This window comes from Hypanus sabinus, chromosome 27 (assembly GCF_030144855.1).
Source record: "Hypanus sabinus isolate sHypSab1 chromosome 27, sHypSab1.hap1, whole genome shotgun sequence".
Taxonomy (NCBI): Eukaryota; Metazoa; Chordata; class Chondrichthyes; order Myliobatiformes; family Dasyatidae; genus Hypanus; species Hypanus sabinus.
In genome coordinates this window covers 16,074,092-16,145,736 of record NC_082732.1, presented here as the reverse complement: position 1 = coordinate 16,145,736, position 71,645 = coordinate 16,074,092, and the positions used below count along the sequence as shown (strand labels likewise).

Sequence of the window (71,645 nt, the reverse complement as noted above, 5' to 3'; positions counted from 1 at the left end):
AAGCTAAATCTAAATAACATGTACCTTTCTAAACCAGCAGGTAGACCTCAGCATTCCTCCTGTTCTCACTACTGCCACCACACTTAGCAGTCAAGTCTCTAACATCTGCACTCTCATTCTTACTCCTCTCCTTTCTCCCCCCCCCCCCACTTCCCTTTGAGATGCACATTAACCTACTTTGACAAACACCAGCCTTAATGTCTCTTTACTTGGCATTCCGTCAAATGTTTGTTGCTGGCTCTGCGGCTTTGGAAGTTCTGCTATGTTAATGGGAGTATATGCTGTAAATCCAAGTTGTTCTTTCATTTTATTCGGCAACTGATAACTGCCTTATTGTATTTCCCGCCCGCATCCCCCTAGTTTTGGCTCTGTTCAGTACAGAGTGAAAACCGTGGCCAGAAGATGACCATGCTATCTAGGCTACTCTTACTGTATTTTCAAGGCTGCTGCTGTTGAGTGAGAAGGAAAAGCAAGACGCCATTTTCCTTTCCTACTGGCTGTGAAACATCTGACGACATTGATGGATATGGGAAGAAACCGCGGGGGGATGGGATGAGAAATTCCCACACTGGCAGTCCCAGGGGTCAGGACTAAACCTCTATGAGACAGCAACACCACTACGCCACATTTGTTGTTACCCTCCCCTTGCTCTTCATTTTGCTAAGTCAACCTCATAAAATTCAAGAGGCATTTAATCATGACTAGTTTCTAATGACTTTTTGATCCCTAGCTTCTCCCATTTCCTTGTGCCTTGCCTTTGAAAGGCACTTGAAGCACTTGAACCAGAGGATATATTGTACGTGCATAGAGGACATTTAGCTTCTGCAGGATAATCCTGTTATTTCCACAGTCACTGATTGAATTTTTATACTTCCTGTTTGGTTTTCCTCTGTCTTCTAGTATTTAGGGAGTTTGAGTTTAAAACCCTGTTTTCTCACCTGCCATGGCCAGCTGTATGGCCTCGCATCAACTCCATTAACCACCTTTGAGGCATATGGGGTGTAGTAACTCTTTCCGCAGCCGGATGCTGGAAATACAAGAGTGACTGGTTAACTGTGCAGCACCTCATGACATGTATTTGCATACTTAAACTAGCCATTCCAAAGGTGTGCTTTGCAATTATAGTGCATAGTTGTAATGGAAGTGAATCTGCGCTTGCTTTCTTCGAAAGGACACCGCAGGGCGATGCTGAATTCCTCCATAAATTTTCAATGGAATCGAACATCAGGAGGGACATGAAGCAGATACAGGCTTAAATAAACTCTTTCCACAATTCCGGCAAACACTGCGGTAAGATCGATATTAGACTTAATGTGGACTGGGGAGTATCTCACAGCATCCTGGTATCTTGGGGGGAGTAGGAAGTTCAAACGCTTACGCTCCTGGTGAGATTTTCATCTACCCCAACACCCTTCCCCTGGGTAAAACTTCCCAAGTTGTCGCCAATGCCCAAAAATCGTCTCCAGCACTACTCAGAATCTCGCTGGTTTGAGAACTGACTTATTTATGGATCAACAACTTTTAAAGATCTTTTCTTTCTCAGGCTGTGCCCCGTTACTCTATTAACTCGTTGCATTCTGCATACATCGCTCACACTGAAACTGACTTTTTTTTTAGAGTCGTGCGACGTATTTGAACTCAGAACTGATTTACGACGATATATCTGTACTCATATTAACTTCCGATGGAGATTTGCCCAGCTGGCTGCATGGAAAACTACTGCTGGCATCAGACACATCAGCGGCAACCAGGGGGACAGTGTACGAGAAGGCCACCAGGTACGACCTTCATCACTCATTGTTGACACAGAAACACACGCTCTCCGAGATCATCTTGTCTGAAGCTTCACCATTGCTGACTATGCCCAAAGAAGCCACCTTCCAAAATTCTGCATCTTCCCTAATCTCAAACTTCGTATTTCAGAAGAGAAGACTTCCTTCGCTGCAGGCTTCCTCAGAGTGCAGGTATTCATAGACTGCAGTCACGTTGTATTACTCTGTTCAGAGGTTACCTTGGCAACCTCCTGTCATGACTACCTGGAGGGCCTCAGTTGCTTTCATGGACTGTTCTGGGCACTGTCCTTCCCCAGCAGGCCCAGGCTCCTCTGATAACTTGGGAACACTCTCTCATAGCAGGATCATCCATTCATGAAGTAGCTGTATTACCCATTGGCTGGAAGAATATTGCTTCTATTGTGGAATGCCCTGTTAGGGGTTAGCTGTGCAGATTATACCTATTAGACCAATTTCCAGTGATGGTTAGAACTTGCAACACATCACCTGTGAATACGGCACTGAAACGGACAACGTCAGTTCCAGTATGACATTAGGGAACACAGTAACGCTGTAAGGGAAATCTTAATGCAAGATGGGAGTGCTTATACAGATTTGGGTGACCCATATAGGTGTTACAATACCATGAAAGTGACTTACCACCGGCTGCAAGCAGGACAACGAGCAGCAGCTGACACATCTTGCCGTGTTACCGAGAGTCCCAATGCAGGACTTAGCCTTTTATATACCCTGCTTGCAACTATCTTTTGGATCCTTTTGACACTTTAACAATCCTGATAGCTGCTTATTTCCCACACTATGTGGAAAGTCAAACAATTTGAGGTCTCCATGTCAAGGCCGCGTTGTTTATGCAGTCTGCCATCTGCCACGGGAACATTCTTACGCAGGTCACTCATTTCTGATTTCTTCCATAGTGTGGAGTGACTACACTAATACCGAAACATTTTTGTGATTGATGAACAGAGTAACTGGAGAGACCCTGAACCTGGCTGATATGAAAAATCCTTCATCGTGACTAGCAGGCATTCTCTCCCAGAACCTCTTAGCAGTATCACCCCAAACTGGAAGTACAACAAATTTTTACACTTACTAGAACAAAGGTAAGAATTCAATACAATTATAATAGGTGGAATGGCATTGTCCTGCATCCCAAGCAACTTGATCCCTAAGCAGTGAACTTGTTGACCTAACCTAGAGGCTTTTGTGGGTGAGGTGCAATAAGGCTTATTGGAGTGGATTTCAATTTCAGGTTATGATGAAAAATGAGTGACTGTGAGTCAATATATGTAGCTCTCCCATTAAAGACATTTTAAGTTGATATGAAATCGATGTGCTGCAGTGGGAAACAAATTTAGCTGAGTCACAAAGAAGAGAAAATCTTAGCTGAGTCCTGTTTCTGATCGAGCCCTATAATAAAGTGTATTGCACTGTGTTGAGAACCTCTCCAAATTAAATAATGCACGTGGCACATGACAAATGATCACTTGAGGAGGGGATCACGGTCAAGGCACAGGGGCATGTAAGCCAGTTCTAACTTTCACATGGATGTCCTTCTAAACATCAGTTAAGTTGTCACAGAACTGGCATTAAAACCGATGAGCATTGATCGACTCACACCGCACTTTTATTAATAGAGCAATTATCCTTGTAAAACTGCATTGCTTATGTCAGGTATTTATTTAGAGATCCTATGCATGGTGAGGCAATGAAGCGGTCATGTTTAACCAGTCCGTTGTGACTGTGAAATGAATCACTGGAGAGACACTAAAGCTTGATTTTATAAATGGACAAGCAGGCATTCTCTTGCAGATCCACACAGTAGAGTGACCCTGAACACAAGGTGCTGTTTATCAAGTTATTGTACTATAAAGAACAAAGGTAAAAAAGCAGGGGATTCAACATAATTTCTTTATTTACTGCTTTATTTTGAATCAGATGATAGTTCCATTGAGTTACATACAGTATTTACAATGGGAACACACTCTAATTGATGAGACACCTCTTAACGTTCAAGCACCTTTGTTGGGACAAAATAATTCACAACAATGGTCTAAATTCTTCTGAAGATAGTGACAACAGACACCCAAAGTTAATAGTCAAATACCACTTTTATTAGTAGAGCAATTATACCTGTGACCGTGTTTGATGTGCAAGTTGACAAGATCAGTCTAGTTTGCAAACCTCCCTGAACTTGGTCACAATGGTGTAAAATAACTTAGCCTCTGTTGCCTAGTTTGTTGTAGGCCAATTAACACACCTTCAAAACTTAACCTTGACCTTGATTGGCTGATACATTCGAGAACATCTTATGGTCCTCTCAGTTCACTTCACTTGAGCAGCCAGTCCTCTGCAGTTGGCCACTAGCCTGTGCTCTGTAGATGTTTGCTTGGAGGACTTAGAAAACTCTGCTTTGTGTTTCAAACTTGTCATTTACATTAAGAAATGAAGACTCGTTCTTGCTTGAATTAGTACCTGTTTTATTCACATTATTCCACAAATACAGAATTCCAAATATATACCCACTTCTTGACCCCCAAGACAGAAATCTGCTCCAGGACAAGCAAGGTTCAAGGATGTTCTAATTAAGCAAGCCAGCAAAAATGTCTTCCACTAAGAACCCCGTCCACAGTTAGTAGGCCAAGATGGATTATGTGGACCTACATCTATCATCCGTGGCTACCTACAAGAAACTAGCATAGATGCAATAAATTATTGTTCCAGGCTTTCAACCATGTCCTCTTCTTGGATACATTATGCTCTTGATAATTTGTGATAATTATCAAGAGGATAAATAGATGGGGCTTTGCATTCATGGCATTTTATGTGCTGCTGCCGTCCCGACTGGCCCACTGCAGTACACTTTGCATCCTTACCTTCACCCACTCAGACTCTGTGTAACATCGATGCTGCCAGACATGCTTGTCAGTAGTGGCAGCCTATTTTGTCTCAGGTTCCCAGGCAGTAGTTTATGTTACATGGCATGAAAGAACACTGTCACAATAATTACAAGTCTCTCAGACCATTTGCTCTGTCCACATGTTTAGGGTGCACAATATCAGAGTGGCTGTAGGGACCTCAACAATTGACATCCCCTCTTGTGCTTCTTTTTGCTGGATAGTCCCACCATTGAAAGGGACCAATTCATTTGTCATTCATCCAGACTGCAATGACCTCTGGAAATCTGTACTTTCCTTTACTCGCTGTCCCTCATGATACAGTTTGCTTGGACCTCAAAGTTGTAGAACTTGGTGTCTTTGCCATCATTTGGATCTCGGCCTGTCTATTTTCAACCCTGATTAACCGTCCCTACAGCTAACTCCCAGAACCAGCCTTTGTTACAAAGAATCGGTTACTGCTTTCATCGTGGCTTGCTGACCTCACTGGCCATGTCTTCTGCAATTCCTGTTCCCATTCCTTCTCATTTGCAGATGTGCTTCCAGCAGGAGAGGTCAGATGTGAAGCAAGAGGTGGTTACTCGTCACTTAAATTCCTGGCAATGAGATTGTAGGCAGACAGACCTGGTTCCTATCCTTTGGCGGGGGGGGGGGGTGGCATAATTTATTCTGTTAGAAAGCCTCACCCATCGTGCAGTGCTCTTTTTCCCCATCAGGCACTATGGAGCCCATCTCTGGTTCTGGGCGCCTTAGGGGTATAAAAGATGGCACGTGCAGAGGGTCTGCTCCTTTTTTCTCTCTGCCACTATTGGAGTATAAAAGTTGCATTGTTTGATGTGTAACCAAAACTATGTAGTCAGCTTTGAGTTTGCTATTTGCTCTGCATGTATCCAATTTAGTAGGAGAATGAAATCTTAAGAATGTAGAAGACAATGGTGTGTTAATGAGAGGTAGCTAAGAGATGTAGATTAGAACATAATTAAGTCAATGGTAGAAACAATAGTGGTGGATGTACTTGGGATACGCAACTGTAGACCGATTGCATATGCTAATGCAACTAAACCAGGAGATTGCTATAAAACATGCTATGTCCAAGGATCAGTGGGCAATCAGCGACTAGCTCACTGACGGTCTCAGCTTTGATTTGCAAATTAAAGTTTAACCCTTCTTGAAGAATCTTCTGCGTCTCCTGGTCGTTTGTGGGGCACCAGAAACCACGGCACCACCCATGGGGCCCACCTTCAGGCTGAATTCACGATTAGTCCTAAGAAAGTGCATTGCAGACTTACACGCTTCCCCCCCCCCCCCCGCCCCCCGGCAGTCTGTTTAGTTAAGTATCTGTTCATAACCTTCTTACTTCTTGGGTTTTATAAATTGGAGAGATTTAGCAGAGTATCTGTTCATCTAAAGGTAACTGAATGTACGATGTAGTGATTTTGGATAGCTCAGATAAATATTTGCTTAGCTAGATACCCGACTTAGTGTTTCACTGTTTGTTGAGCAAGCACCTCACACACCCATTTTTAAGTCAGTGTCTCCTGTTTTGTTCATTGGATCTGCAGACCCATGTTACAAAGCCTTGGCCTGCCCGCGCGCTTGAGGCGGTGATGATTCATACCAGTGTTTCCACTGGGTCTGCACAAGGACACAGATATCGTTTGTCATCTGCACCACGTGGGAGAAAACCTGCCTTATCAGGCAGTTCCCTTCCCTTGATTGTGGGAGGATAAACTTTGCTCTGAAGGAACTCGTGGCTCACTCTGATAAGCAACAAGATGCTGCTATGCTCAGTCGTTCAATATTTTATACTGGCTGCAAGGGGCCTTCACAGTTAAATCTGTTAACTGGGCACACTGTCTCAGGCTGCATCTTGTAGAAGATTAAATATATGAAATAATTGACTGCAAACACAATTAATCTCCGATAGACTGCACATTGAACAATGTCATTGTTCATCATTCAGCATTGAAGGAGATTACAAGCACTACATCTCATATTCTGTATTTAGTTGTCAGTGACTGATTAGGCACATCAATGTCCATACATGGGGCTCCATCTACCCAAAGCGGCTCCTCCCAGTGACCAAATGTTTTAATTCCCATTCCCGTTCCAACATGTCGGTCCATGGCCTCCTCTTGTACCAAAATGAGGCCACCCTCAGAGGAGCAACACCTATTCTCCTGCCTGGGCAGCCTCCAACCTGATGGCATGAATATTGATTTCTTCTTCCGGCAACAAAATGTTTCCCTCCCCCTCCCCTCTTCTTCTACTCCTCACTCTTGCCTCTGCTCACCTGCCTATGACCTCCCCCTGGGTCCCCTCCTCCTTGCATCTCCTATCAGATTCCTTCCTCTCCAGCCCTTTATTTACCCCACCCACCTGACTGCACTATCACCTCCTTCCTTACCCCCTCACCCCACCTTTTTAATCTGGCATCACCCCCTCTTCATTTCTAATCCTGAAGAAGGGTCTCATTTCCATTGACGCTGCCTGAGCCACTGCGTTCCTCCAGCATTTTGTGTGCGTTGCTTTAGGTTTCCAGCAGACTTTGTGTTTGCAGACTTTCTCATGCTTATGGTCTTCACTCTCCTTCAGTTTTAGTGGCCAAAGCTGCACAACTTCCCACTCACAGTTCACCCATGCAGTGTGTCTAGGGCTCTCTGTTCTTTACCTTATCCACCTCCTTCACACTGCGTGGAGACCTGACGTTTGCCATTACAGGTCCTCCCGAGTTTATCAACACCCATTTCATCAGCAGCACATACAAACAAATGAGCATTTGGGAGGCTGGAGGGAGGGGTCCGTCGGCTGCTGGGACCTGTCGTGTGGGAAGTCAGTCCGGGGCCGCACTTCTGACTTGCAAAACTAAGCGGCTTACAAACGTCTCTCGGTTTCAACTGCTTTCAGTTTCACGTGGGCGCTATTGAACTACAGTGCCAGCGGGCAGGAATGAGTAACAGCCTGTGTAGCCCCGTTGACTCTGAGCAGGTCTGGCAGTCCGACCCATTGTAACTACACTAAATCTTATCGGCATTCATGGGAGTTTGTGTCACTAGCCCTCATTCAGTATGTTATTACAGCTAAATGTGCGTTTTCTTCCCATCCATTAGAGTGGTTCTCACCTTGCCGAGTTGTCACCCGCCTGGCTGCTCCTGCTTATTCAGAAGTGACTCGTTTTCATGGTTAAACTAGTCTCCCGAATTGGGGGCATTTCCACTTTTAATTATTGCTTCAGCAGGGGTCAGATGAAGAACACTCTGACCAAGGAATGGTGGGGATACCAGTTAGTGTTCTAAACACAGCACGGGTCAGTGACCTGTTGGCCTGTCGTTGCAGTCATGAGGGCCCACTCTTTATCACTGGTGATGACTTCTTATAGCAGTGAGACACTGGTGCTGGATCTCAGCCCTTGAATCCAGCCATCCCTGTGTAACCAGGCACACTGTGGATTTTGTTATTGTGCCCTCTAGATGTCCAACAAGCCTTGAAGGCAGAAGCGAGTAGGGAAGATGAAGGTATTGTGAGTGCTTACGGAAGGAATCTGATGACCTGGTGCGGCTCCTGGTGAAACTGTGGTATCCAGGACATCTTCAAAGAGCGAAGCCTCAAAATGGCGGCGTCCATCATTAAGTACACTGTCACCCAGGTCATGCATCGTTCTCATTGCCACCATCAGGAAGGAGGTACAGAAGCCTGAAAACACACTCAACAATTCAGGAACAGCTTCTTCCCCTCTGCCCTCCAGTTTCTGGAATGGACATTGAATCCAAGAACACTACCTCACAATATTTTTACTTCTAGTTTTGCACTACTTATTTAATTTAACTATATATTTGTTTAGTGTAATTCACAGATTTTTCCTATTATTATGTATTGCATCACACTGCTACAGCAAAGTTAACAAATTTCACGACATATGCCAGGGATATTAAACCTGATTCTGAGCCAGGAGGCTAGCAGTGGAGACACCAGTTCTGTAGACTCACCAGGCGCTTCAGAAAATCCCCATGACTTGATGCAGTCTTTATACTACTCACGCCAGTGACCCATTTTTTTTTACAGAACTATAAAAGTTTATTTACATAACATATACATGAGGTACCGACATTCAATATACGCAAGGCAGTGAGTACATTCAAATTAAAATGTGGTTACCACTGTCTATAAAACAATCAATACCCAGGGGGCCCACTGTCCCCAGAAGTCCCCCACTGTGCCCTTTGTGACTGCGTGCTCCCTCTCCAAGGACAACCTGGCACGACTCTGCTCAGTATTTGCGTATCATATTTAATTGAGCTGCGCAGTCAGGTCATTTGCATCACCTTCAAGTCAACAAAGTCTTTGAGAGGTCACAGATCTGTGGTGGAATGGTGATAATCTGGCATCTGGGGGTGATTGAAGGGTCTCAGAGCTGATAGATCATAATTATTGAGCAGAATGGAGGTAACACTAGCACTGTAATAAAAAGAGAATACAGTATTGCACATACAAAGAGGACACAAACTGGTACTGGCTTTTCATTATGGTGTCTCACATTGAATTAATGAATATTTTTATATATATTAATGAATATATTTTTCCATTTAGATAAGTCTAAATTATCTAAAAAAGTCTAAAAAAGATAAGGAATCTTCAGATTCCTTTTACCAAGGTACATGCCCTCAAGGTACAAGCTCCAGTTGCCAAGTTTTAACCCATTCACTCAACAGTGGTTGCCATCTGTTTATTCTGCAGTCAAACGGTGGGGCCACAGCATCCGATGTTTTCTTAACCAACCATTAGGAATTGTCAGGAATTGTGACTCTCTCCCTCTTTGAATTTCCCATTGGGAGGTGCTGCAGAATCCCCATTTTCACGTTCCAATGCATTTTAGATCAAGCAACAAGCATAGAAAGACCATGCAGTGCTGCCTGTAAAATGATTTTCCCTTGAGAAAACTATGCTGACTATGGCCTGTTTTATCATGTCTTCAAGTACCTTGAGACCTCATCCTTTATAATCGACTCCAACATCTTCCCAGCTGCTGAGGTCAGCCAAGCTGGTAGGGTGGTCCCAGAGGCAGACTTCCTGGGAAAAGAGAATAGGCGCTCGTGAGGGGTGGCATTGGTGGACGTACATAACAGAGAGCGGATAGAGTGGAGTGCCTCAGGGAGGACCTCCTGCCTTCGAGAGACCGGCAACTCCTTTGACTTAAGGTCTAAAAGTGTGGCCTTCCACACTGTGGCATTCTCCCTGTCCATCTGTCCATTTCCCCGGGGATTATAGCTCGTGGTCCTACTAGTAGCAATGCCCCTAGCCAGCAGGTACTGGTGCAGCTCGTCACTCATAAAGGAGGACCCTCTATCACTGTGGATATAGCAGGGATATCCGAACAGAGTGAAGAGCAGGCGCATGGCTTTTATGACGGATGTGGTAGTGGTGTCGGGGCAGGGGATGGCAAAGGGGAACCACGAGTACTCGTCGATAATGTTGAGAAAGTAGATATTGCAGTTGGTGGAGGGAAGGGGGCCCTTAAAGTCAACACTCAGTCGCTCAAAGGGGCGGGTGGCCTTGATAAGTTGCGCCTTTTCAGGACGGTAAAAGTGCGGTTTGCACTCAGCGCAGACTTGGCAGTTCCTGGTCATCATCCTGGTGTCCTCAAGAGAGTACGGTAGGTTCAGGGCTTTCACGAAATGGTAAAATTGGGTGACCCCCGGGTGGCAAAGATGTGCATGGAGGGTGTATAGCTGGTCGAGCTGTGTGCTGACACACGCTCCCCGGGATAGGGCGTCAGGGGGCTCATTGAGCCTTCCAGGCTGGTACAGGATATCATAGTTGTAGGTGGAGAGTTCTATTCTCCACTGCAAAATTTTATCATTTTTGATTTTGCCCCGCTGTTGGTTGCTGAACATGAACGCAACTGAGCGCTGGTCAGTCAGCAAGGTGAACCTTTTGCCGGCGAGATAGTGCCTCCAGTGCCTAATAGCTTCCATTATGGCCTGGGCTTCTTTCTCCACTGCGGAGTGCCGAATTTCAGAGCCTTGATGGGTACGAGAAAAGAATGCTACTGGCCTGCCTGCCTGATTGAGGGTAGCAGCAAGCGCGAAATCGGAGGCGTCACTCTCTACTTGGAAGGGAATGGTCTCGTCCACCGCATGCATCGTTGCTTTGGCAATGTCCTCTTTAATGCAGCTGAAGGCCGCGCAGGCCTCGGCAGAGAGGGGAAAAGTGATAAACTTGACCAAGGGGTGGGCCTTGTCTGCATAATGGGGGACCCATTGGGCGTAATAGGAAAAGAAGCCCAGGCACCATCTGAGGGCTTTGAGGGTGGTGGGAAGAGGGAGTTCCAACAGGGGGTGCATACGGTCGGGATCAGGACCGATGACCCTGTTTTCCACGACATACCCAAGGATAGCGAGCTGGGTGGTTCCGAACACACACTTGTCCCTGTTATAAGTAAGGTTCAGGGCTTCGGCCACTTGGAAAAATCGTTGGAGGTTGGCGTTGTGATCCAGCCAGTCGTGACCACAGATGGTGATGTTATCCAGATAGGGAAATGTGGCCTGCAGTTGGTACTGGTCCACCAACCGGTCCATTTCCCTCTGGAAGACAGAGACACCATTCGTGACACCGAATGGGACGCGCAGGAAGTGATAGAGCCTGCCGCCCGCCTCGAAGCCGGTGTAGGGGCGGTCCTCTGGGCGGATGGGGAGCTGGTGATAAGCGGATTTCAGATCTATTGTCGAGTACACCTTGTACTGAGCTATCTGGTTGACCATATCCGCGATGAGGGGTAGGGGGTACGCGTCAAGCTGCGTGAACCTATTGATGGTTTGACTATAGTCCACCACCATCCTATTTTTCTACCCGGTCCGAACAACAACCACCTGGGCCCTCCAAGGACTTGTGCTTGGCTCAATGATCCCCTCCCTGAGCAGCCGCTGGACCTCTGACTAAATGAAGGCCCTGTCCCCCGCGCTGTACCTGCTGCTTTTAGTTGCCACAGGTTTACAGTCGGGGGTCAGGTTGGCGAACAGCGGTGGGGGAGGGATCTTGAGGGTGGAGAGGCTGCAAGTGGTGTCAGTAGCGCAGCTGTCGGCATGGTGCTGGGTGGGATGTGTGGGTCGGTGTGTGTGTGTGTGGTCAGTAGTGGGGTATATGGCAAAGTCCCACAAAACTGAGGATTCCTGACAGTAAGTGGTGGGAGGGGCCCGTCATATGCCATAGTCACACTTTCGAGGTGGCTCTGGAAGTCCAGCCCCAATAGCACAGGCGCACACAGTTGAGGCATGACCAGTAGCGCAAAGTTCCGATATTCTGTGCCCTGCACCACCAACGTTGCTACACAACCCACCCGGATGTCTGTGGAATACGACCCAGAAGCCATAGTGACTCTCTGACTTACCGGCTGTGTCACGAGTCCACAGTGTTGCACTGTGTCCGGGTCAATAAAACTCTCAGTGCTGCCCGTATCAAACAGACATCTAGTCCTGTGCCCCTCCACCAGGATGTCCATCATTGACCTTGCAAGCTGGTGTGGGGCACTTTGGTCGAGGGTTACGGAGGCCAGAGTTGAACTGCCATCTTGGTGCCCGGTAAGCACCAGTGGGTAGGAGGCGGGGCATGTTGGCGCCAACAAAGATAGTTGCCCCCATCCAGGCATGCAAGATGGCGGCCCCCATGCCTCGCACGCAGCACTGCCCGACCCCGCTTGTGGTTTAGACTTACAGACCTTGGCGAAATGGCCCTTCTTCCCGCAGCTGGAGCAGGTCGCTTCTCGGGCCAGGCAGCATTTTCGGGGGTGCTTTTCGAGTCCGCAGAAGTAACACTGCGCAGGCTTGTGACTGGCAGCAGCTGTGGCCGGGTTCGGGGAGTTCGTGGAATTGCGACTGGCAGCGGCTTTGGCGAATTCGCTCACGGGAACCGGCGGCAGCGGGGTCTGAGGTGTCCACGGAACCGGCGGGGGATCGCGCGGCTGGACAGCGTCAGCATTGTGCAGGGCAGCCTCCGGTGTGTCAGCCGTCTCAATTGCCGAGCGTAAGGTAAGATCGGCATTTTCCAGCAGCCGCTGGCGCACATACACTGACCTGATTCCTGTAACAAAGGCGTCTCGTACCAGGAGCTCCGAATGCTGTTCCGCCGTGAGTGTTTTGCAATCACAAGTCCGCACGAGTGTCTGTAGGGCTCGGAGAAACTCAACGCACGACTCTCCAGGCCGCTGTCGTCGCGTAGCTAAGCGATGTCTTGCGTAGACGATGTTCATCGGCTGCAGGTACTGTCTTTTGAGGGCATCCAGTGCCTCTTGGTAGGTCGACAGGTCTCTGATAAGTGAGTAAACTTTCGGGGTGACCCTCGAGAGGAGAATTCGGTGCATAACAGCTGGTTCAGTTGCACTAACCTCCTCCAAGTATGATTGGAAGCATGTAAGCCAGAGTTCAAAGGCAAGAGCTGCTCCAGGGTCTTGAGGGTCCAAATCCAATTTTTCCGGACACAAAATACTCTCCATGTTTTAAAACTTCCAGTCAATAAAATTGATGCACCATCAATAACTCCCTCTAAGACATGAAGGCGAAATATCGGCTTTTATTTACTGGAAGAAGGAACAAGCAGTAGTTCACCACCATGAACCATCCGGCAGACAGCGGGCCGGGCTCAGGCCTCGATCGCCTTTATACCGGGGTCAGTGGGCGGGGCCACGTCAGTGGGCGGGGCCACGGCCAGTGGGAGGAGCCACAGGAGCCGTCAGTGGGGGGCGTGTCCAGCCGGGCATACGTAGTTCACCACACGGAAGCAGCGGCAGGGTAAGCAACGGGCTGGGATCCGGTGTAGGCGGCGCCAGGTCAGCACCGGGACCCGGGGCAGATTATACGGGGTAAGGAACAGGTGTTGTCCGGGCCGGGACCCGGTGTAGGCGGCGCCAAGACAGCACTGGGACCCGGGGCAGATTATACGGGGTAAGGAACAGGTGTTGTCCAGGCCGGGACCCGGTGTAGGCGGCGCCAAGACAGCACTGGGACCCGGGGCAGGGAGCGGATATACACCGGGCAGGGAGCGGATATGCACCAGGCCGGGACCCGGTGTAGGCGGCGCCAAGACAGCACTGGGACCCGGGGCAGGGAGCGGATATACACCAGGCCGGGACCCGGTGTAGGCGGCGCCAAGACAGCACTGGGACCCGGGGCAGGGAGCGGATATACACCGGGCAGGGACCCGGTGTAGGCGGCGCCAAGACAGCACTGGGACCCGGGGCAGGGAGCGGATATACACCGGGCAGGGAGCGGATATGCACCAGGCCGGGACCCGGTGTAGGCGGCGCCAAGACAGCACTGGGACCCGGGGCAGGGAGCGGATATACACCGGGCAGGGAGCGGATATGCACCAGGCCGGGACCCGGTGTAGGCGGCGCCAAGACAGCACTGGGACCCGGGGCAGGGAGCGGATATATACCAGGCAGGGTTCAGGTATAATGACTGAATCTGCCCGGGGCATAGTCTATGTCCGGAGAGTTGCTGTGAAGTCGCTGGGCCGCAGTGTGAGGAGGGAGAGCTCCGGGACATGGGTCTGGTGCTGGGGGAAGTGGAAGTCTCGTACCCCCCCCCCCCCCGGAAGGGATGGTGACTACTTAAAATCATGGCTAGAGACTCAGACAGCACAAAACAGGCCTTACGGCCCAGTAGATCCAACCTGTACCCCAATATACTAATACTGTACTGTTACTATATTTATACTTTGGCAATTCATCGTCTGTCCCTTCGGCTCAAGGACAATAAATCTTGCCAATCCATTCTCTCCACATAATTGAAACACTTCATTTCAGGAAAATTTTCAGTGAACCTCTTCTATATCTTTGGGGCAATGGCATACTACCTGTAATTTGGTGACTAGAAGCATAGTCAATATTCCAGCTGTTGCCTAGCCAAAGATTTAAAAAAATGAACTATAACCATTTAACAATTTCAACACAGAAACAGGCCATCTCGGCCCTTCAAGTCCATCGAACGCTTACTCTCACCTATTCCCACTGGCCTGCACACAGCCCATAACCTTCCATTCCTTTCCTGTCCATATACCTATCTAATTTTACTTTAAATGACAATACCGAACCTGCCTCTACCACTTCTACTGGAAGCTCGTTCCACACAGCTACCACTTTCTGAGTAAAGAAATTCCCCCTCGTGTTACCTTTAAACTTTTGCCCCCTAACTCTCAACTTATGTCCTCTTGTTTGAATCTCCCCCACTCTCAATGGAAAAAGCCTATCCACATCAACTCTATCTTTCCCCCCTCATAATTTTAAATACCTCTATCAAGTCCCCCCTCAACCTTCTACACTCCAAAGAATAAAGACCTAACTTGTTCAACTTTTCCCTGTAACTTGGGTGCTGAAACTCAGGTAACATTCTAGTAAATCTTCAAAGTACTCTCTCTATTTTGTTGATATCTTTCCTATAATGCGGTAACCAGAACTGTACACAATACTCCAAATTCATCCTTACCAATGTCTTGTACAATTTTAACATTACATCCCAACTCCTATACTCAATGCTCTGATTTATAAAGGCCAGCATACAAAAAGCTTTCTTCACCACCCTATCCACATGAGATTCCACCTTCAGGTAACTATGCACCATTATTCCTAGATCACTCTCTTCTACTGCATTCTTCAATGCCCTATCATTACCAACAATGATTTCTGTGCTCTGATATTCCATGTCCCAGGTAGTCATGGCTTGTATTTACCACTTATTTTACTTCCCATCTTTAGGGGTCAATGGAGTTGGATACCAAGGCCTCTTTGTTCCCCAAAAATTCCCTGGGGCCCCACTGTTCATGGTGTATATCCTACCCTTTTTAGACCTCCTAGTATTAATCAGAATTAACTTCCATCTGTTTTTTGTTTGCCCGATTCACCACCTAATCAATATTGCTCTTCACTATCCAGAACCCACCCACTTTTCGTGTAATCTCAAGCTTATTAATCATAGTTACTACATTTGCTTTCAAATTATTAATGCCTATAATAAACAACAGTCCCAACACCAATCCCTGTGCTATATATAGTCACCTATTCACCTCTTCATCTTAGTTTCAGTTTCCTATTAACCAAGCCATCTTTGGACCTAGTTTTCCATTTTGTCTTAGATCCTATGGTTCTAACTTTTTGGACTAGCATTTGACCTTATTGTGTGATGGTATTGGGTTTTCTGACTTCAATGTTCTAAACTCAAGACCTTAAGTCCTATCTAATATAGGTAGTTATGGGTACCCTCACTAAACGAGGTTGTACTGTAGCTACATACTCTTCAAAGGCTAGTTCACTTCCCTGTTTATCTTCCAAGAAGAGTCTCTCTACCTATAACCACTATTTGAACGGTGGGTCACCCCTCCCTACCAAGAGGAAATGCTTCCAGCTAACAGCTAACAAAGTAGTTTAAACACAGCCCATTTATTTTTAGTGATATACATTTAAACTTAAGTAATATTCTTATGACACATTTAAAACTTCACAGAGGACTTCTATCATTCTAGAAGATTTAGATTGGAAATCTTCTAGATTTCCAAATTACAAATGATTTCTAAAACAAAGGACTTCCAAAATACAGGCACTATTCCTACAAGATAAAAAGACACACCAACGAGATGCAGATGACGTATCGCTCGTCACAGAAACTGAAGGCAGAGGAATGGATTCTAATTCACCCCATATTTCTGTCATTCTTCTCGATCTTCTTGGACCGCTCCTAAAAAAAACCTGACTGCTCACAATTATTTATAGTTTATCTGCCACGTTGGTGAATTAACACTCATGTGATATTTTTTTTCAGATACTGCACCGTTACGCAAAAGTGATCTAAAAGCTTCTGGGAAAAGATTTACCTGGTAACCACAATTACTGCTGAGAAGCTGACCCTTTGAGCATACAGACCTACCAACTATTAATAAATAAGCTATTTGATACGTGAAATGATAATATCAATCTGGTCTGCAAGCTTCCATGAACTAAATAATTTTGCAAGTATTGTCCGGTTTGATACAAGTCCAATTAACATAGCCTCATTGTCTGACGCTGTACTTCTTGTGTGCCAGCACTTCTGCTCTACAGATAGTGGTGCTTGTTTGCAAAGCTGTCCTTTTAACTTCAGATTGATTACTGCTTGCCAGTTATATGACGAACTGAAGACTGGCTCTCATTTACGACAACAAGCTGAACAAAGAATATTGCTTGGAAGTTTAACTTATTCAAGAACAGCTCTTTAATCTCTAGAAGTGAAACACAACTTTGTAACCAAAAGGTGTTCCTAGTTTTTAATCACATGACTGTGACCTTACTTTGTTAAATCAGCTGCGACGTTTTCACTGAAACAGCAATAACCAGACCTCAGTTGTTTAATCTGAAAGTAGTTTGAGACTTTCAGAATTTGTGGAAGGCATATAATTCCCTTTCAGCTTTCTTTCCAGCCTTGACTAGTTCATTAATGACCTGGGTGGCTTCTCCCTGTTATCTTTGTCTCCCACTGTCTGTCATCTATCCCACACTGTTCTCACCCTTTACACCAAGCCCGTTGACCTAATTTGATTCCCAGTTCAATAATTCATTGTTTTAAAAATTATCATCCTGTGTTACAGTTCTCCCTTTTGTCTTGAAAATTTTAAAAAAAGTATGCGGATACTGGAGATGTGAAACATGAGCAGAAAATGTTGGAAACGCTCGGGGTCGGGCAACGCTTGTGGAGACAAAAACAGAGTTAACATTTCTGATCAAAGACTCTTCACCTGAAGCAGTAACTCCTTCTCTGCCTGATTGCAAAATAATGGAGAAATATAGCTCAGATACAGGCACTTCATTCCTCTAAGACGATTGTCAGGCATCCATTTTATTACTAATCTTATCTGAGTCCATTTTATTTTACCCACTTTGACCTCAACTCACCTCAGATTCTATCATTCATACTCGGGGAACTTACATTGAAACTCACATCTTTAAGATGAGGGAAGAAATTTGAAGTAAATCCATGATATCACAGGCCAAACATACCAGCTCCACGCAGTGTTTCCGATCAGGTTGAACTCGACATCAGCAGAGCTGTGAGGGAGCAGCAGGTGCAGTGTGCTGCCCAATGTCATCTGCTTGCTTCCAACCATTTAATGGTTTTGTATTCCTCTTTGGCCTCGTCAGTCAGTATATTCATAGCCTTCAAAAGCACTACATCCTTTCCAGAACTCTGCGATCCTCCAATTCTGGTCACTTTTGCTCTCTTTATTTTAAAGATGTCACTAACTTTGACTGTGCCTTAGCTGAGGTACATCCTAGGAAGCGCTGGGACACATCATCAGTGATGTATCCGGGTGTTTTTGCTCTTTCAACATCAAACACGTCGCCCAGGCAACCCAGCCAGGATTGATCAGGCCTTGGTTTGTGTCCTAGCAACATCGGTCCTCAGGTCGCTCCTCCTGTTCCATTGGAGTCTAGAGGCTTGCTCAGCAGTCTCTGTGACAGTCCTGATGGCTCTTTGCAGCCCCTTTAATGCCAAGGAGAGGGTAGGTTTTGCACTGCAAGCAGCCAGCAAAACCTCAACACCCCTCCTCGATAGGCTCACATAGTGCCTCCACCACTGCTCTACCAGCTCCTGGTATTTGGCTTTCTTGCACTCACACACCTCCTCAATCTGATCTTCCAAAGGTACTGTCAGTTCTTCTATGACCGCCTGCTTGGAGGTTTCTGAGGCTGTGGCTGGTCTCTAGCTTTGACAAAAGCTATGGGCTTTCAGGATCGACAAAGCTGTTCTAGAATTCCCAGTCTGAATCTGATCACCTTTCTGCTTCTCTCCTTGGGCACTTTAATTAAAACTTTTAGTTTTGACAAATATTTTTGCCAACAATGTCTCCTTGTGGTTCACTTTTCCTGTATTAAATGCCTTGTATGAGTATAAGTTGTGATAGAATGTGTGTAGTGTTCTTCATAACCTCAAAGCCTAATGAGTTTAGGAACTAATTATGTGCCTCTGCCAGGCAGTCGCAGATATGCAAATTAAACCATCAATTTGCATTCAGCAAGCTCCCCCCAAATGTTGAGGTGGCATTTTTTTTGGTGTTGTTTCAGGGATAAATGCATTTAAGCATTTTCAGAGTTGCTTAATGGATCTGTTAAGTCAAATGGGACTATAGTGGGACTGCAACCAGAGGTAAAGGGTTAAGGGTGAAAGGTGAAAAGTTTAAAGGGAACTTCTTCACTCAGAGTGCTGTGAGAGTGTGGAATGATGTGCCAGCACAAGTGGTGCATGCAAGCTCAATTTCAACGTTTAAGCAAAGTTTGGGTAGGTACCTTGATAGTAGCGATACGGAGGGCTATGGTCGGGGTGCGGTTTGATGAGAGCAGGCAGTTTAAGTGGTTTCAGCACAGACTAGATGGGCTGATGGGTCTGTTGTGCTGTACTTCGACACTATGGCTGACCATTTTTTTTCTGAAAGGTGCCTCTGACAGTGTGGCACTTCGTTATTACTGAGCTAGAGTAAACATTTGTGCTGTTTGGTTCAAGGTTTTGAAGCAGGATCTTAAGGCAGAGATGTTTGATGGTGGAGAAGATGCAAAACTTTTGAATGGAAATCTTACCTTTCTCTGTCCTATTCAGGTTACAGCTGGAAAGACGTTTGAGCTTGGGTTTGGTGTGGGTGGAGAACATCCTACCCCTCTTGAGGCATGGTCACCATCGGAGATTTACATGAGGATGTTTTGGTGGTGCTTCTGTCCTATATCCCTGCTCGTGAGTTAGTTTTGACATGCCGCCTCGTCTGCCGAGTTTGGAAGGAGTTGGTGGACAAGGTGCACATTTGGAAACGGATGTGTATTCGAGAAGGATACTTTAAAAGAGATTGGGATGTATTCCCACAGGACTGGAAGAAATTTTACTTCCTTCATCCTTTTAAGAGAAACCTGCTAAAAAACCCTAGTGCTGAAGGTAAGTACTATTTAATTTTCTCTGGATCTCTGTTGTGTGATATTTGTTTGGGTTCAAAACACGGTTTTAGAGAGTCAAGTAATCAGCTGGGTTCCTGCAAAATAGAAACACTGACATCGATTGTCCATTTCCCTTCATTGATACTGCCTGACCTTCTGAACTCCTCCAGCTTTTCATGTATTGCTTGAAGATCTATGAATGCAGGTTGAACAGCATATTTGATATCAATTCTTTGTAAAATTTTGCTATAAATAATGCTGAGAGCATTTGCTAAATGCATCCAAGAATGTTTTCTGAAACAATATGTAGAGGCCTGACTAGGGGAAGGGCTAGACTCAATATCGGTAGGAAATGAGACTGCTCAAGGGCTGTTGTGTCATTGGGAATAGTGACCGTATTTCTATTTGCTTCAAGGTAGTTATGGAGAAAGATAGGAGTAGACCTCAATTTAAAGTGCTAGGTTTTGATGGTATCTGACAGGAAATCAGAAGAATTGTCTGGGAGATGTTTGCAGTTAAAGTGATGTCGCGCAAATGGGAGGCTTTTAAAAATGAGACAGGAAGAGTTGAGGACCAACGTACCCAAATTAGAGTAAAGGGAATTCTGGGTTGTGGCGTATTGAAGCTCTGGTCAGATACTGGTAGCTTGGATCATGCAAGTCTCTTAGTTAATATAAGGAATATAGTACAATTAAGAAAGCAATTAGGACCACAAAGGGGCAACGTGATGTCCCTGACAGGTGAGATAAAAGGAGAATTCTTACAAATTCTTTGAGGATAACTAGCTAGACTGCAGGGGTTCCAGACCTATTTTATGCCGTGGACCAATACCAGTTAACAAGGGGCCCATGGACCCCTGAGCCAGAGAGTAGGTTTCCATAGTAACCAGTGTAGTAATCTACGTAGAGACACAGGAAATGAGTGAGATTTTAACTGAATACATTTTGACTATATTTGCCCTGGAGAAGCACATAGAAGCTAGTGAGCTAGTGGCCAAAATTGTTCTTGGGTAAATCCTGTTTTTGGCCCATTGTTCTGGAGTTCATGCCTCCTTAAGTAATCACCTTTTATGTCATCACCATGACGAGGGCTCCTGCTCCCACCACCATTTCAGTCAGTGAGTTACAGTCCTCCCACCACTAAGTGGAACAACTTTTTCTCATCTCTCCTTCGAACCAAGCTAAATCGATGTATCTTAGTTACCATTCTAAAGAAATAAATCATGTCTTTACATCTTAGTCTCTTGTAATCTAGCACATTGCAACTAAACCCATGCCCACTCCACAGAATAATAACATTCCAACTCTTGACAACAACCTCATAACAAGAATAATTGTGATTTGCCCATCATAAGTAATCTCTTTTCACTTGCTCTCTGGTCTTCCATGTTGCCTGGGATCAATTAAAAACTTAACTAGGGACTGAAATCTACACCTTACTAAAAAGATTAAGGGAAATGTTAACAGAACAAGGTATATAACATGATATTTAACACGGCTTCTATTGAAATTGGCGCCTTCTCTTCCTAATTATAATGATGGACAGGAAATTTTGGACAAGTTCTTTCAGCCCATTGTAACACAATTGTCAAAGATGATGTTGCTTTATGGGATCTTGCTATGTGCACATGGGCTGTTGTGTTTCCTACGTTACAGAAGTGGCTACACTTAATAGTTGAAGGGTGCTGTGTAAGTGCAAGATCCCTCTTTGTTGTGTCGTAGCTTAATACTAATATTCTGCTGCCTGTTTACAGCTAGGTCCTGAGCTTAGATGAGCACCTCCCACTACAGCAACAAAGCACTACTCTTCTCCCATACACCCATCAACTCTTCCACCCCACTTTGACCTCCCCAGTACTCCTGCCTCCCAGCTATATTAGGGGCAACTTTAGACAATGGTTTGCCCAGGTGTAGGTCTGCTGTAGATGCGTTTGCATGCCACTCAGCTTGAATGAAGGAATGACTACGTAGCAGTGGGACACAATATGATGGACTATGATCCATGAGTTCATTTTCTCATTGCCATTTTCTCTTCCTACAGAGGGTTTTCAGCATTGGACCATTGATATTAATGGAGGTGATCGGTGGAACATTGAAAAATTGGCGGAGTCCCATTCATCTGACATTCCTAACAAAGATATAAATAAATACTTTGTGACATCTTATGGGTAAGAGCTTCATTGCAGAATCCCTTTGCTCTTCCTCCTTGCTGATGTTTTCATGGCTTCTGCCAGTGCAATTGCTTCATCTTCATCAAGGTGACTTCAGTAGAGTCACATCCAATGTATTGCCTTTGAATTTCTTCCCTTCTCCCATGTGAGTTTGTTCAACTCCCCCCCCCCCCCCCAATCACATTTAATCTCCACAGTTTGCCCCAACTACTCCCACATTCATATTGCACTTTGGGCAGAGAAGTTTCTTCTGAATTTCCTTTGGGGTGATTTGAAGCTATGAAAGGTGATATCAAAATGCACATTCTAAATGAGTCTTATTGTGCTCTTCTTTATTGGCAGGTTATGCCGTAAATCTCAGATCATTGATTTAGTGGAAAATGGACTGTGGGGCCATTTGCTTGATATAATTCAACCTAAAATTGTTGTAAAAGATTGGTGAGTAATGACCCTTACATTCAGGAATAATTGTTTCAATGTCATGCAAGTTAAAATGGAACTCAAAGGGTTAAATTTTTCGCAAAAAAAAAAAAGAGTTTGGCTTGGTTTATCAATATGCAAGGATGGATAAGGTTTGGATGTGAACTCTGATTGTGTTGTGAAGGTAAATAGAATGGTCATGCAAAAATCAGTTGTAACTTGGAAAGTGTACACAGTATTACATTGTCAATGTTGTAAGAGAACTGAAGGATGTAGAGCTTAGGTTATATATTAATTCCCAAACTAGACTAGTGATCCCAGGAATAAGGGAGGATTGCAGGAATTCCTGATCCTTTAATATTATTGAAGTGGTTTAGCTAGAAGGTACACAGAAAAAAGTAAAAACAAATAAGATGTTATACTTGACAAGTTAGAATTTCTGGCCACAGGGCTTTGAACAGTCTTTGGGTCAACTGCAACTTAAAAGGAAATGCCCTCTTAAGTCATCGGGCATTTATAGTGTGGAGGCATATCAGAATCAATTATTATCACCAACATGTGATGTGAAATTTGTTAACTTAGCAGCGGCAATTTTATGCAATACATAATCTAGCAGAGAAAAAAAATACTAAATAATAATAATAATAAAATAATAATAGTTTTTATTGTAATAAAAATAAATAAGTAAATTAATTATAATATATGTATATTGAATAGATTTTTTTTTAAAGTGCAAAATCAGAAATACTGTAATTAAAGAAAAGTGAGGTAGTGTCCAAAGATTCAATATCTATTTAGGAATTGGATGGCAGAGGGGAAGAAGCTGTTCCTGAATCACTGAGTGTGTGCCTTCAGGCTTCTGTATCTCCTACCTGATGGTAACAGTGAGAAAAGGGCACGCCCTAGGTGCTGAGGTCCTTAATAATGGAAGCTGCCTTTCATATTTCACCCGGTGTGAACAAATGAGGCTTTCATTCAGTACTGGATTAAAAGAAATGAGGGCTCGGAGGAGCTAAAGTCCTGGCTTTGCATTTGGGCAGATTGGCCTGTTTCTGTGCTGTAAGTCCTTCTGCAACCTTGGGGCATTACTCTGATGAAGGTTGAGAGGGAGTTAGACTATTGATGCATTGTCACACTAACTTTCTATATTGGTATCAGGTATGCAGCAAGAAATGACTGTGGCTGTATTTACAAGTTATACGTCTCTCTGCTTTCTGAAACAAAGTCCATTATTGATAAATTTGAGTCGAAGAAGATTAGAATCCCCCAGTGGAGTGATGCAAAATGGAGTGAGGTACAGAATTTAATTAATTGTATCCAAGAAGGTGTTTCTTTTTTCATCTCTGCATGCTTATGTTAACAAGAAGAGAAATACCAAGGCATGGAGCGGTGTTTTTTTAATGCTCAGCCAGTGGTGTCTCCAAAATATCACATGTGGTAAACCCCTTCCATTCCATTTTTCCCTCTTCCTCTTTCATCACATTCCTGTCAGTTTCCACATTTTTATTTGACTCTTGCCCCACTCCTTTCCCCGTTTGCCTTTCCCTTCACAGGCTCCCACAGCTCCCCTCTTTCCTTTCCCTGATTTGACCACTTTCTGGCCTGAAGGTCCACAGCTGGCTTAGGCCAACTATTCAACTTTAGAAGGTATTGTTCTTTTTCTTGCTTGTTGTGGATGCTTTTTTTGGTTCCAAGCTTCCATTTTTTTGGGGATTTTAATTGATGTCTCCTAACCCCTGCAAGAAAGGCTGGGAGCTGTAAATTCCTTCAGTGTTGTCCAGCTGTTAGAAGAGTTCACTGAACTTTGCTTAGGCTGGTCACGTGACCCCACCATGCCATTACTCAGGATGTTCCAATTTAAGTAACCTTTATACTTGCAGTCTACACGATCCTTATAGTGCAAAATATGCACTCAGTAGCCACTTTATTAGGTACAGGATTTGAACCCAGTGTGGTCTTCTGCTGCTGTAGTCCGTCCACTTCAAGGTTTGACATGTAGTGCATTCAGAGATGCTGTTTTGCACACCTTTTGAGTTTTTGTTGCCTTCCTTTCAGCTTGAGCTAGTCTGGCCATTCTCCCCTGACCTGTCTCATTAACAAGGTGTTTCCACCCACAGAACTACTGTTCACTGGGTGCTTTCTGTTTTTTTGCACCATTCTCTGTAAACTCCAGAGACCGATGTCCTTGAAAATCCCAGAAGATTAACAGTTTCTGAGGTACTCAAACCACCCCATCTGGCACCAACAATCCACAGCCAAAGTCACTTGGATCACATTTCTTCCCCATTCTGATGTTTGGTCTGAACCTCTTGACCTTACCTGCATGCTTTTATATATTGCATGGCTGATTAGATGCACAGGTGTACTTAATAAAAGTAGCTACTGAATGTAGGTTAGAATTATTCTTGTACACTGTACAATAGCTATTTAACAATAGCTTTTGTTTTACAGATCGTCCATGTTTTCAAAGACTATGGGCCTGGTGTTCGATACGTTCACTTTTCACATGAAGGGAAGGACACACAATTCTGGGCAGGATGGTATGGAATCCGCGTCACCAACAGTAGTGTTACCATAGAACCATGAGTAGCAGGGACCAGTATCTCTCTGGATACGATGAAACATTACTGCAAAGAGTAAACTCATACAAAAATGGCATGCGCTATGAAATCGGAAAAAAATCAGCAAGTCAACGGAATCTGGGAAGAGATCTAATGATGGGTCAATGACCTGAAACGTTAATTTTGTTCTACTCTCCACAGATGCTGCCTGACTTGCTGAGTATTTTCAGCACTTTCTGACTTTAGGAAACGGCACTTGCATTTGTATAACCAGTATATACATATGTATATGTTTTGACAGTTATTAATTCGTTCTTACTTTGTAATATCTTGGACTTGATTTCATGTGATTATTTTCTCCTCTGGTTTGAATTAAAAACTATACTAACAAAGAGCTATCAGTAGGAAATAACACTTTAATTGTAAAAGGCAAATGTTTTATGACAACTTCATTGAGAGCAATTTGTATGATGATTGTGAGTTGTGTTGTGACGGAGTTGCACTTGGTTGTTCAGTGTGATGATAGGAATGGCTCGAGGATCCTGTGACATGCTTCCTGTCATTAATATCTGAGGCATTCTGAACTGAGAACCTTTGCTGGAGAAGAAAATTGTTCAACTTTTTAAAATAATTTTCTATTTTTTTACGTTGGATACTTTCAGGAGAAAATAGTTATCCCTCTGCTATACCTAATTGAATTCAAACATTGTTTTTCTATATCTGAGAATAATTGTTAATCAATTAGCTTCATTTTGTCTGTCTCATTTACTTTAACAAATGCATTGATGCATTTTAATCATTAAATAGAGAACTCTAGGGCAAACTAAAATGTTGAGTTCAGCTTGTTGATTTTCCATTTTAAGTGTGCTTCCATTTTAATCAAAGTAGCATAGAGATTTTGTGATTGGCTTTCCTCAGATATTTGTCATTTAAATAAGAAAAAAGCAGCATCAGTGACATCACACAAAATGGCAAATGTGTCTCTGAAAGATGTTCCATTATATCTGCTTACAATGCAATGGATATGTCTGCTTTGAATGAGCAGCTAAATGTTAATTAGATGCACTGGATCTACTCGTGTTAAAAGATCAGCACATTTAAATGACCTCTTGTTAGTATCTGAGGTTGCCTTGCCCTCATTCATGCAGTACTAATTAGCTGTGATAGGTAGGATATTCGCTTCAGTCAGATACTGCCTCAATGAGAGAAAGATCTTTGCTTTTCAAATGCAATAAGAAACATACACTTGTCCTTCTCATTACTTCATAATTACCTCATATTCCAAGAGGAGTGCTATCAGCCAGAGGTATTTTATGGGTTTTTTGGATAATGGTAAAAATGTTTGAAGTTCGTGTTATAAAGAGGGTAAAACTACCATGAGGTGTTTTACAGATTCATCAGCTTTAATTGGAAATTTTGCACTGAGAGAGATTCATAGATCAACAGGGAAAATGCACTGTTGGTAATGTTGAAAATTATTTTTGAGGCTGATGCTGGGAGTCCGGAGCAACACACAAAAAGCCAGAGAATCTCAGCAGGACGTATGGAGGGTCGATGTTTCAGGTTGAAACCCTCATCAGGGCAATAGAATGAGCATTAATTTTTTTTAATCTGGCAGAATATTGTGACCTGTCTGAACAAAGAAGACAAATTTGTGCTTTCTTGCCCAAATCTGCTGTAAATGAGGACCATTTGTATCAGTCTGTTTTTGTCCTGTTCTGCACATGTTTATGAGGTCAGTTCCTACAATAAAATGTTCTTCAATAACTGAACCAATTTTGGTGGAAGTGCTCTTTGTAGACAATTCGAATAAGTACCATGTATGTGTATGCCTGGATTTCGGGTTATACTGTTAACCGACTCAGGGCTCCTGCTTTTCATTCAATTTCATGTACAAATTTAAAAACCAATTCTTATCACTATTTAAATATTTACCAATTACTTTCAGAGGAAAACATTATTCTGGTGTGTAATATCCACATACAATGATTGTGAAGTGATGGAATTTGTGCAGATGCATTTATAAAAGCTATGGTGACTGTAGAAGCCAATGATATTAATTAACATGGTTCACGTTTGGCGAAAACACTTCTGAGAAGAGAGCAAAATTGAACATTTTCCGAGATGTTGCATCCTCCTGGAACCTGTGATCCGAGTGCAGAACAGCCATGCTCTGATTTTTAACTTGCTTGAATAGTTCGAAAGAAATTGTGCTCTCAATAAAGGTACTGCAAATGGATTGTGTCCTTTCAGATTGCTGTATTTTGCAAATGGCAAAATCTCACAATGCATCATAAGAGAAATATGACACCATCTGTTTAAGGTTTGTTGGCCGCACACGGGAATCTCATTTCCTCTGTCCTTGCAATTAGCTCACCTTCTGCCTCCCTTCCCTTTGCAAGGTGCTCAGATAGGTTGTTATTTCCCAGTTTGTGCCATTTGTTCCTGGAACTCCTTGTGTGAATTGTGCAGGCAGGTTTCCCTGCCTTGGCATGGTAATAAAGGCACCTTTCATACCACATGTGATTGTGACTTCTCACTCTTTATCTGTAGGCTTTGAAACGCTAGTTACATTATTCTCCCACCGTGCCATACGTTTACTGTTGTGTGGAACTGCACTTGTCTGATCCCACTCTTATCTGTTCAATCACAGGCAGAGAATCATTTATCTCCTCTTCCAACTCTGCTACCTCATACTGCCAATTGGTGCCCCATTTCTTCACTGACACCCCTCATTCTTCCATGCACCAGAAAGAAAAGTCAAAATCTGTTCAGACTTAACTCAGAGGCAACCTGTTAACCCTAGAGACAGTGAAGGCTGCAGATGCCGGAATCTGGAGCACCAGACAGAAATCAGAATCAGGCTTATATCATCGGCATATGTTGTGAAATTTGCAGTTTTGTGGCAGCAGTGTATTATATTCAAACTAATATAAGGTTCATAAAAATATATAAACGTTTAATGAATAGTGCCAAAAGAAAACAAAATAATGAGGTAGTTTTCATGGTTCATTGACACTGCAGTAATCTGATGGTGAAAGGGTAAAAAAAGACTATTGAACACATGTTCAGGCGTCTGTACCTCCTCCCTGAGAAGAGGGCACATCCTGGATGCTGAGGGTCCTTAAAGGTAGATGCCACAATATTGAAGCATCACCTTATGAATATGTCCTTGATAGTGCAGAGGCTAGTGCCCATGATGGTGCTGGCCGAGTCTAAAACTTTCTACAGCTTTTTGCAATGCTGTGGAGTGGCTTTTCCATACCAGTCGATGATGTAACCAATCAGAAAGCTCCCCCTGGGCACATCTGTAAAAATTTGCTAGAGTCTCCAGTGACATAGCAGATATCTTCAGATTCCAAATGAAGTACAGCCACTAGCATGCCCTTTTCATAATTGCATCACAATGTTGGGCCCAGGAAAGATTTTCAGAGATGAAGTTGCTCATTCTTCCCACTGCCGACCCCTCAATGAGGACTCGTGTGAATGAAGTTCTCCTGACTTCACCTTCTTGAAGCCTACAATCAAATTACTAGGCCTTACTGACTTTGAGTGCAAAATTATAATTGTGGCACCATTCAATCAGCCAATCTATCTCGCTCCTGTATGCCTCCTCATCACCATCTAAGACTCTGCTAACAATGGTGAATTTGTAGATGGTGTTTAGCTTGCACCTAGCCACACAAATGTGAGTAGAGAGAGAGAGTAGAGCAGTGGTCTTAGTGCACATTTTTGAGGTGCACCTGTGTTGGTTGTCAGCGAGGAGGGTGGAGAAACTCAGTAGGCTGGGCAGCATCTTAGGGGAGAAATGACCAGTTGACATCTTGGATCAGGAATGATCATCTAAGACCATTCATCAGGACTGGAATGAAGGATGGGAGATAGCCAGTGTAAAAAAAGTGGGGATAATGGGTGGAACAAAAGCTAGTGGGTGATAGGTGGGTACAGATGAAGGAGGAGAGAGAGCAAAATTAAGGCAGATGCTGAGAAGTGATAGGTGGAAGTGACAAAGGCTGAAGTTGATGGAATCTGATGGGAAAGACTGAATCCTGGAATAAGGAGAGGAATACGTGGAAGGGTTAGCACAGGTGATGTGCAGATGGAAAGGGTGGAAGAGGGGACACAGATAAAGTGACATGGGTAAGTTGGATTAGGAAGAGAGGGAAAAGAAAAATGGAGGGGTGGAAGGGATGAGGTGGGAAGAGCAGTAACCAGAAGTTTGAGAATTCAGCGTTCATGCTTCCAAGTTGGAGACTGTCTAGGCAGAATACGAGGTGCTGTTCCCGTGGCTTGCAGTTCGCTTCAAGCTGGCAGTAGACAAACAGTGCGGTGTGGGAATGGGAAACTAAAACAAAATAGCTGGCCACTGGGATGGAGATGACCAGCACTTCATCAACTCCTCTTCCTAGTCCAGATGAAAGATCTCAAACCAAAAGGTTAGCTCCCCATCTCCCACTGGAGATACTGCCTGCGCTGTTGAGCTCCTGCAATGTCTTGTGTTTCTCCATCTATCCTGGACATCAATCAAGTGAACGTTCTCTGCAGGTATGTCCCTCATGAGGAGACCACAGAACTGTCTGCATGACTTCTATCAGACAGCAGCAAGATGTCTTGGTCTTAACACTTCATAACCCATCCAATAAAGGCCAATTTTTCTTAACTAACTGCTGAACCTGTTTGCTAACTTTATTTTCCACTGTACAAGGATATAACCTTACACTTCCCTTCAATATACCCTTTTTACCATCTTTCTGTCAACTCCCCTAACCTGTCTACATCTCTTTATAGAGAACTTGTATCTGTTGAATTCTTTATTGAGTGTTAGTGCAGAGCACACTAGGAGGCCAGCATACAGGATGTTCAACTGAACTTTATTGATACTCTGCTTGTACAGTATGTGAACTCCTCCCATGTGGGAGTGGCAAACTGAGGGACATAGGAGTAACACTGTTAGCTACCACTACATCTTCCCTTCTTGAAACAAAAGAAAAACTAGGTTTGTTTTCTTATCTATAGAATTGCATTGAAATTTTACTCACTGAAATGATGGATTTATTTCACTTTGCCCACAGTACATAATTTATGCTCTTTACATAAACATAAAAAAGAACTGCCAACCTTATAATTACCTTCCCCTTTGTTTTTAAACACAAACTCTCTCTTTGTTCTCCTTTTTTCACAATTCCTTTTTGTTTAGAACAGTCTCGTTTTGTGAAATGTTTTCAACGTTAGAACTCTTTTTAAAAAAAACACCAAATCTAATGGAGGTCAGGATAGACTCACCTTAACACTTCGACAAAGTGAGAGAATTATTTTGCTTCTTTAGTCACTTGCTCTAAGCCATTAGGCAATGGAGTATATCTCTGCGGTGGGACAGATAAATGACACAATCTGGTATGGGTTCCTGGAAGTGTTGGAGTGGGTGGATATTCTTGAACAGGTGCGTCCACCTCAGGTAAATGGTCCACATCATGAGGATCAAGCCACTTTATTTCTTTTTCTACCTTTTGTGGACTTTGAAGGCGCACAAACGCATGGCTGTTCTGGTCACAAACGATCATGTTCCATGCTGCCGGACTATTGTTCCTCAGGTGTCTTGATCCGAAACTCAAACAGCTTCACCACTCCTGAGTGCCGACCGAGATTTTGGTGCGTGTCTGAGATTATCCATGCTCTTCGTTTTCTCACTCTGTGTTGCCTCAAAATTTCTCACTTTGTCTCACTAGGTCCGGTAAGTGAGGTTGGAGAAGGGAAGGAAGAATGGGCAGGCTCGTTCTCAGTCTCTGGCCCACTTGCAGCTCTGTCGGACAGTAACCATTGACAAGGAGTGTGGAGCAGTAAGTTAACAGTACTTTGTAGGGGACTTTTGCCTTCAGAAGGAGACTGAATAGTTTGCACTGGTCTTTCTGCTTTTCCATTTGCCTGTGGGTACCGTGGACTGCTTGTCCCTCGCAAAAGCTTTGAATTCTGAGCAGCTGAATTGTGGACTGTTGTCTGACACAAGTGTCTCTGGTATCCATGGTGAGTGAATACAGCTTTCAGGTGCTGAGATGTAGCGGACAATTTAGACACCTCAACATTCCATGAGTTGTAATTCACAGTGTGAATTTCAGCTCAAAAGTGTCTGTTGCCTGCAATTTGCCCTGGAAAGTCTGGGATTCTGTGGGACAGAGAGATTAAACATGAATTTTGTGCAGTTTTCCGCATGCCTCATGTTTCTTTACATAATCTCCCACCTCTGGGCTCAGATCAGGCCACTACATGGATTGCCCTGTCTTTAGGCGACATTTTTTTGATCCCTTGATGGATTTGCCTGATGATCTTGGTGCGAATAGAAGTAGGAGTGATGAGACTGGAATCCTTTAGCAGCAAATCATTAGGAATGGCAAGCCTGTCTCTCTCAAGCCAGTAAGGTCTGAGTCTTGGAACAGCTGGCCATCCATGCTTACAATATTGCATGACCTTCCTGCAGATTTGGTCCTTTTTCCAGTGCAAATTTCATTTAGTTTACTCTGTGATGCAGGAAAGATTTCACTACCTGAGCTAAGTAGACGGTGGTATCTTCCATGAAGGAGTCAGCTTCCATCACTCACTTTTGCATGGCATCCTCGACAGAGTTGTGAAAGATCTGCCGGGGACCTGATCAAAGTCATAACAGTATTGCAGAAGCCTCATTTGGAATCTTTGCAGATGTGGAGGTAAGTCATCCAAGTGTTTCGAGCTGAGGAGGCTGACAAGAGGCTTGTGGTCTGTTTCAAGGAGTTTAGTGCCTATCGAGTAGGAGCTGACGAGTTCAGAAGCCCACATGAGGGCCAGCATCTGATTTTCGATTTGGGTGTAACACTGTTCAGTAGGAGTCAGTGCTCTTGACGAATATACCAGCAGTTTCTACACACCACTGCAGTTATGCATGAGCACTCCCTAAGCTAATTGCAGAGGCATCTGCACAGACTTTGGTTGCTTTGTTTGGATGAAGGAACACCAATGCTGGTGGAGTGATGCTTTAAGTGATGAGAATGACTTCTCCTGTGGCCCATCCAAGGTCCAAATGTTTCTCTGAGAGAGGAGGTCACATAGTGGCTTTGTATTCTCTGCCAAATTTGGAATGAACTTTCCCAGCTGGTTTACCATGCCAAGGAAACCACAGATCTCTGGTACGTTCATAGATTGTTTCATGTGCCAAATTCTTGCTGGTTTGTCTGAATCTGGTTGCACTCCCTCTGGTGAACTTCACTTCCAACTTCCCAAATTTGCATTCCTTTTTGTTCCAGCCTGTTTCTGTTCCTCCTGGGCAACTTCCACTCTTTTGTCACGTTGCTTACTTGAGCCTCTGAAGATGAGTATATCGTCCATGTGGCAGACTACTCCTTTCAGTCCCTCCAATATTTGGTTCCTCCTCATCTGAAAGAGTTCAGAGGCTGATGAGATGCCAAAAGGGAGTCTCCTGAAGCATAGCATTCATTTGATGTGAGCTTATGTGACTCAGGAGCTAAATGGAAGCCTGAGTGTACATCTAGTTTGGTAAAGATCTTTGCTCCACCCAGCGTACCAATTGTGTGCTCAGCAGAGGGCAGAATAAACTTCTCTCGCCTCACTGCATTATTCAATTTTATTAGATCAACACATATCCCCAGTGTGCTGTCTGGTTTGGGGATAGGAACAATGCTCACACACCAGTCAGTAGGTCTATTCACTCTAGTTATGATGTCAAGTGCCTCCATTCTCTCAAGTTCAGCATTGACTTTGTTCATCAATGAGACTGGTATATGCCTCACTGTGGTCAGAGAGTAGGGCATCACTCCTGACCTCAGTTGGATAAGGTACACTTCTTTCAGAACTCCCAGGTCTGTGAACAACTCTGGGTACTTCTCCTGCCACTGAACATTGTTCAGTGAGTCCAACCCTACAAGAGGTTCAGCTTCTCGATGGCATGTCGTCCCAGCAGTGATGAGAAGAGATTCTGAACAACACAGACATCCTCTTTTAACTGCTTCTTATTTTTTACAGATGGAAGCAGTAAACATTCATTTCACACTGATCTTATTCTATGTTTCCCTGGTCCCATGAACAGCGTAATGCCTGTTTTCTTCACCAGTTTTGTGAACAGACATTCAGGAATGACTGTGACATCTTCCCCAGTGTCTATTTTGAACATCACTGTCCGATTTTGCAACAGAATCATAGTACACCAGCCTTGTCTATTTAAATCTAAAGCTCCAAAGAAAGCTCTCTCTTTGTCTGAATCATGGTCTTGTCTTTGGAGTGACATAGACTTTTATAACGGCTAATTCCACTGCATTGGTGGCATTTCATTTCTTTGATGTGGAATGGAGACTTGACACATTTCCTGCAGATAGGCGTTTTACCTGCTTGTCTGTTTTATTTGAGCTGAGCTCTCCTGTTACCTCTTTCTGACTGCACCTTGTCTGCATCCTATGTTTTGTACCTCAGCATTGTTTTCACGCCCGAGTCCTGCCTGTTGCTGATGAACATTCTCACTCTGCCTGACCATAATAATAGCTTTCTCCAGTTCAAGATTTGCCTGCAGATGAAGTCTCTCTGACATTTTGGAGTCTGAGTAGCCCAACAACAATCCTGTCTCTAATGAGATCATCTCTCAGATTTCCATATGCACAGTTGTCTGACAGGGCATACAATGCTGTGATCAAGTCATTTACACTTTCACCTGGCTCCTGCTTGCTGGAGTTGAACTTTGTCCTCTCAAATATTACAGTTTGCTCTACTGTGAAACGGTCTTTGAATTTGTCCTGCGCTGTTTCGTACTTCTTTTTTTGGGCACCTATCCTTCCCAGTTCACCCGTGTCACCCATGCACTATATCAGCGTGCTTATTTGATGCTCTTCTGAAGTGTGACTGAGATTGCTTGCAATCCTAAATCTCTCAAAGCATCTGAGCCATCTCTCAAAGAGAGTCTCGGGGGCTTTATTAGGTAAGTAGATGTAGGCACTACAGGTACTTGCTTCATTTTCCTGTTTATTTATTTATCTATTATTTTATTTACTCGGACTGCAGAAGTCCTCTTTCCTCTCCCTAAGAGTTTCACTTCGGTGCTTGTTCACTTGAGCACTTCCCCAGACTAGTGGCCCACAGATAGTGACCATGCATCCACTTCTGGGTGCAGCCTGAGCCTGTTGCTTGTTGCCTTCCAACATGGGCAGTTCTCCGCAGTGCATACAATTAGCCACTAGCATAGGCAGTTTAGGTTGAAAAATCTCTGGATATTTTTCATAGATTTATGTGAACAATACGGTCTACTTCTGAATTCCTTCTTGTTGGGGGTCTCACTTGGTCTGTAGCAACACTTCATCAACAATCAACCACTTCTGATACCATGTTGAGGGTTAGCGCACAGCACACCGGGAGGCCAGCCTTGCGGGATGTTCAACTGAACTTTATTGATACCCTGCTTGTAAAGTATGTGAACTCCTCCCATGTGGGAGTGGCTAACCGAGTGTCATAGGAATAACACGATTAGCTACCACTGCAGTATCTTCTTCACAATCTAGTTTTCTATGATCAAACTTGGATATATTGCACCCTGTTCTCTCATTTATGTAATTATCATAGATCATGAGTAGTTGAAACAGCATATTTCAGAGCAGTAGCACGATTAAGTGATATATTCTTATATTGTAATTTGATAATGTAAAGAATACCTTGGAAATTATCTGTGAGGAGTGCGAAGCTAAATAATCAGTAGAGTTATCTTTACAGATGAAAGCTTTAAATGTTATATATGTAATTAGGATTTGCATGTTATGGCCTTTATTTTGGTCAATTCTGTTTTGCAAAATCAAATTTTTTTGATTTTATAAAAAAAACACAAGAAGCACATTAACTTTTTTCCCTTGTAAAGCTTAACCCATTTGAAATAGACAGTAGGTGCAGGAGTAGGCCACTTAGCTCTTCTAGCCAGCACCACCATTCACTGTGATCATGGCTGATCATACACAATCACTACCCTGTTCCTGCCCTCTCCCCATATCCCTTGACCCCACTATCTATAAGAGCTCTATCTAACTCTCTCTTGAATGCATCCAGAGACTTGGCCTCCACTGCCGTCTGGGGCAGAGCATTCCACATATCCACCACTCTCTGGGTGAAAAAGTTTTTCCTCATCTGTTCTAAATGGCCTACCCCTTATTCTTAAACTGTGGCCTCTAGTTCGGGACTCACCCATCAGCGGGAACATGCTTCCTGCCTCCAGTGTGTCCAACCCCTTAATAATCTTATATGTTTCAATCAGATCCCCTCTCATCCTTCTAAATTCCAGTGTATACAAGCCCTGTCGCTCCAATCTTTCAACATATGACAGTCCTGCCATTCCGGGAATTAATCTTGTGAACCTACGCTGCACTCCCTCAATAGCAAGAATGTCCTTCCTCAAATTTGGAGACCAAAACTGCACACAATACTCCAGGTGGGGTCTCATCAGGGCCCTGTACAGCTGCAGAAGGACCTCTTTACTCCTATACTCAATTCCTCTTGTTATAAAAGCCAGCATGCCATTAGCTTTCTTCACTGCCTGCTGTACCTGCATGCTTATATTCATTGACTGATGTACAAGAACACCTAGATCTTGTTGTATTTCCCCTTTTCCTAACTTGACTCCATTTAGATAGTAATCTGCCTTCCTGTTCTTGTCACCAAAATGGATAACCTCACATTTATCCACATTAAACTGCATCTACCATACATTTGCCCATTCACCCAACCTGTCCAAGTCACCCTGCATTCTCATAGCATCCTCCTGACATTTCACACTGCCACCCAGCTTTGTGTCATCAGCAAATTTGCTAATGTTACTTTTAATCCCTTCATCTAAATCATTAATGTATATTGTAAACAGCTGCGGTCCCAGCACCGAACCTTGCGGTACCCCACTGGTCACAGCCTGCCATTCCGAAAGGGACCCGTTAATCACTACTCTTTGTTTCCTGTCAGCCAGCCAGTTTTCAATCCATGTCAGTACTCTGCCCCCAATACCATGTGCCCTAATTTTGCCCACTAATCTCCTATGAGGGACTTTATCAAAAGCTTTCTGGAAGTCCAGGTACACTACATCCACTGGCTCTCCCTTGTCTATTTTCATAGTTACATCCTCAAAAAACTCCAGAAGATTAGTCAAGTATGATCTTCCCTTCATAAATCCACGCTGACTCGGACTGATCCTTCTACTGCCAACCAAATGTGTCGTAATTTCCTCTTTAATAATGGACTCCAGCATCTTTCCCATCACTGACGTCAGGCTAACTGGTCTATAAATCCCTGCTTTCTCTTTCCCTCCTTTCTTGAAAAGTGGGACAACATTAGCCACCCTCCAATCAGCAGGAACTGTTCCTGAATCTATAGAACATTGGAAAATGATTACCAATGCATCCACGATTTCTAGAGCCATCTCTTTAAGTACCCTGGGATGCAGACCATCAGGTCCCAGGGATTTATCAGCCTTCAGACTCAACAGTCTATCCAACACCGTTTCTTGCCTAATATACATTTCCTTCAGTTCATCCTTTACCCTAGTTCCTTTGGCCACTATTACATCTGGGAGATTGCTTGTGTCTTCCCTACCAGTAAAAATTACTTCTTCAATCATATCTTCACTTCCTTTCACGTAACTACAAATATCTTTTGCTTCTTTCCCCATTCTTGCATATGCTTTTGCCCAAAGATTTGTTCACCAGCGAACTGGTGTGACAGTGGTGAACAAAAGCATATGAATGCTCAATATACACGTATTAAAAGTCAAGTGTGTTGGCGCGTGGCCTAGTGGATAAGGCATCGGTCTAGTGATCTGAAAGTCACTGGTTCGAGCCTCAGCTGAGGTAGCGCATTGTGTCCTTGAGTAAGACACTTAAACAACACATTGCTCTGCGACGACACTGGTGCCAAGCTGCTTGGGTCCTGGTGCCCTTCCCTTGGACAACATCGGTGGCGTGGAGAGGGGAAGGCCTGCAGCTTGGGCAACCGCCGGTCTCCCATACAACCCTGCCCAGGCCTGCGCCCTGGAAACCTTCCAAGGTGCAAATCCATGGTCTCACAAGACTAACGGATGCCTATTATAAAAGTCACTCACAAATCAAACTAAATTAAAATATGAGCTCGGCATCCTTGTGTTAGTTGTCACTGGAAGTGAAAAAAATAAAAGCCATTTTCCAAATAGGGCTTTGGCGGGGAGTGATTCTTCTTTTTGGTGCTTATTGCTTGATGTACAAAAAAAAGCAATAATAAAAATATTCAGGTTATTAAATAAGATGTTTTGTTAAATGTGAGCTTTAAAGCCAGTAGAATCTTAACCTCAAACCAAATTAATTTGATGGACTTTGGAAGCACTGGTAAACTCTGACTGATACCAAGAGGTTATCCGAAACATTCAGTATCCTGCTAAATTAAAAAGGCCCTCGTGGACTTAACAGTGTGTGAAAAGTATGGAATGGTTCATGCTTATAGCTGCAGAATGATTAATCCTTCCTGGTTTGCTATTACCTTCAGTATTCTGAACACCAAAGTAGCAAGATCATGCTGTATGTTGCAGGCAAATGTGTGATCTTTGGTCAGGTTAAGATTAAGTAAGTCACTATATTTATCTTCCCTTTGACCTGGCATAGGTCAATATGATTTTATTTGATGTGGAGAAAAGGAGGAAGAGGGCATAGTCTTTGGCATTCTGCAAATTAAGTCATCCGTGTGACTTTGCTTTGAACAGGTGGGTATCAATTTCTTTTGGGATTAAAAGCTGTCTCTCCCCTCTCACCCACACCCTGAATCCCATCTATGTCCAGTGACATGAACTGTACTGGGATCTGCTAGGAAACTCAGACCATGCCAGTTAACATAACAATGTTGCAAAGTTGGTTGCAAATGCAACGGCCGACCAGTTTGGAGGCCGGTTATTGCTCCACGGTGACAGTGCTGTTGGTGATTCTGGCTCCGTACCATCCTCCCCAAAACTGGGAGTCTTTTCCTCCATGTGTGAACTTCACATAGCGGACACCAGGCCCATAGTCAGTGAAAGTGTTTGATATCTGCAAACAAAGCAAAGTATGTCATTACTGAACGATCTCTTAGGAATGGCTACGTTCTGGATATTAAAGTCAGCACTTGCACAGCAAGAATTCCTCCGTTTTAACTTCCCTCCCATGTTAAGCACATCTTCACAACTCCAGAGTTCAACAGCAAATCTGCTGCTGGTTTTCAGGGCTCTTCCAAATGTACCTGCTTCCATTCTGCATCACTCCACTGTGGGACCTCAATCTGGTCAGACTTGTACTCCTGGATCACGCTCATGTCTTCAGACAGAAGTTCAACGTGCAGTTCATAGAAGAAGCCCGAGTCGTGCCTTCCTGCATACCTAATGATAAAGGTCAAATCACAGAAGGTGTCTTTCAGCGCATAATGTAGACATCAAGTGGCACATTCAATGTATCAAGTGACGGGGTGGGTGGGGGGGGGGGCCTCACGGTAGCGTAGTGGTTAGAGCAATGCTTTGCGGTACCAGCGACCCAGGTTCAATTCCCACCACTACCTGTAAGGAGTTTGTACGTGCTCCCCGTGACCACGTGGGCTTCCTCTGGCAGCTCTGCTTTCCTCCCACAGTCCAGAAGACGTACCTGTACGTTAATTGATCACTATAAATTGTGAAAAGGGTTCAATTGGGGGGATTCATTCATCTCAATGAATAAATAATCTCATAGAAAGAGAGGTACAGCATAGAAACACGAATCCAAGCCAACCATCCATTTAACACCCAACACCAAGCCTACGACAGTCCATTTTATCCTCTCCACATTCCATTAATTTCCCCATATTCTACTACTTATTGGGGAAATCTACCAAACTGTACCTCTCTGGAATGTGGGAGGAAACCAGAGCACCCAGAGGAAATGGTGCAGTCGCGGGGAGAAAGTGCAGACTCCACACAGAGGGGGCTCAGGATTGAGCTGGGTAGCACTACCTCCTGCACCGCCACGCCAGCCCGGGAAAGTCCAAATGTAGGAACCAACGAGAATTCAACACAAGAAATTCTGCAGGTGCTGCAAATCTGGAACAGCACACACAAAATGCTGGAGAAACTCGGCAGGTCAGGCTGAATCTATGGAAATGAATGAACAGTCAACGTTTCTGGCCGAGACCCTTCTTTGGGACTGGAAAGGAAGGGGAAGATGCCACCATAAAATTACCAGTGGGAATTACCCACTCTCAGATACATGTGGCATTAGGAAATTTTGCTTCCAAGTAAGGAATGCTTTAACCACTTTATACAACAATGGAGTTTTTTGTTTGAATTTAGTTATTTCTTGCATAATTTGGTATAATTTATGTTTTTCTTGTGCAAGTTGTATATCTGAAGTGATAAGATTGTGACATTACTGCAAGACTTTCATTACACCTCTCCATACATGCACGTATATGGCAATAAACTTAACTTTGACTTTGTAAGACCGAAGTCTGAACTTTTCTGCGAATCAAGTAGCCACTCATCTGAGCGACTCAACAGCACTAGACCCAAGGGCAAAGGAGCCCCAGGTTAGGGACAGGAATGAGTTGTTGGTGATAGGGCCGAGGTCAGGGTCACTGCTGATGAGGTCCAAATGTTAGAGTACTGATAGAAACATCCACCTGAATGGGCTGCAAACACTGTGGATGTGAATTCTGTGGCAAGCAGTCAATGACTGAAAGTGCTTGTCTTATTGTTTGAAGTTCAAAGTATATTTATTAGCAAAATATGTATCCTATTTACAATCTTGAGACTTGTCTCCTTACAGGCAACCACAAAACAAAGAAACCTAATAGAACACATTAAAAAAGGCTGTCAAATACCCATAGTGCAAAAAAACCCCACACAAATCGTGTAAACAATAAGTAGTAAGAAAATAACAGCTTCTTCACACACAGAGCGGTGGAATACCTGCCAGATGAAGTGGTAAATACAGGCTCACTTTTAACATTTAAGAAAAGCTTGGACAGGTACATGGATGAGAGGGGTATGGAGGGATATGGCCCAGGTGCAGGTCAGTGGGACTAGGCAGAAAAATGGTTCGGCACAGCCATGAAGGGCCAAAAGGCCTGTTTCTGTGCTGTAGTGTTTTATGGTTTTATAACATTCTGAACTCAAGTTCTTGAAAGTGAAACCACAACAACGAAAACAGTCATAGCTGATCCAGAGCCTGTTAGTTTCAGATCTTGTTTTCAAACTCTTGATCATATTTTATCATGTTTTAAATACAGTTTTTAAGTTTTTATCATTGTTATTTTTTAATTTAATTTGAATGGCTCTTAAGACCTCCCTGCCCTCTATTGTGGACCTGTACTCTTCCAGGTTGAAGAAGAGTGCGGGGAGCATCATAAAGGACTCCTTCCATCCTGCGCACGGACTGTTTGAACTGCTTCCGTCTGGTAGGCAGTTCAGATCCCTCCAGACTAAGACTAATAAGCACTGGAGAAGTTTTTTCCCTACTGCGGTCACTTTGCTGAACAGTTAACTGCCAGTTAACTGTCGGCTAACTATTACTTGGATTGCACTACTTGTATGTATAATCTATATTTTCATTTATATTTATCATTATTATTGTTATGAGCAGAGAGACAACATCTGCCGGAAGTAAATTCCTTGTATGTGTACAGGTACTTGGCGATTAAAGTCTGATTCTGATTCGGATTCTACAGAAACTTGTTTGCTACTGGTAGTGGGTTCAACCTAACAGAACTTCTGTCAGATGGGGAGGGCAGGTTGCTCACCACTTCATGCCCCAAGAGGGCAAGTGTGCATGGGTTGGAGCTGTGAACTATGAGACTGGGACACCCTTCAGTCTATGATATTCCAGAGAAAACAGGTTTGTCAACCTCGCCCTATAGAAAATACGCTCCAATTCATTTGAATCTATGATTCATGCTGAGGAAGCGATCGGGTAAACTGGTAAATTGTTTTATTATGTTTCAAGGTATAGTGAACAACTTGTCTTGCATACTGTTTTACAGGTCAATTCATTACAACAGTACCTTGTGGATAAGTATGATAAGTTTTTATCTGCAATTTGAGAAGGATAAGGGCAGCTCAGAGGTGTCAGTGTTGCAGTTGAAGAGGGGAAACTACGGAGCCATGAGGGAGGAGCTGGCCAAAGTTGACTGGATGGATAGCCTAGCAGAAAAGACAGTGGAACAGCAATGGCAGGTATTCTTGGGAATAATGCACAAGGTGCAAAATCAGTTCATCCCCCAGAGAAGGAAGGATTCAAAGGGGGGAAAGGGGCCACAGTGGTTGACAAAGGAAGTCAGAGATTGCATAGCATTTTTAAAAAAAAAGGAAGTATGACAGAGCTAAGGTAAGTGGGAGGACAGATGATTGGGAAGTTTTTAAGGAACAACAGAACTTAACTAAAAAGGCAATAAGGGGAGAAAAAATGAGGTATGAACGCAAGCTAGCCAGGAATATAAAGGAAGATAGCAAAAGCTTTTTTAGGTATGTGAAAAGAAAGAAGATAGTTAAGAACAATGTTGGGCCCTTGAAGAATGAATTGGGTGAAATTGTTATGGGAAACAGAGAAATGGCAGAAGAATTTAATGAGTACTTTAGATCTGTTTTCACTTAGGAAGACACAGGCAATCTCCCAGATGTATGGATGGGCCAAGGACATAGGGTAACAAAGGAAATGAAACAGATTGACATTCGGAAGGAAACGTTGATGAGTAGACTGATGGGACTGAAGGCTGACAAATCCCCAGGTCCAGATGGTCTACATCCTAGGGTACTAAAGGAGGTGGCCCTGGAAATTGCGGATGCATTGGTAATCATTTTCCAATGTTCCTTAGATTCAGGATCAGTTCCTGAGGATTGGAGAAAGGCTAATGTTATTCCACTTTTTAAGAAAGGAGGGAGGGAGAAGACAGAGAACTATTGACCTGTTAGCCTGACATCGGTGTTGGGGAAGGTGCTAGAGTCCATTATTAATGGTGAATTAGTGGCATATCTAGATAGCAGTGATAGGATTGGGCCGTGCCAGCATGGATTTACCAAGGGTAAATCATGCTTGACTAAACTATTGGAGTTTTTCAAGGGTGTAACCAGAAAGTTAGACAAGGGAGATCCAGAGGATGTAGTGTACCTCAATTTTCAGAAGGCATTTGATAAGGTCCCACATAGGAGATTGGTGGGTAAAATCATAGCTCAGGGCATCGGGGGGAAAGACATTGACATGGATAGAAAACTGGTTGGCAGATAGAAAGCAAAGGGTAGCGGTGAATGGGTGTTTCTTGGAATGGCTGGTGGTGACTAGTGGGGTGCCACCGGGCTCGGTATTGGGACCACAGCTGTTTACAATTTACGTCAACAATTTAGATGAAGGCATTGAGAATAACATCAGTAAATTTGCTGATGATACTAAGCTGGGTGGCAGTGTGACATGTGATGAGGATGTTAGGAGAATTCAGGGTGACTTGGATAGGCTGGGTGAGTGGGCAGATACTTGGCAGATGGCGATTAATGTGAATAAGTGTGAGGTTATCCACTTTGGGAGTAAGAACAGGAAGGCAGATTATTATCTGAACGGTGTAGAGTTAGGTAAGGGAGAAATACAAAGAGATCTAGGAGTCCTTGTTCATCAGTCACTGAAGGTGAATGAGCAAGTGCAGCAGGCAGTGAAGAAGGCTAATGGAATGTTGGCCTTTATTACAAAGGGAATTGAGTACAAGAGCAAGGAAATCCTCTTGCATTTGTACAGGGCCCTGGTGAGACCAGACCTGGAGTATTGTGTACAGTTTTGGTCTCCAGGGTTAAGGAGGGACATCCTGGCTGTAGAGGAAGTGCAGTGTAGATTCACGAGGTTAATTCCTGGGATGTCAGGACTGTCTTACACAGAGTGGTTAGAGAGACTGGGCTTGTACATGCTGGAATTAAGGAGATTGAGAGGGGATCTGATTGCAACATATAAGATTATTAAGGGATTGGACAAGATAGAGGCAGGAAATATGTTCCAGATGCTGGGAAAGTCCAGTACCAGAGGGCATGGTTTGAGAATAAGGGGTAGGTCATTTAGGACAGAGTTAAGGAAAAACTTCTTCTCCCAGAGAGTTGTGGGGGTCTGGAATGCACTGCCTCAGAAGGCAGTGGAGGCCAATTCTCTGGATGCTTTCAAGAAGGAGCTAGTTAGGTATCTTATGGATAGGGAAATCAAGGGATATGGGGACAAGGCAGGAACCGGGTATTGATAGTAGTTGATCAGCCATGATCTCAAAATGGTGGTGCAGGCTCAAAGGGCTGAATGGTCTACTTCTGCACCTATTGTCTATAAGGTTAAAGAATAACAAACTGCAGAATAAAGTGTTAGCGATATCTGGCCGAACACGTGATAGGATCAGCTGGGACTTCCTGAGGTCAAACAGAAGCTGGAAATTAATGAATTAACCAATCAGGACAGGAGAGCTGGGTAGATTTTGCAAGGGGAACGTGAAGAAGGGGTGGGAGTTGGAGTGGAAGGAGAGGGCAAGGGAGAGGAGGAGGAAGAGGCAAAGGGGGGCATGGGACACCAAAGAAATCCACTCCCATTCTCTCCTCACTGGAGCCCACAGGCCCTGAGCTCCTTGTCAATAAGACAGGCTGCTATCAGGCTGGAAGGAATCACTGGTTTAATCAGCTATGAACATGCAAGTCTCTTGAGGAGAAGGCAAACTATCCAGGTAAAGGCATGTAGGCAAGCCTGGACAAATTTTTTCACTCCTGCGGGAATTTTCTTACTTGGAATATTTGAAATGTGATATGCGCATACTGTGAAGGAAATGCACCCACCTCTCCCCTCTTCAGCCTCTCCACACCCTGCCAAACCTTCAATACTGTCTGCTCAGATCAGAATTACTGCAAAGTACTTGCTCATTCTGTTTGATAACGCGCACGGGGAGACAGATGTTATTCTCTGTATCGTCCGTTGTTCTGATTGAACCATGGGCTGCATCTCAACTTACCAGTCCTTCACAGTGATGGTGGGTTGAAGACTGTCCAAATTCTCAGCGCCCAATCCTTCGGAGACCAGATTGACCAGCTGAGTTTTTCGACACCATCTAACAAATATAAAGGTGCAATAATTGAATTCAATTACTGGGAGAGCTGCTGCATACATCTGCTTTAACGATGGCTGGTCTACACACAGTGACTAATAGGACATCTAGCATTATTATTAATTAGGATGATTAGGCTAATTAGGCTGCAGCGTACAGGTACAACAGTTAATCAGGCTCTGGCACAATTGTTAATGAAATTGTCCTGTGCAGATTTATGACCGATTTGAACATATTGTTCTGTCCAGATTTTGTCAGCTCACTGAGCATACACCAGAAAACAGACATGGGTCCAGTTGGATTAACCTCCGGATATTTCTGCAATCTGCTGGCTATTAAGGGACTCCCATTGTGCCTGTGATGGCTTGTTAGAAGATTCTAATCAGTTCCAGTCCTTGCATCACTGTCCTTTGCCCTGCAAATGCTTTCTCTTCACAAACTTCTCCTATTTGCTTTAAAAAACTACGAATGAATGTGCTTCTAATCCCTTCACAAGCACTGCTCCAGGTCCATACAGAAACAATAGGATCATTCCTCTCTGATTCTCTTGCCCAGAACCTTAAATTTATTTTCTCTGGTTCCTGTCTCTACCTCCTGTAGAACCATTTTCTTCTCTACTGGTTGATCAAAACCCTATCATAACCTTGACACAAGAGGTTCTGCAGAAGCTGGAATCAAATCAAGTTTAATTATCATTCAAACCATACAACTGAACAAGACGGCATTCCACTGGGGCCAAGGTGCAAGACATTCAAAATAGCGAGCAAGCATTCAAAAATAGCGAGTAATGTTCAAAATAGTGAGCAAAGAAGCAACACACACAAAATGCTGGAGGAACTCAGCAGGCCAGGCAGCATCTGTGGAAAAGAGTACAGTTGACGTTTCGGGCTGAAACCCTTTGGCACGACCGGAGGGAAAAAGCTGAGGAGTAGATTCGAAAGATTGGGGGGGGGGGGGGAGAGAATCACCAGGTGGTAGGTGAAATCTGGAGGGGGAGGGATGAAGTAAAGAGCTGGGAAGTTGATTGGTGAAAGAGACAGAAGGCCATGGAACGAAGAAAAAGGGGGAGGAGCACCAGAGGGAGGTGATGGGTGGGCCAAGAGTTAAGGTGAGAGAGGGAAAAGGGGATGGGAAATGGTGAAGGTGGGGGCGAGGGGCATTACCAGAAGATTGAGAAATCAATGTACATGCCATCAGGTTGGAGACTACCCAAATGGAATAAAAGGTGATTGTCCTCCAAGTTAACCTGTCTTGTTGAGGCCATGGATGGACATATTGGAATGGGAAGCATATTCACTCGAAAAAGCATATATAGTCCAAGACCCTGAGACCCTGGAATGGTGCAACATACACAAGGTGTTGGAGGAACTCAGCAGGTCAAGGCCCATGAAATATACACTGGACCAGAAGCCAAAGTGAAAGGGTAAGGGGGAGGAGCATGAGTCAGTCTGTCAGTTCCACCCATGGTCTGTGGGGCTTCCTCTAATCTAAGTGGATTTTCATTGTTTTGTTACAAAATAATGGAGACACAGTTTTGAAGCAACACTGAATTTGGCCATTCAACCCAATGAATCTCTACTCGCTTCATACAAGTGCAGTCCAGGAGTATCAATCAAGGTTGAGTAGTTTTCTAAGTCTGGAAAGGGTAGGTTGGGCATATGTAGACAAGGAGGCAGAAACAGTCCTTCTAATGCCAAAGGAAATGGGTACACTGCCTGGCAGCAGAAAAGTGGAGCTGTAGGCTGCTCCCATCCAAGCACATGATACTATAGGTGGGCTGTCAGTAGATCAGTGAGAAGAATGGTTAAAGAACAAATGTAGAGGAACTTCTTGAGATAACTATGTATGGGGCCATATTTGACCTCAGTATTCCATGTGTGAGGGGATATAAGACTGGCAGGAAGGAGAATGATGATTGTCAACTCCAAATCTGAGTAGGCAACTGAGATTCCTTAGAGGAAGTAGAACTTGTCCACCAAGGCAACTGTGGTTAATCTCAAAATAAGAAGGGACGAAGATGGTGGTTGTCACAACATCTGTACTCCTCCCACTTCTGTCATTGAGTGACTCAAAGTAGAATCCATGGCTGTAACTGTGCAGTCTGCTTGGAGGAGAATCATGTGAAAGCAAATCAAGCCAAAGGAGCTACAGATGCAACAGGAAGGACCTTTACAGTATATTCCTGGGGTTCTTACTCAAAAGATGTAACAAAATACTTCTGGATATTTTGATCAGGGAAGGGCTTCCCACTGTCTCCAGGAAGTTCTTCCACTTTCCATCCATTCCCATCGTTATCAATCAGCTCCCAGAAGTTGAATTCCTCTATGTAAGTTGGAAAAGACAACTTGTTAATCCAAGCATCACTTCAATGATTCATTCATGGTTAAATATATATATATGTTTTAAATTTAATAATGATTTGCCTTTTCTAGATAATTGTATAATTCCTTTTACTATCTCTCCATTGACTTTCACTTCCTTTCTAATCTTTTGAATGTACCCTCCCTACTGAGGCCAGTGCCTGGTGCTGAACAGTGTGTCCAGGGCAGTTCTATGCCTCTATCTGTGGCCATTCTGTGATCAAAGACAGAAAGACACTAAGGGAAATAGTCCACAGTCTGCCTCAGTAACAGATCTCCTTGCAGGTGATGTCCATAATTGGCAGATCCTGCAAAGAGGGGACCGACGTAGTTCAGTGGATACTGTTCTTATCTCCAAAACACAAAGTTATGTGTTCAAGACCCACTTCGAAGATTTGGCCGCATAATCAATTACAGACATTCTTGTGTGAGGCAGTTCTCCAGCAACGGATTGGCTTTTAAAAAATAACACATTAAAATGAAGCCTTGTCTGTCCTCTTAGAGGGATAGAAAAGATATCTTGGCTTTATTTCAGAGAAGAGAGGTGGGGAGCTCTCCAGTGCTCTGTCTCATAATTAACTGAGGAACACCATCACTGAAACAGATTGTTGTTTATGTGCCTCATTGCTCCTTGTGGCAAGTACATTGATGCATTTCGATTGTTTCTTTCACAATAGTGAATACAAATCATAAATACCACAATGGACGAAAGGCACTTGAGGTCATGAAGAATTTGATAGAAATACAAATTTTTGCTTTCTTCACTGGATTGTGTTGTGCTTTGGACATTGGATTGTTTTGTCATCAAGGACGTCTATGTTACCATGATGAATCTGACAAGATGGTGTGTTACAGATTTGGGAAGTTATCTGATGGAGAAAGTTAAATTGATCTAAGAGGTTTGTGGTGTTGAAACTGGGAAATCCCAATTACTTCCTCAATATTGACGAATATGACCACTTTGCACTACAATGAACCTTGGATTTTTTGTTCTAAGAGTGTTTAATATATCGTATTATTTATGTTTTCTTGTGGGCATTGTTTCTGTTGTTTTGTGCCTGTGATACGGCTCCAATACGCATTGTGTTCATTGCTCCTCTTCATTCATGTACTTGTGCGTATGGCAATGAACTTGACTTTGACTTTGATTTCCTCTGGTGAGGGGACTCTTACCTTCAAAGCTGGGGCATTTATCAAGGACACCAAGAAACTATTTTTCACATAGAACAAAAAGATAATCTTTTTCTTGGGTCGATTAGAGCTTTGAATAAAGACATAGATGTTCTGTGTTTCAGAAGGATAATTAACTGAGGACCTGTTAGGAGATGTAAGAGGATAATTAATGATGAAGATGTGCTAAAACCAGCTGCGATCTGTTTAAATGGTTTTTATTTATCTACCTATTTATTTGTTTGTTTATTTATTTTTAAGATATTACATTGCAGAATAGGCTCTTCCGGCCACACCACCCAGTGACCCCTCCCCCAGCTTAGTCCTATCCTAATCATGGGACAATTTACAATGACCAACCGGTATGTCTGTGGACTGTGGGAGGAAACCGGGGCGGTCACGGTGAGAATGTACAAACTCCTTACAGGCAGTGGCCGGAATTGAACCTGTACTTTAAAGTGTTGTGCTAACCGTTATGCTACCATGCCACCCCAAGTCGAGGAGCATTGAGTGACTTTGCCTGGAACCCTAAGAGTTCCTCTGAATATTCGTGCTATATTTGCCGGGACGAACAGAAACTTTAAGAGACTTAAATGAGAGTCAAGATTGCTTTAATCATTATCTAAAAGGCAATGACACAAACCTTCTCCACATGGATTCCTAATTAGATTTTTTTTCGCAGACGTGCAAAAGTAAAATGCATCCCAGTCCTCTGCTGTTATAGCTTGCCTTCCCTTTGGCAAGCCTTCACTGTGAGGTTGCAGGTTTAGTCCGTCCACAAGCTCCTTCCACTGCTGGCAGACAGGTCTACAGATGTAAACCAGCTCTTTCGGAGGAACGTAGGAAAGGATTTTGAGCAGCAGCTGTTCGGGTAGTGCATCTATATCAGCCATGGTTCAGACGGGCGTCTGCTCACATCCACCAGGGCTGCAAGGAATATTTTTACACAGGCAGGTTTAGAGATTGATAAAGCAAGAGAAGAACTGTGCTGCCTTAACAAATCAGATTAAAACGGTGTAATTGGTAGATAGGACATAAAGAACTGAAAAAAAATTTCACCCTAAATGTTCCGTACGAGTACTGTTGCTGTACACAAGACTCCTTCCACCCTTTTGATTCAGTCTATTACCACAACTTATTTCTGCACCTTTTCTTAACTGCACGTAGAACATTAAAACAGAAGTAAGCCCTCAAACCTGTTCTGGCATTCAATCAGATCATGGCTTTGACTCTTGGGCTGTACTGGTCACTGCTACCAAAGATCTATCGATCTAAGGTTTGGAATTAACAGCTGACCTTGCACCTGTCACATATGCGCAGTGTGAGGATGACAACAGGAAAAGTAGGATTAAATGTTTTTACCGGGTCATGGTAGCCATGGTATACGCTGGGCAGCTTGCAGTGCAGGAGTGACAAACGGGGCCTGCCGAGATGAAAACAGGAGCACTCAAACACGCACACAAAAAGACCGGGCCTTCTGCAGGCAGGAGGTCTAACCGACCCACCATACAATCAATAGGCAGGTACGCTTGTGGTCACTTGCCATATTCTTACGATCAATCCCATACGGGTTGGCATCAATTCTCATTTGAGGTAGTGAGTTCTAAACCTCCACCACCCTCCATTAACAGTTTTCTGGAAGATCCTTAAGCACTGGTTCTCAGCCCTAGCTTTTTCCAGTCAGCAGATATTGTCCAGTGTTGTCTACCTTGTAACTTTTCCTCAATACCTTGGAGTATCTAATCAAGTCATCTCCTAACATTCTGAATTCAAAGGAAAACAACTTAAGCTAAAAGAAGAGTTAGGCAGCGTCTGAGAAAAGAGATACAAGAAGTGGGATACCCGTCATCAGAACTGGGTGAGAAAGAAAACTGGTTAGTTTTCCGTAGCAGACAAGGTGGGAGACGGGTAGGTAGAACATACACCTGACTGGGGGAGACCAATTGACATAATGCTACAGTTAGAAGCAGCCATGAAGTCACATAGCAACCATGGAACCAGAAACTCTCTTTTCACAATTTGAGCAATTGCGAGTTTCTAACATTTTTTTTTACTCATGATCAAAGCCAGGTAACACAATGGTAAAGAACATGTGACTCATTCCAAGGTCAATACATTGTCCCCAAAGTGCAGGGCTCAGCAATGCTCACAGAATTTTAACTAGGCATATTCTAACTAGTGTTTGTTTCTCATCTAATTCCTTGCATGTCAGTGTTCCAGATATATGTAAAGGTCAATTTTCTGCAACTAGTATCTTCAGTCAGTTAGATGAAGCTTATTAGCAATCCTGTTTTTGTTGAGTTTGCCAGCGAACAACAGGCCAGTAAGAAAAATGTTAAGTCATTGTAGTTCACCCGTCTCTGAGAGTTATTGATGGTGCATCAATCACTTCCCTGAAACAGTAATTGTTGACCTTCTGAAGCTCCCTTTCTATTTCATGTTTCCAGCATCTGCTGTGCTTTGCGCCTTGGACAATAATCATTTAAAGTGATGTGAACTCTGCTGTGCTTGAATATAACAGCATAATTTGATTGAAATACTCTATAAATATAACTGCAAATCCAGATCAATAGATAAGTAAATCCAGGAACTAAATTTAACTTTACGTAAGTGTGACTCGTCCTGCTTTGGTCCTATAGAGTGTAGATCAGAATATTTAATAAACTATGAAGAACTGGACAACAAAGGATATTTAGGGGTCTATGGTTTTTTCCATTGCTGATCTCCCTCTCTCTCTCTCTCACCCTCTTTATCTCTCATCCCCCTCTCTCTCTCCGTGGATGCTGCTTGACCTGCTAAGTATTTTTTGTCTTATTTTATAATTTTCAATGTAAAGCCCTTCTGAAGAGAGGCTTACAGACCCGAAATGGGGCTAACGCTTCACTCAAGCCACTTTCCTCTCTGTTTACTCGCACTCTTTTGCAAACTCCTTGGTCACCAAACCCAGTTTGAGTACGGGAGAGGCGCTGGATTGAAACTGCAGTTCAGGAATTAGAGAATGACCTGCAGTAAATACTTGCACTCTGGAGAAAAGAGGAACTTGACCGTTAATGCAGCGTGGATAGAGGAATAAGCCAAGTTGCACACAAACGCTATCAGGAGCACTGAAACACTGTAGTTAATGATATACTTCAAAGGAAAGGAATTCGTAATACATTTCATGCCTAATGTTCAGCTTATGCAGGCCAAAGATCTGTTACGTACCCCGTAACTGGGTGTCTGACCAGCAGAGAAAGAAGAATCCGTTGGAGTCTGGTGGTACCAAACTAAAGGTGTTTATTAGTAAACTACACGATACAATATCAAAAATGCAAATATACATATAAAACAAGTTAGCAGTAATAAATCTAAAAGTGTAGGAATAATAATAATCAATAATAAACAAGCTCTATCGATGCCTAGGGGGTAAATGAATTGTCATAGGAAAGTATAGAGTTCAGTTCATAAATGCTGAAGTAGTTGTGGTTGTTGTATTGAAATTGTTGGAGAGGGAGAGAGAGCAAGCGAGATGTAACAGCAACAGCTGCGGCAGGCAAACCTTTCATGGCTTTCTTAATCCGCCGTGTCGTTGTGGCCATTCAGTTATGACCCCTCTGTTCTTCAGCTAGACCGTTCTTCTGTGGTGGACTCGTCACTCTGGCATGAGTGGACACACACACACACACACACACACACACAAGTCCCCACCGGCCCTGCTGTAACACTGTGCGCTTTATTAACCAATCTCCTGATTCGGTCTCCGAAGCCCCCACCTTTCTGTGGGTTCCCAACACTCAGTCAGTGTCCACTGGTGTGTCTGAAGGGTGTCTCTCCAGACCTGTCTTTTATCCTCACTCACGGGGTCTCAGCTATCCATCAACTCTGAATGACTGTGTCCATCAAATCAGGTCACTCCTGCTATCTCCTGAGGAATGTTAATGAGCAAAGTAAAGTCCTTGTAGTAGAAGGTAAATAATCCAGGAAGAGTCATAATACAGTAAATCAACGGTCTCTCTCCCCCTCTTATCCGTAGCAGATGTTCTTGCCTGTGTTTCATCTCTCTCTCTCTCATGAGCAGCATAGCAACAGCAATAGTCCGTAGTTCTTAGGAGGGGGGTTGGGAATGGTTAACTCTGCACCCCATTGACCATCAGGTCTGTTCATTACTCATAACAGATCAAAAAGACAAATCTGATAAACCAACCAAGTCTCAGTCCATGGTACTTTTGCCTCAGAGCCACATAGTAGTTAATCTTTGGTCCCATTCCAAAGACTTAAGCACAGAAATCTAGGGTAGGATGAGATGTTAAAACTGAAGCCCCACCTGAGCAGAAAACAAGCTATGCCATTTAAAAAAAATATGAACAGGAATTTCATCTTTACCAGTTAATCAATGTTTAAAAAATAGATTATTTAATTATTCATTTTGTTGTGGGAACTTGCTAGGCACGTGGCTATTATGCTTTCTACATCTCAACAGTAACTTCAGGAAAGGATTTCAACAGATAAATGTAGGAAATAGGATGAACCTCTCTCTCACTGGAGGTCTAAAGGAGTGTAGATAATGAAGTGTTATTACCATTGTGATTAAAACTCCACTTTCACAGTGGATTAATAAGGTTGCCCATTTGTATGGCATTTGACATAGTAACATGCTCCAAAGTGCTTCAAAGAAAACTTGACAGGGAACTACAGATGGTAGGACTGGCGTCAAGGTGCAGTAGGCTTTGCAGGGCATCTTAGAGAAGGGGAAAGGCGATAAAGAACTTATTCTAGAGCTTGGGAAAACGAGTACACAGGAAGCATCGCTGTCTTAGATCTTTTATTGACAGCTATGTGGGGCAAAAAGTCATACTTGTATAGCACAGAAACAGCCCATTGACCCACCATTGCACCATTTATACTAATCCAATTCGCCTGCTTTAGATCCATAAGTGTCCCTGCCTTGGTGCATCAAGTGCTATTCTAGAGAGTGATTCTGCCTTTGACACCTACTCAGGATCAGAATCAGGTTTATTGTCACTGACATACGACATAGGTCATGAAATCTGTTGCTTTGTGGCAGCAGTACATTAAAAATACTATGGGAAGTATTTTTTAAAAGCTAGTTTAAAAAGAGAGCAAAATAGTGAGGTTGTGTTCATGGGCCATTCAGATATCTGCTGGCAGAGGGGAAGAAGCTGTTGCTAAAACGTTGAGTATGTACAGTATCTGCAAACTACCTCTACCTCCCCCTGCTGGCAAAGATGAGATTACTTGTTATGACGTGTAGAAGTCATCATGTGATGTCTGGAAGTCGGTGTATACCGGATATAACCATATAACAATTACAGCACGGAAACAGGCCATCTCGGCCCTTCTAGGCCGTGCCGAACGCTTACTCTCACTTAGTCCCACCGACCTGTGCTCAGCCCATAACTCTCTCTTCCTTTCCTGTCCATAAACCTATCCAATTTTACTTTAAATGAGAATATCGAACCTGCCTCTACCACTTCTACTGGAAGCTTGTTCCACACAGCTACCACTCTCTGAGTAAAGAAATTCCCCCTCTTGTTACCCCTAAACTTTTGCCCCCAAACTCTCAACTCAGTTCCTCTTGTTTGAATTCCCCCCTACTCTCAATGGAAAAAGCCTATCCACGTCAACTCTATCTATCCCCCTCATAATTTTAAATACCTCTATCAAGTCCCCCCTCAACCTTCTATGCTCCAAAGAATAAAGACCTAACTTGTTTAACCTTTCTCTGTAACTTAGGTGCTGAAACCCAGGTAACATTCTAGTAAATCTCCTTTGTACTCTCTCTCTATTTTGTTGACATCTTTCCTATAATTTGGTGACCAGAACTGTACACAATACTCCAAATAAATGCCAACTACTCTTGGGGGAAATAACCCCACAAGATCCTAGCGACTGAAAAGTCTGACTATTGCCTCTGTTTTCATTTAGCCCCACTTTTTGACTGGGCTCTTTGTAACTTTTTGTCCTTTAATAACTTCAAGCCTTAATGAGAATTCCCATTGTTGCTCTGACAACATGCAGATATGATTGCTTATGTTTCCAGAAGTAGGAGCTGCAAGTAGATTAATGTTAATGGCTGAGGATGTCCACTCCATCCTCCCCTCGTGAATTGGTGTAATAACGTGTTCCTTTTGGACCTTCTCCTCCCATAGACTTTTCGGCCATTTGAAGCTGTTTCACTTTGTCTGGCTTTCACATTCCCAATTACTTTTGCCATTTGCACTTCAGCCTCTTCAAGGACCCTGTCTTGTAAATGTTTCCCATCTTTGATCTCACTCTGTCCCCCGGACCATCACTCTGTCCTTTAACTAACCTGTGAATCCAATCTGTGTGATCTTCCAGATTTCATTGGTATCCTCCTTCCAGACCAACGTTTCTTCCCACCACTCAGGACATGCCTCTTCTCATTGCCACCATCAAGGAGGAGGTGCAGGAGCCTGAGGGCCCACACACTCAGCGGTTCAGGAGCAGCTTCTTCCTCTCTGCCATCAGATTCCTGAATGGACACTGAACCCATGAACACCACCTCAGTACCTTTTTCTCCTTACATAATTCTATTTTCTTTATATATATATTTACTTTAATTTCTTTAATTTACAGTTTCATTATTATGTACTGCAAGGTACTGCTGCCACATAACAAATTTCACAATATATGTCAGTGATACTAAACCCCGATTCTGATTCTAATTCTAATAATCCTTGGCTCTGATGGAAGATTTTATGCCTTAAGTTGCAGCTGTGTTACATTTAATGCTCTGGTATTTCCTGGTGAGTATCTCCCAGCACTTCAAGCAGCCTCAGAATTTGGGGGAGTAGATTTAGGGCGGAGATGAGAAGGAAGAGCTTTTCCCAGAGATTGGTGATTCTTGGAATTCCTTGCCCAATGAAGCAGTGGAAGCTACCTCAGTAAATATATTTAAGACAAGATTGGATAGGTTTTTGCATAGTAGGGGAATTAAGGATTATGGGAAAAAGGCAGGTAGGTGGAGATAAGTCCATGGCCAGATCATCCATGATCTTATTGACAATAGACAATAGGTGCAGGAGTAGGCCATTCAGCCCTTCTAGCCAGCACCGCCATTCACTGTGATCATGGCTGATCATACACAATCACTACCCCGTTCCTGCCCTCTCACCATATCCCTTCACCCCGCTATCTATAAGAGCTCTATCTAACTCTCTCTTGAATGCATCCAGAGACTTGGCCTCCACTGCCTTCTGGGGCAAAGCATTCCACATATCCACCACTCTCTGGGTGAAAAAGTTTTTCCACATCTCTGTTCTAAATGGCCTACCCCTTATTCTTAAACTGTGGCCTCTAGTTCTGGACTCGCCCATCAGCGGGAACATGCTTCCTGCCTCCAGCGTGTCCAATCCCTTAATAATCTTATATGTCTCAATCAGATCCCCTCTCATCCTTCTAAATTCCAGTGTATACAAGCCCAGTCGCTCCAATCTTTCAACATATGACAGTCCTGCCATTCCGGGAATTAATCTTGTGAACATACGCTGTACTCCCTCAATAGCAAGAATGTCCTTCCTCAAATTTGGAGACCAAAACTGCACACAATACTCCAGGTGGGGTCTCACCAGGGCCCTGTAGAGCTGCAGAAGGACCTCTTTACTCCTATACTCAATTCCTCTTGTTATAAAAGCCAGCATGTCATTAGCTTTCTTCACTACCTGCTGTACCTGCATGCTTGCTTTCATTGACTGATGTACAAGAACACCTAGATCTCGTTGCGCTTTCCCTTTTCCTAACTTGACTCCATTTAGATAGTAATCTGCCTTCCTGTTCTTGCCACCAAAGTGGATAACCTCACATTTATCCACATTAAACTGTATCTGCCATACATTTGTCCACTCACCCAAACTGTCCAAATCACCCTGCATTCTCATAACATCTTCCTGACATTTCATACTGCCACCCAGCTTTGTGTCATCAGCAAATTTGCTAATGTTACTTTTAATCCCTTCATCTAAATCATTAATGTATACTGTAAACAGCTGTGGTCCCAGCACCGAACCCTGCAGTACCCCATTGGTCACAGCCTGCCATTCCAAAAGGGACTCATTAATCGCTACTCTTTGTTTCCTGTCAGCCAGCCAATTTTCAATCCATGTCAGTACTCTGCCCCCAATACCATGTGCCCTAATTTTGCCCACTAATCTCTTATGTGGGATTTCATCAAAAGCTTTCTGGAAGTCCAGGTACACTACATCCACTGTCTCTCCCTCGTCCATTTTCATAGTTATATCCTCAAAAAACTCCAGAAGGTTAGTCAAGCATGATTTTCCCTTCATAAATCCATGCTGACTCGGACTGATCCTTCTACTGCTATCCAAATGTGTCGTAATTTCCTCTTTTATAATTGACTCCAGCATCTTTCCCACCACTCACGTCAGGCTAACCGGTCTATAATTCCCTGTTTTCTCTGTCCCTCCTTTCTTGAAAAGTGGGACAACATTAGCCACCCTCCAATCAGCAGGAACTGTTCCGGAATCTATAGAACATTGAAAATGATTACCAATGCGTCCACGATTTCTAGAACCACCTCTTTAAGTACCCTGGGATGCAGACCATCAGGTCCCAGGGACTTATCAGCCTTCAGACTCAACAGTCTATCCAACACCGTTTCTTGCCTAATATAAATCTCCTTCAGTTCATCCTTTACCCTAGTTCCTTTGGCCACTATTACACTGTTGAATGGCGGAGCAGGCTCAGCAGGGCACATGGCCTACTCCTGCTCCAATTTCTTATGTTCTTCTGTTCGAGTTTCTAATTTGCAGTATTATCAATTTGTTCTTGTTTCATTCTATTTAATGTTCTGCCCTGTGTCACAGTGAGATTTGTTATTTCTTATAACTACCTATTGAGTACTAAAAGGGCCTAGGATCAGGATAGAGCCAAATAAGCTTCTTAGGATAACTGATGATGTGAAATATTCATGTGCTTGCATTATCTTTAATCTGATTATACAATTGACTTTAAAATACGTTTTTGATAGGATGATTTTGATTCTTCCCGAAGATGAATCTGACAGGAGAGTAGACCATAGGAAAAAGGAAAGGAAGGAGGGGACCAGGGGCAGGTGAGGACCGATAAGAGGCCAGAGTGGGAAATAGAAGAAGAGGGGAGGGGGAGGGAATCTTTTTTTTAACCAGAAAGAGAAATTTATATTCATGCCATCAGGTTGGAGGTTACCCTGACAGAATATAAGTTCCAGATATAAATTGGATATCATGTTCTTAAGACTTTTCACTTTGTTCTTTCCCTGTGAGGTTTTTTTTAACAGCTTCCTAAGTTTACCTAACTAGTCTCATCATCCATGATTTGTCTTGTCGGTTTGTTGAAAATATGGTGCCACTGCCTGATTTTATTAGGGAATCAGTTCCCCATTGGACCAGTTGTGTTGCGGAGTAAAGGGAATTACAGGGGCATGAGGGAATAGCTGGAAATAGTTGATTGGAAGGGGGCACTAGCAGGGACGATGGCAGAATAGCAATGTGTGGAACTTCTGGGAACAATTCAGAATGTACAGGATACTGTAGATGCATCCCGAAGATGAAGAAGTATTCTAAAGGGAGAATGACACAACTATGGCCGACAAGGTAAGTCAAAAATAACATAAAGGTAAAAGACAGGACATATAATATAGCAAAAAATAGAGGTTTAAAGGATTGGGAATCTTTTGAAAACTGACAGAAGTCAATTAAAATACCTATAAGGAGAGAGAAGATAAAATACAAAGGTAAGCTAGCAAATAATGTGAAAGAGGATACCAAAAGTTTTTTCAGCTATAGAAAGAGTGAAAGAAAGTTGAGAGTGGAGAGCAGACTGCTGGAAAATGACACTGGAGAGATAGTAATGGGAAATAAAGAAATAGAGGATGAACTTAGTAAATGTTTTGCATCAGTCTTCACTGTAGAAGTACAACATTTGAGACGGTCAGGGGCAGAAGTGAGTGTGGTTAAGAAACTGCTTAGGAAGCAGAAAGGTCTGCAGGTGGGTAAGTTACTTGGACCAGATGAACTGCAACCCAGGAATCCGAAAGAGGTGGCTGAAGAGATTGTGAAGGCATTGGTAACGATCTTTCAAGAATCACTAGATTCTGGAATGGTTCTGGAGGACTGGAAGCTTCCTTCAGAAGGGAGGGAGGCTGAAGGAAGGAAATTATAAGCCAGTCAGCCTAACTTCAATGGTTGGAAAGCTATTGGAGTTCATTATTAAGGATAAGATTTCCGGGTACTTGGAGGCACGTTATAAAATAGGTCAAAGTCAGCATTATTTCCTTAAAGGGAAATCTTGCCTGACAAATCTGTTAGAATTCTTTGAGGAAATAACAGGCAGGATAGACAAAGGAGAGGCAGTGGATGTTGCTTACTTGGATTTTCAGAAGGCCTTTGACAAGGTGCCACACATTAGGCTGCTTAACAAGATAAGAATCCATGGTATTACAGGAAAGATACCAGCATGAACAGAAGGTTGGCTGACTGGCAGGAGGTAAAGAGTGGGAATAAAGGGGGCCTATTCTGCTTGGCTGCTGATGGTTAGGTGTCCCACAGGGGTCGGTGTTGGGACTGCTTCTTTTTGCATTATATGTCAAAAACCTGAATGATGGAATTGATAGCTTTGTGGCCAGATTTGCAGATGATACAACGATAGGCGGATGGGCAATAGTGTTGAGGAAGCAGGGAGACACGGGCAGATTAGGAGAACGGCCAAAGATGGAATATAGTGTCGGGAAGTGTACAGTCATGCACATTGCAGAAGGGACAAAAGTGCAGACTATTTCCTAAATGGGGAGAAAACTGAGAAATCGGAAGTTCAAAGGGATTTGGGAGTCCTTGTGCAGGATTACCTACGAGTTAACTTGCGGGTTGAGTCTGTGCGAAGGAAGACAAATACAACGTTAGTATTCATTTCAAGCAGACTAGAATAGAAAAGCAGGGATGCCATGCTGAGGCTCTATAAAGCACTGGTGAGAACACACCTGGGGCATCGTGAGCAGTTTCGGGACCCTTATCTAAGGAAAGGTATGTTGGCACTGGAGGTGGTGCAGAAAATATTTACGAGAATGATTCCAGGAATGAATGGGTTAAGATATGAGGAGTGTTTGATGGATCTGTTCTTGCTGAAGTTTAGAAGAGCGTGGGGGTGGGAGGAGGTGGGGGGAGATCTCATTGAAACCTATTGAATATTTGAAGGCCCAGATAGAGTGAATGTGGAAAGGATGTTTCCTATAGTGGGGGAGTCTAGGACCAGAGGACACAGCCTTAAAATTGAGGCATGTCCATTTAAAACAGCGATGAGAAGGAATTTCATTAGCTAATAGGTAATGAATCAGTGGAATTCATTTCCACAGACAGCCGTGGAGGTTAAATCATTGGGTATATTTAAAACATAGAATATAGAAACATAGAAAACCTGCAGCACAATACCAGCCCTTTGGGCCCACAAAGCTGTTCTGAACATGTCCTTACCTTAGAAATTACCTGGGGTTACCCATAGCCCTCTATTTTTCTGAGCTCCATGTACCTGTCCAGGAGTTTCTTAAAAGACCCTATCGTATCCACCTCCACCATTGTCGCCAGCAGCCCATTCCATGCACTCATCACTCTCTGCGTAAAAATCTTACCCCTGACATCTCCTCTGTACCTACCTCCAAGCACCTTAAAACTGAGCCCTCTTGTGCCAGCAGAGGTCGGTACTGTAGGTTCTTGATTAGTCAGTCGTGATGGAAGGGTATGACTGAGAGGAATTACTTGATTGATTTAACGGCCTAAGTCTGCCCCTATGCCTTATGGTCTTGTGGATACTAAATGTACAATTACTCTGCACTTTTGCGTAAGAAAACACTAAGAATATTAAAAAAGAACTCGACACTAAGGTTGAAGAACTGTAGTAATTAAACGGATGTGGAAATAAAAATCATGGCTTGTTACAGCATCTAAAGTACCTTCCCACTGGCAGGGTTCCAAAACAGCCTGCAATGCAGTGTTAATGATGGTTTTGAGTACAAAACTCCTGGTCTGAGTCAATGACCAACACAAGATGAATTATTTCTGAAAGCACAATAACCTTGCAAATCTTCAGCCTTTTATTTCCATCTGGTCAAATAACAAGATAAAATGCACGTTACTTCACGCCTGCCCCGTACAAATCTTCTAAAATGTTGCTTTTTTTCCCCTCACTTTAGGGAAATAAATCCCAAGTTCATCATTACCTAATCTCGACATCCACACTCTCACCCACACCACTCCTTTTCATCTCTCCCATATCCTTTCCACCCTCACTAACATAGTTATCACAACTTGACCATCTTCCCCTCTTAAGCAGTTTAAAGGAATGACCCGTCCTTGCTGGTGGCACACTCTGGCAGTAGCTTGCTTCATTTCTCACGTACTTACAGTTTCCTGGTGTAGAGATTCACTCTCGGGCTCTCAGCTCCTACACAGTGGTGCACTGAACAGCACTAAACTGCAGGCACTGCTTGCAACGCCAACATCCTGGTCCTCTGCCTAGTCAGCAACCGTAATACATGGTAAAGAAACTCCACCAAGCTATAAGCTACATGATGTGTAATTGAATTCAGCAGAATGTACTTTGGCATCTACTGTACATATTTTCTACCTATTCGAAGTGGTTTTATTGCAGGAATAATATTGCACATGCATTGTAACTTTCATCTGCAGATATAAAAGTGTGTACTCATGTGCTATTCCTGCTTATATTTTCACAGGTTATTTATTCTCTATTTTCCCTGCATGAATTGTAATAATGCTTTTTTTGGGATAAGTGAGATTGTTTGCTTTCTTCAGTACGTTTTGCTAAGTATCAATCTTATATTCACTGAAAGAGGAGCACTTTGCCATTTCACTTCCCCAGTGAAATGCTTCTCTCTGGGCTGATAAGGTAAAGAAGACCACGCTCTGTTTACCCAGCTCTTGGAAGAATGATGACTTGAAATGACTGAGTTCAGAATCATGATGGCGTTGTGCTGGGCTGAGGAAGACTTGAGGGAAAATCGTATGTAAGAAGGGTGGGACCTTCATTCTAAAGTAAGTTAATCAGTCATTGTAAATTGTCGTTTTGATTAGACTGAAGCCCCATTCTTCCACTGGGACCTGGCAACCTGGAAGCAACCCACACAAGAAGGTGCGTTCTCAGTTCAGCATTCCTTGTGGCTTGGATTTAAATGTTGTCCTGAGGAGAAGAATTCATGGCAACAGGTTTCTAGTCTTAGAGATACAGTCCTTTCAGCCCAACAAACCACACCACCCAGCAACCCACTTATTGAACCCTAGTCAAATCAAAAGTCCGATTTACGATGACCAATTAACCTACTAACTGATCTGGCTTTGGAATGTGCGAGGAAACCTAATGCATTCAGAGAAAGGATGTACAAACTTCTTATAGACGGTGTTGGAATTGAACTCTGAACTCTGATGCCCCGAGCTACTGCTGCGTTACCATGGCGTCTCTCCGGAGATCTGAACTCAGGGTACTCCCTCTTGTACTGGTCATTTCCAGGCTGTCGGTCCCGATGGCTCGGACAACCCTTCTTTCATACTTTGGGAGGTATTTCGGTTTCCTCCCAGATTCAAAGACATATCCGTTAGTAAGCTAATTTGTCATCGTAAATTGTGCTTTTCATTGTGGTTTTTAAATAGGTGGGTTGCAGTGAATTCCTCTCATCAGGACTCTATTTAACACCAAAATTTAATATAAGAAGAAGTAAGTTGGAACAGCAAATCATTTGTTAGAAGTCTATTGTACTCATATATGAGTGAGTTGAGTGTGAATAAATGTCAAGTTGTTCTAAATCTTGATTTAGAGTCCCTCTGTTTGGCACATCAGTTGATACCCTATATAAGTAATAGTGTTGACAAAATGCCTCAAGTTTTTATTGTTGGCTTTAATCATAATCTGGGAGGACTGCAGTCACAATTCCTGAGAGGATCACATGGGGGCGCTGTAATGGGAGGATGGGCAACAGAAGGTTTAATATGGGGCAAAGGGGAACATTAATTCTAGCCGGGTCTGAGGCTATCTTTTTTTGCACTGGTGTGGGAGTTCCTTTACATGCTCTGATCATGAAGTTAAAAGAAATATTTCAAAGGTCAGCTTTATTTGTCACATGTACATCAAAAGATTGAAAACAGTGAGATGTGTTGTACTTGCGTCAACAGCCAACACAGTGCGAAGATGTGCTGGGGACAGCCCACAGATATCGCAGTGCTTCTGGTGCCAGCAACTTACCACAACTTACTAGCCCTAAGCTGTACGTCTTTGGGATGTGGGAGGAACCTGAAGCACTGGCAGGAAACTCACGTGGTCACTGGGAGAATGTACAAACACCTTGCAGACAGCGGTGCAAATTGAACCCTGGCTCGTGTCAAACAATTGCTCTAACCGTTAAGCTGCAGGAGTGTTCATACGAAAACAAGAGAAATGGCAGGATAGCAAAAAATAATGTGGGGAAAAACTCAGCAGGGCCGGCAGTGTCTATGGAGAGGAAAATGGAGATAATATTCCAGGTCAAGGACCTTTTCTGACACAAGGTCATGGATGTGAAACTTTAACTTCGTTTTAGATCGTGTTTTCCTTTGCATTGATGTTTTGTTTTACGTGCTTTCTTCTTCTTCTCTGTCTCGTGTAATTTACATATAATTGATGTATATATAATTTATGTTTAACAGATTCTTTGTTTTGCTCCGTGAGCTTACATGCCTGTGATGTTACTGTAAGCAAGCTTTTCATTGTACCCGTACTTCACCATTCTTTTTTTCTGTAATTTTTTTAAAATTGAAGTTCTTTTTTGTTCTTGTGCACACAAAAATAAACTCAACTCAACCTAAAGGGAAGAGCGAGCAGTGCTGAACTTCATGACTGGGCCTTAATGACCGGCACACTCTTTCAGCCTCAGGAGATACTGTAGTCCACGGTACTTCTCAGAGGTCAGGGAACATCAGCGAGGTGAACGCAACTTTGAGTGCACCAAGGACTGTTACCCCTTGGCACAGTTACTGGCACGTGCAGGGTGTGTGTTTTGAATCCAATGACCATGTCTATGAGTGAACCTCGCAGAAAGGACTGATGTGCCTCTCCCAGTCCCCACCCCTCCTGTAATCTGCTTATTGAATGAATCACATGGTATACCGAGGTGGGGAGTTCCTGGTCTTTGGGGAGGGTGTAGGTGGTTTAGAAGGAAACTTGGAGGTGACATACCCCCTTCAAACTGGGAGACACCACAAACTCTGGCAGCAAAGTTCTATTATCAGACACATCAACAGTATTTCTAAGAGAAGGGATGGCAAATGGGCAGCTCAACCTCTAATGATACTTTTTCTTCTCCTCGAACAAATATCCCATAGGTCCCGGAATGGCTCAGCTGCAACTCATCTGTACCAGACCGTTCACCTGACAATAATTTGGTTTATACCCTGCAACCAACCAAGAAAAAGCCCAAGCCCTGTGTTGGTTCTTGCTGCCACACAGTTCCTGATCTCCTCCCTGCGCCTTGCTGATGAGATATTGCACCGCCAAAGATAACACAGTTTGTTCAACACCCCTCCTTTTCCCCTTCTCCTTTCAGTAGAAACAATTCTGCCAAGCTTAGTAGCCAAACCACATGTCAAGGCCAGGAGCTGGACTTGTAGTCAGAGGCTGTTTGAGACACCCACCACTGGGAGCATTTAAAAGGCGGTGGGAGCTTGTCCCCATTACCACCGCAGCTACAACAACCTTAAGGACCCATGATATCACTGAAGCATAAATACCTGGAAGGAATTGATGAGGTGGACACCAAGCGCTCTAGAGAATCGATAACCAGATAGGAACATCTTAAATTAAGGGACTGTGTGGACAAAATTCAGAAGTTTGCTAAGTAAATTCAGTCAACATTTGGAATCTTTGTCATTCTCCAGCTCAAAGGGCCATCTATACTCAGTCAATTAAAGGGTGAGATTAACTGACTAATTGAATTGAGGAATATGGTGGTCAGGCAGGAGAATGGATGAAATTCTGGATAAGCTGTCATCTTATTGAATGGCAAAGAATTCTTGGTGTTCTGTCTGCATATTGGCCTTTGCTTCAGCAGCCCAGCAATAACTGAAGAAATGCATATGCGCAAATATATATAGGATCACATGCATAAATATTTACACAGACACATACACACAACTTAATTCAATTTGAGGAATTAAATGTGAACTTCTTTAAGGCCTGTGCTCTAATAATGCACTTGAATGTTGAGTTAAAAGGTCAAATGGATGAGAAACAGAATGCATTCTAAAAGTTGAGGCTTCACTTCCTGAGCTGCAGTAACGGATGAGCCCAGTAGATGGTGCTGCCAACTAAGAAACAGATTATAGACACTCAATGAAAATTAGGTTGCTTCCAAATGGCATCTGTCACTGCCTGGGGATGCCCTCCAATGCATAACATCCCCAGAGCCTCCAATTCCCCGGAAAGATTGGGGACTGAGGTTTACATATGAAATGGCATGGAAGAGGTTGAATCCTGGGGTAGATCAAAATCAAACTCAGATTCATCGTCACTGACGTAAGTTGTGAAATTTATTGTTGTGTGGCAGCAGTTCAGTGCAGACAAAACAAAATAATGTTGAGTTACAATTAAAATATAAATAAATAAGTATTGCAAAAGAGGAATAGCAAGGTAGTATTCATGGATGCATGAATCATCAGAATTCTGATGGTACAGGGTTAGAAGCTGTTCCTGAAATGTTGAGTGTGGGTCTTCAAACGCCTGTAGCTCCTCCCTGATGTCCTGGATGGTGAGGGTCCTTCACAATGAATGCAGCCTTCTTGAGGTACTGCCTTTGGAAGATGTCTTTGATGGTTGGGAGACCAGTGCTCATGATATCTACAACAATCTGAAGCCTTCCCATCTGAATGACCCCGTCCTTTCTCAGGGTGACGAGGAAGGTGAACAATATTCCCCGTGAACATGAGTGAGCGCTCAAGTGTGATGAAATTTCTTTGAGTCTGTTCTATAGAGGTTTAGTTTCTCAGTGGAATACCTGCCCCTTCGGCGCTCCAGCTGAGTAAAAACGTTGCCCCTCACGTCCCTTTTAAATATTCGCCCTCTCACTTTACATCTTCTAGTTTTAGCTTCCCCCAGGAAAATGACTGTGCACATCCGCCTTAGCTGTGCCCCTCATGATGTTATATGCCTCTCTAAGTTCACCCTTCAACGACCTATTCTCCAGGGAAATAGTCTGAATCTACCCAGTCTTCCCTACCATCATCTCAAGTAGATGAACAGGAAAAATTGCAGTCAGTGAGATGAAATGAAGTGCAACATGGGGGCGAAATTGAAAAGGGTGATTAATACAGGACTGAAGATGTTACATGTGAACGCATATAGTCTAGAGAATAAGGTAAATGATCTTGTTGTGCATCTACAGATTGGCAGGTATGACTCTGTGGGTATCACTGAGTCATGGCTGAAAGAATATCATAGTCACATATGCATTTCTTCAATTATTGCTGGGTTACTGAAGCAAAGGCCAATTTCCAAACAGATTTCCTAGTGTTTGCTCTGGAGGGTCAAGTCTGTCAGCCTCCACCTGGTGGATCAAAAACAAATAGCATGTCTTTTTTATTTCAAAACTAAACTTCATTCATAATAGAAACATATACACAAAAGAAGCAACAGTGCAAAGCGCTTACATTCACGGACACTACATTGAGTAGTGTCAACCTTTTAAAAGAGAAACTGGCACCATTTCATCTCGCTGTTCATTCTAGCAATTCTTTTTATGGTAGTTCAGCTTACACTACACTTGTCAGAACGTTTGGATATGGTCCAAGTGTAGAAAGAGGGAGAAACTGAAGTGGGTCACCAGTTTGCTGACCTTAATGAGAACTGTCGCAGAATTTAAAGGAAAATAAAAACAATAGACGCTAGGCCGACAGGGCCATGAACTAAAACTCTCAAACTGAAACTTAACACCAACACTGACACTGGAAAGACTAATACTAAATGAAAACTGCTCCTTGACAGCGTCAGCCGAAGTGGTGAGCCTTCTTTCTCAGATAAGGGTGAGCGTAACCATCGCTGTACTTTTGAACAAGGCTAAAGCAAAAAGAGGGGAGTTAATACCACCATAATGAGACAGTAATTAGCCGGAACGCACATATTCACGAGTGCAATTTCTGAACCCGACACTCAGCTCACCTGTGGGCACACGTAGACCCTGCAGCAGAATCCACAATTGCAACATTATTCTGTTGTTTGTTCTCTTTACTGTTGTATTCATTATTAGCACATGTACTGTCTTCTGTGTGGGATTCAGGAGAGTGAGAAATTTCCTTGCACCCGCTGCAGCTGACAATAAACTAATCTGGATTTGATAAGGCGCCAAAGTGAGAAACAAGAATGTCTTTTCAGAAGGATAGAGGTAGGAACATTGTCTCCAAGGTTAAGTGAGACTAGAACAAAGGGGCATTGCCTCAAGATGCAGGGGAATGGATTTAGGATGGAGCTGAGGAGAAACTGCTTTTCCCAGGTGCTGTGTTCTTTATACGTACCGTGGGTTACTCATAAAGACACATATTCTGGAAGAACATAACTAGAACTTTTGTTTAACAGCAACCATGTTTTAACCATACAAGCTTCTAGATCATTCTGTCATTTCTGCACATGCTCAGAACTCTGTCCAATCACATTCTTACATGTGACATGTGATATCACCACATTTTCCTTTCCTTAAAAAGAAAAACAATTAGCAACATTAATCAAAACAAATGCATAATTTAACATGTCTCTATCAGTCTCTCTGGGGGTTTACGAACATGAGTAGACCTTCTGTGGGTTCACACAGTTATTGAGTTTCGTTGTTATTTTCGTGTTTTGACTGGTCTGCATCAGTCAGCTGAAACTCTGAAGTTGGCTCTTTCTTGAGGTCTTTTCAAAGAAGTCGCAATTCATTCATTAACTGTGTAGCCCCATTTTTATGCCGAGACTTCATCATTTCAATACAGCTTCTCAATTCCTTCACTTGTGCTTTCACTTCTTCAATTGGATCCTGATTCGTCACCCTTTGGCTTCAGATCCGTATTGTACTGTATCGGCATGTTTGGTTTTGGTGGCAATGCTTTGTCAGATACTGGTAACAACGGGATGGGTCTGGGATCTTTCTTTACAGCTTCTTTTGCTTTTGCTGCATTGGAATCAAATTCTGTTCTCTCTCACTCTTTCAAGTCACTGTATTCTGACTCTGTGTCAGTGTCTAGGACTAAGACTCTTCACCAAATTCAGTCTCTCACAGGCAAGATAGACTCAGTATTGACTGTATATTCCTTGGCACCACCACAAGTGAAAGTGCGTGCACAATATTTTTGTGTGATACTTTTGCCACGCATTTTCCTTTAACTGGAATGTCTACACCTGAGTACCTAGTCACTTTAATATTTGTCTGATGTAACTTTGGTCTTGGCTTTAATGCATTAAACTCAGATTCTGCAAAAACATTTACTTTTGCTCCAGTATCCAATTTAAACAGAATATTGTTTTGGTTCACTTGCAATGGCATACTCCAGTCTTTCTTACTTCATTTATTTTCACAAAGCACATCGATATAAAAGTCCTCACGTTCATTTTCAAGCACTGCATTTACGTGTTTTATTTCCTTTCTACTTCTGCAACAGCGTGAAAAATGATTACTCTTATCACAGTCGTTGCATATTTTCCCGTACTCCGGACACTTTTTTGGTCGGTGCTGCCTCCCACAGCGGTCACATGACGTCTTGCTCTTTGTCGGTTTCATTGTCGCTTCATTATTTTTCTTAATCTGTTCGCGCACAGCATGTACCTTGCAGTCCTCAATAAAAAGCTCTTTAGCCTGTGACATCATGGTTTCCAAAGCTTTGCAGAGAAACAAAGCTTTTTCCAAATCTTTGTCTGGTTCTCTTAAGGGTCTTTCTCTCAGAGCGTTATCCAGAGTGCCGCAAACAATTCTGTCTTTAACGAGAGAGTCTGTCAGCTCAGCAAACTCACATGTTTTACTGTGATTTCTCAATTCCACAACAAATTGTGTGCTGTGTCTGTGAGGCTGAGCCAGGCGGCGCCGTGCAAGTCCACAGCGGGGGTATTCCCTTCTGCCACTGGTGTGGGAAACTGTGTGGTGATTTCTTTTGAATTTATAGTCTTTTAACATCTTTGGACTATTTTTACTGTGCCCATTGTCTGTTTTTTTTAAATCAATTATGCTATTGTTTGCACTGTTGTAACTATGTGGTTTTGTGCAGGTCTTGTAGCTTTAATTTTTGGTCTTGTTTTGTCTGGTGGATTTGGAGCTCCTTTCCAGGGAACGCGCTAAGACGGGAGCGCAATATTAATACGCAGCAGCCTCTCCGGACTCTGGATTGGGGATTGCCAAACGTTATGTGGATTTTCTAGTGTAGTCTGTTTTGTCATATGCTTTTGTGATATCATTCTAGAGGAACGTTGTCTCATTTTTTAACTGCATTGCATTTGTGGTTTCTAAATGACTATAAACTGAATCTGAATCTGAAATTGATCAATCACGCGCTAAGACGGGAGCGCAATATTAATACGCAGCAGCCTCTCTGGACTCTGGATTGGGGATTGCCAAACGTTATGTGGATTTTCTAGTGTAGTCTGTTTTGTCATATGCTTTTGTGATATCATTCTGGAGGAATGTTGTCTCATTTTTTAACTGCATTGCATTTGTGGTTTCTAAATGATCAATCATTTGACCAGCTCTCTGCTGACAAGTAAAGAATTTATACCTTTCATACGTTACATTGCACTTTGGTATACAAAATACGCTTTTAGGTTCAAATTATCTCCATTCTCAACTGTGTCATCACAAATTGTGTGGAGTCGAATGGCAGTTTGCGTTTTTCCAATTTATTTTCTGCTCCGATCGCCGATAAATGAATTTCAAAACGCTGTTTAAATCTTCTCCAGTTCTCCGTAACGTTACCAGTCAGCTGAAGTGTTCTCAGAGATTGCAACCCTTCCATTTGTAAAGCTGTTAGCAAACACCAAAACTGTTCATGCTTTTTTTTCTTCAATTATCTTCGATTCTCCCATTTCCGTATTATTCTTCCAGACTGACTTCTGACACCATGTTGTGTTCTTTATACCTACCGTGGGTTACTCATAAAGACACATATTCTGGACGAACATAACTAGAACTTTTATTTAACAGCAAACAGCAACCAGCAACCACGTTTTAACCAAACAAGCTTCTCAATCATTCTATCATTTCTGCACACGCTCAGAACTTCGTCCAATCACATTCTTACACGTGACATGTGATATTACCACAGCAGGGAATGGAGAATCTATGAAAGTCAGTAGTTGTAGCTAACTCTTTAAGTATACTTAAGGCACAGATAGACAGATTTTTGTGTTCCCAGGGTTTTGGGGTAAAGACAGGGTATCAGAGAAAGACATGATCTTCCTAAGGTTTCAGTGTTTTGGAAAAGATAGATGGGGGTGGGTGGGGTGGAGTTGCACCTTATGAGGGACAATCCGAGGGAACATAATGGAGGGCTCGCCTACCAAGTCGTCATCGTCATCATCATCGTGTGCTGTGTCCGTGACCAGGATTGTTCTTGGCACATTTCTCTCCATAAGTGGCTTGCCCTTGCCGCCTTCTAGGCGGTGTCCTCACGAGATGAGTGACCCCAGCCATCATCACTACTCTTCACGGATTACCCGACGTCAGCGGTCGCGTAGCCGGGACGTGATATGCACCTCCTCATACGATCATCCATCACCTGCTCCATTGACTTCACATGACCCTGATCGGGGTTGGGGGTGGGCTAAGCAGGTGCTACACCTTGCTTAAGGGCGACCCGCAGGCTAGTAGAGGGAAGGAGCATCTTGCATCTCCTTTGGCAGAGATGTATCTCCACCCTGATAGCCCATATAGGAAGGGTGCAATCACACCGATGGGATTGTACTGCAGACACCCTAATTGCCACCGGGACATTGAGGAACAGACACGCAGGCAGATTAAGGAAAGGGGTAGGAGCAATAGGATCGTTGTCATGGCAGACTTCAATTTCCCTAATATAAATTGAAATCTTCTGAGTGCAAGTGGCTGAGTTTGTCAAATGTATCCAGAAGGGTTTCTTAAATCAATATGTAAATAGTCCAACAACTGGAGGGGCTGTACTGGACCTGGTACTGGGTAATGAGCCTGGCCAGGTGACTGGCCTTTCGGTGGGTGAACAATTTGGGAATAGTGATCACAATTCCTTCAGTTTTAAGATAGCTACAGATAAGGATAAGTATGGGCCTTGTGGGAGAGTATTAAGTTGGAGTATGAGGCAGGAATGAGGGAGAGTTAATTGGGAACAGCTGTTTTTTTTAGGGCAGGTCCACATCTGATATGTGGAGAATGTTTAAAGGACAATTGCACAGAGTACAGGATAGATATGTTCCAGTCAGGAGGAAGGACGAGGATGGCAAGGTAAGAGAAACTTGGATGTCGAGGGAGGTGATGAATCTAGTCAAAAAGATAAAGGAAAAGTATGCAAAGCTCAGGAAGCTAGAATCAGACCGAGTCCATGAGGACTATAAATAGTCCAGAGAAGAACTCAAGAAGGGAATTAGGATCTCCAGGATGGGCCACGAAAAGATCCTGAGCAAGTAGGAGTAAAGAGAATCTCAAAGCATTCAATACCTACATCAAGGGTAAGAGGGTAACTAGAGAGAGGGTAGGACCACGCAAGGACAAAGGGTGAACAGGAGTGTTTGGATGCAGAGGATGTGGCTGAGGTCCTTAATGAGTACTTTACATCAGTATTCACCAAGAAGAAGGATGTGAAGATAAGGAGACTGGTGCCAAGCATATTAATATGTTAGGGGATTTTGAAGTAAAGGAGGAGGTATTGTTGGGTCTCTTGAAGAGCATTAAGGTGGATAAATCCTGAGAACCTGATAGGATATACCCCATGTTACTGCAAGAGCCAAGAGATGAAATTGCTAGGGCCTTGATTAATATCTTTGTCTCCTCTCTAGCCACAGGTTCCACTATTGAAGAAGAGAACCAGCACTAATCCTGTAAACGATGGACTGGTGAGTCTCACAACAGAGGTAGGGAACTTACTGGAGAGAATTCTCTGTGGATAGGACTTATGAGCATTTGGAGAGCCATGTTCTAATTAGGGAGAGCCAGCATGGTTTTGTGCAGGGCAGTTTGTGTCTTACTAACTTGGCTGAGTTTCTTTGACAAGGTGACGAGAGTGATTGGTGAATTTGGAGCCCTGTGGTGCCCTTAGAAGTCAGAGTGGTGGTTGAAGGGACTTATTCCAGCTGGAGGTCTGTTAACAGTGATGTCGCACTGGGATCTGCACTGGGACCTCTGCTGTTTGTAATGTACGTAAATGTGGATGGGTGGGTTAGTAAGTTTGAAGATGATACAAAGATTGGTGGTATTGCGGATAGCATAGAAGACTAGCAAAGAATATAATGGGATATAGATCAGTTGGGAATATGTGCAGAGAAATGGCAAATGGAGTTTAACCCGGGCAAATGTGCCGTGTTGCACCTTGGTAGGTCAAATGTAAAGAAGCAGTACAGAAGAAGAGCAGAGGGATCTTCGAGTCCAAGTTCACAGCTCCCTGAAAGTGGCTACACAGGTTGATCAGGTGGCTAAGAAGGCTTATGGCATGCTTGCCTTTGTTAGTTGAGCCATTGCGTTCAAAAGTCAGGAGGTTATATTGCAGCTTGATAATCTCTAGTCAGGCTGCATCTGATCACCCCGTTACAGGAAGGATGTCGGGACTTTGGAGACGGTGCAGAAAAAGTTCACCAGGAGGTTGCCTGAATTAAAAGGCATGTATAATGTGAGGCTGGGGCAGACGAGGTTGAGGGAAGACATGATAGAGTATGAGAGTCATAGATAGAGTAGGCAGCTAGTATATTTTTACCAGGATTAAAATGTCTAATACCAGAGGGCATGCATTTAAGATGAGGGGGGGTAATTTCATAGGAGGGTGTTTTTTTACACAGAGAGCAGTGGGTGCCCAGAATGCACTGTCTGGGATGGGGGTAGAGGTAGACACATTCGGGATTTTTAAGTGATGTTTAGATAGGCACATGAACGTGAGGAAAATGGAAGGATATGGACATTGTATAGGCAGAAGGAATTAGTTAGGTTGCCCATTTGATTAGTAATTTAATTGGATCAGCACAACATTGTGGGCCGAGCGGTCTGATCATGCACAGCACTGCTCTACGTTCTATCGTTCTGAATGGCGGAGCA

The 71,645-nt window shown here is 43.4% G+C and overlaps 3 protein-coding genes and 1 long non-coding RNA gene across 7 annotated transcripts in view; 2 read left to right on the top strand and 2 right to left on the bottom strand.

The window, feature by feature from the left end:
• The window catches only part of LOC132381900 (proproteinase E-like), an 11,588-nt gene extending 11,364 nt beyond the window's left edge, over nt 1–224 (bottom strand). The window contains exon 1 of the mRNA XM_059951612.1: nt 178–224. Coding sequence (XP_059807595.1) covers nt 178–216 — 39 coding nt within the window. The 5' untranslated portion in view covers nt 217–224. The remainder of the gene's footprint in view (nt 1–177) is intronic.
• A 13,177-nt stretch (nt 225–13,401) lies between these two features.
• On the top strand, nt 13,402–26,545 carry LOC132382008 (F-box only protein 6-like). 4 transcript variants are annotated; one of them, XM_059951790.1, is made up of 7 exons: nt 13,402–13,467; nt 16,492–16,546; nt 19,297–19,623; nt 21,663–21,789; nt 22,135–22,230; nt 23,371–23,506; nt 24,664–26,545. In XM_059951790.1, the coding sequence occupies exons 3-7, from the start codon at nt 19,365–19,367 to the stop codon at nt 24,796–24,798; spliced, it is 753 nt and encodes a 250-aa protein (XP_059807773.1). In that variant the 5' UTR covers nt 13,402–13,467; nt 16,492–16,546; nt 19,297–19,364; the 3' UTR covers nt 24,799–26,545. The 4 variants fall into 4 exon arrangements, with proteins under 4 accessions (XP_059807773.1, XP_059807775.1, XP_059807772.1 ...); XM_059951789.1 differs by having other exon boundaries at nt 13,442–13,538; XM_059951791.1 differs by lacking the exon at nt 13,402–13,467 and adding an exon at nt 13,551–13,620.
• A 7,859-nt stretch (nt 26,546–34,404) lies between these two features.
• Nucleotides 34,405–59,896, bottom strand: LOC132382007 (F-box only protein 2-like). Its single transcript, XM_059951788.1, has 7 exons — nt 59,782–59,896; nt 53,682–53,875; nt 48,015–48,298; nt 46,037–46,163; nt 43,749–43,844; nt 38,010–38,145; nt 34,405–37,819 (listed from the first exon to the last, which is right to left on the bottom strand). Exons 3-7 carry the CDS (start codon nt 48,262–48,264, stop codon nt 37,685–37,687), a joined length of 744 nt encoding a protein of 247 aa, XP_059807771.1. The 5' UTR covers nt 48,265–48,298; nt 53,682–53,875; nt 59,782–59,896; the 3' UTR covers nt 34,405–37,684.
• A 10,525-nt stretch (nt 59,897–70,421) lies between these two features.
• Nucleotides 70,422–71,645, top strand: part of LOC132382006 (uncharacterized) — a 14,948-nt gene continuing 13,724 nt past the window's right edge. Inside the window, exon 1 of the long non-coding RNA XR_009508174.1 lies at nt 70,422–70,456. This is a non-coding gene — a long non-coding RNA (uncharacterized LOC132382006). The remainder of the gene's footprint in view (nt 70,457–71,645) is intronic.

Coding starts and splice junctions, on each gene's coding strand:
- LOC132382008 (XM_059951790.1), top strand. CDS start 19,365: ATGGTCACCATCGGAGATTTACATGAGGATGTTTTGGTGGTGCTTCTG. Junction 19,624..21,662: donor AAAAAACCCTAGTGCTGAAG/GTAAGTACTATT, acceptor CTCTTCCTACAG/AGGGTTTTCAGCATTGGACC. Junction 23,507..24,663: donor GTGATGCAAAATGGAGTGAG/GTACAGAATTTA, acceptor TTTGTTTTACAG/ATCGTCCATGTTTTCAAAGA.
- LOC132382007 (XM_059951788.1), bottom strand. CDS start 48,264: ATGGCTGATATAGATGCACTACCCGAACAGCTGCTGCTCAAAATCCTT. Junction 43,845..46,036: donor TATTTTGTTACATCTTTTGA/GTAAGAACCCCA, acceptor TATATTTGTTAG/ATGGTGTCGAAAAACTCAGC. Junction 38,146..43,748: donor ACCATCACTGTGAAGGACTG/GTAAGTTGAGAT, acceptor CTTTATCATTAG/GTATGCAGGAAGGCACGACT.